At 37.7% G+C, this 70,635-nt stretch overlaps 5 protein-coding genes, 2 long non-coding RNA genes and 2 other non-coding genes across 11 annotated transcripts in view; 7 read left to right on the forward strand and 2 right to left on the reverse strand.

The window, feature by feature from the left end:
• LOC103448012 (UDP-D-apiose/UDP-D-xylose synthase 2) overlaps nt 1-3,234 on the forward strand; it is a 3,667-nt gene extending 433 nt beyond the window's left edge. The window contains exons 1-9 of the mRNA XM_008387247.4: nt 1-26; nt 150-242; nt 418-525; nt 1,602-1,716; nt 1,814-1,947; nt 2,037-2,138; nt 2,223-2,315; nt 2,425-2,560; nt 2,651-3,234. The exon at nt 1-26 is cut by the window's left edge and continues 433 nt beyond it. Of these exons, the coding sequence (XP_008385469.1) occupies nt 1-26; nt 150-242; nt 418-525; nt 1,602-1,716; nt 1,814-1,947; nt 2,037-2,138; nt 2,223-2,315; nt 2,425-2,560; nt 2,651-2,763 (920 nt within the window). The 3' untranslated portion in view covers nt 2,764-3,234. The remainder of the gene's footprint in view (nt 27-149; nt 243-417; nt 526-1,601; nt 1,717-1,813; nt 1,948-2,036; nt 2,139-2,222; nt 2,316-2,424; nt 2,561-2,650) is intronic.
• A 7,315-nt stretch (nt 3,235-10,549) lies between these two features.
• Nucleotides 10,550-11,051, forward strand: LOC139189733 (uncharacterized). Its single transcript, XR_011573603.1, has 2 exons — nt 10,550-10,866; nt 10,997-11,051. It is a non-coding gene; the product is annotated as an uncharacterized lncRNA (long non-coding RNA).
• Nucleotides 11,052-17,288: 6,237 nt separating this feature from the next.
• Nucleotides 17,289-21,618, forward strand: LOC103448010 (BTB/POZ domain-containing protein At3g44820). Of its 3 annotated transcripts, none has more exons than XM_008387246.4 (3): nt 17,289-18,153; nt 18,670-18,739; nt 19,226-21,618. In XM_008387246.4, exons 1-3 carry the CDS (start codon nt 18,104-18,106, stop codon nt 21,008-21,010), a joined length of 1,905 nt encoding a protein of 634 aa, XP_008385468.2. In that variant the 5' UTR covers nt 17,289-18,103; the 3' UTR covers nt 21,011-21,618. The 3 variants fall into 3 exon arrangements, with proteins under 3 accessions (XP_008385468.2, XP_028944448.1, XP_070664985.1); XM_029088615.2 differs by having other exon boundaries at nt 17,289-17,553; XM_070808884.1 differs by having other exon boundaries at nt 17,582-18,223.
• Nucleotides 21,619-22,790: 1,172 nt separating this feature from the next.
• Nucleotides 22,791-22,872, forward strand: TRNAS-GCU (transfer RNA serine (anticodon GCU)). Its single transcript has one exon. It is a non-coding gene; the product is annotated as a tRNA-Ser (tRNA).
• A 132-nt stretch (nt 22,873-23,004) lies between these two features.
• Nucleotides 23,005-27,786, forward strand: LOC103448009 (protein RETICULATA-RELATED 1, chloroplastic-like). The gene is made up of 7 exons (XM_008387245.4): nt 23,005-23,654; nt 23,753-23,851; nt 24,031-24,251; nt 25,470-25,539; nt 25,810-25,889; nt 26,651-26,715; nt 27,248-27,786. The coding sequence occupies exons 1-7, from the start codon at nt 23,133-23,135 to the stop codon at nt 27,439-27,441; spliced, it is 1,251 nt and encodes a 416-aa protein (XP_008385467.1). The 5' UTR covers nt 23,005-23,132; the 3' UTR covers nt 27,442-27,786.
• Nucleotides 27,787-30,626: 2,840 nt separating this feature from the next.
• LOC103448008 (AP-2 complex subunit alpha-1-like) lies at nt 30,627-43,303 on the forward strand. Its single transcript, XM_008387244.4, has 27 exons — nt 30,627-31,135; nt 33,087-33,218; nt 33,732-33,857; nt 34,177-34,239; nt 34,318-34,415; nt 34,515-34,722; nt 35,412-35,483; nt 35,565-35,657; nt 36,269-36,370; nt 36,566-36,663; nt 36,837-36,918; nt 37,027-37,115; nt 37,990-38,095; nt 38,176-38,241; nt 39,200-39,306; nt 39,401-39,505; nt 39,706-39,826; nt 39,938-40,120; nt 40,264-40,500; nt 40,822-40,902; nt 41,003-41,167; nt 41,273-41,359; nt 41,455-41,580; nt 42,152-42,232; nt 42,316-42,387; nt 42,559-42,638; nt 42,716-43,303. The coding sequence occupies exons 1-27, from the start codon at nt 31,004-31,006 to the stop codon at nt 42,864-42,866; spliced, it is 3,063 nt and encodes a 1,020-aa protein (XP_008385466.2). The 5' UTR covers nt 30,627-31,003; the 3' UTR covers nt 42,867-43,303.
• LOC139189725 (uncharacterized) lies at nt 41,735-42,150 on the forward strand. The gene is made up of 2 exons (XR_011573594.1): nt 41,735-41,873; nt 41,971-42,150. It is a non-coding gene; the product is annotated as an uncharacterized lncRNA (long non-coding RNA).
• Nucleotides 43,304-44,044: 741 nt separating the features above from the next.
• On the reverse strand, nt 44,045-52,337 carry LOC103448007 (DDT domain-containing protein PTM-like). The gene is made up of 10 exons (XM_017335844.3): nt 52,126-52,337; nt 50,993-51,970; nt 50,068-50,745; nt 48,685-49,822; nt 47,457-47,742; nt 47,195-47,319; nt 46,353-46,819; nt 46,231-46,259; nt 45,538-46,023; nt 44,045-45,442 (listed from the first exon to the last, which is right to left on the reverse strand). Exons 2-10 carry the CDS (start codon nt 51,811-51,813, stop codon nt 44,508-44,510), a joined length of 4,965 nt encoding a protein of 1,654 aa, XP_017191333.2. The 5' UTR covers nt 51,814-51,970; nt 52,126-52,337; the 3' UTR covers nt 44,045-44,507.
• Nucleotides 52,338-59,377: 7,040 nt separating this feature from the next.
• LOC114819886 (small nucleolar RNA Z103) lies at nt 59,378-59,480 on the reverse strand. The gene has a single exon (XR_003767184.1). It is a non-coding gene; the product is annotated as a small nucleolar RNA Z103 (small nucleolar RNA).
• Nucleotides 59,481-70,635: the final 11,155 nt, after the last annotated feature.

The following is a 70,635-nucleotide window of genomic DNA, read 5'->3' on the forward strand; positions in this document are numbered from 1 at the left end:
AAGGCCTCATCAAAATGGCAGATCTGGTACAACCCATTTCTTCGATTTTGTTCTTCATGGCGATTTTTTGCTTGATTTTGTGGTATTTTTCTTGATTTTGCATAATTTTCTTGCTTTTTGAATGGCTTGGATTTGTGGGTTTTTCGCAGACGATTAATCTGGCGGCCATCTGTACTCCGGCAGACTACAACACCCGTCCGCTCGACACCATCTACAGCAACTTCATCGATGCTCTGCCGGTGGTGGGTTTTGGGCTGTTGCGTTTTGGTTCTTGTTTTCTTGGTTTTTGGGATACTGAAATTTGATTGCGAAATTTGGGATTTTGGGTTGGTGGGGTGGGAATTGATTGAAGTTGATGTGAGATTTGATGTGGGTTTTCCTTACATTTTGCTATCTTTTGCGATTAATTATTGTTAGGTGAAGTACTGCTCCGAAAACAACAAGCGTTTGATTCACTTTTCTACTTGTGAAGTGTATGGGAAAACCATTGGAAGCTATCTTCCTAAAGATAGCCCTCTTCGTCAGGTACCCCCTTTGTCCCTTTCTTTTCAATTTTCTTTTATGTATTTGCTTTACTAGTTTTCTTCGGCATGTTTCAGATCTATGCCTTTCTTGGTGTTTGTTTTATCATAAAGTTGTTCATTTGCATAATTTAAATGGTTTGATTCCATTATTCTGATTTTGGGATCTGCAATTACGTGTCGGTGGTATGGCATTATCCCCTAATAATGCTTAAACATGTGTTTTACTATGGGATCTGATGCTAGTTAGAGATTGTAAATTGTAGATCTAGAACATTTTCAACAGTAAACCTTGACATTTTGTTGCATGTATAACAATAATTTAGAATCTGGTTTGATGGGTATACTGGGTATGGACTTGAGAGTAAAGAAACAGGTTTTTATTTTTTCTGTTTTGATGTCAATAGATTATGTGTTTCTAAGAAAGTCTGAAGGCTGGGCGTGGCAGGGGCCAGGCCTATTATATAGATATCATGGCATCAAAAGCCTGGCTTTGCCCGGCTAACCCACGATCCAAGTGCATGGTTAGTATTTTGTTTCAGCGAATGTCTTTGAAGTGTTAGTGTTGTGCTTCATTTTGTTTGGTGGGTCGTTGTGAGAGAATGTAAAGTCTTCAAGGTTTGTACATTTTTGGGATATATGGTTATGTCCCAGTCAAATTTTTGTCCAGTGATTTTTTTGTCTGGTCCAGGAATTCCATTTTAGCTTTTGGTTCATAGCATCTTTAAGGTGTAATGTACTGCGCTATTAGTGGAACAGAATTTGAGTGTTGAGAAGGTTGAAGAAATGGTAGTAATAATGCTCTGTGTAAAAGCAATTAAAAAATAGTGGTATAAATTTTCTAGGAAACAAAAGTATTGTGTCATATATATAGGTTGTGATTGTCTAACCTTTTCTTCCTTCCTTTTAGCTCTTGAGTTTTCTTTAGATGCGAGGCATTTCTATGTTTTCACATTGTAATGTAATTTTTTCAGATGGAGTCACTGATCAATGCAATAAGTGGCATTGAAGTTTGTTGATGCTGTATGGTTTGCATTTTGTTATCGGAAAACTTACTTCTCTTGTTCTATGTTTTCATAGGATCCTGCTTATTATGTGCTTAAAGAAGATGAATCCCCTTGCATTTTTGGATCTATTGAGAAGCAGAGATGGTCCTATGCATGCGCAAAGCAATTGATCGAGAGGCTGATTTATGGTTAGTCATCTCTTTGTTCTACTTTTAAGTGGTCGATGATGAATTGGTATTTGTAATATAGGTTTCTGATTATGACTTGATTTCTTCTTGTGTACAGCTGAGGGTGCGGAAAATGGTCTTGAGTTTACCATTGTGAGACCCTTTAACTGGATTGGACCTAGGATGGATTTCATTCCTGGCATTGACGGCCCAAGTGAGGGTGTTCCAAGAGTTCTTGCATGCTTCAGTAATGTATGTCAGATGAATTGTTGTAGAATTCCCTATTTATTTGGTATTTCGATATTTGTGTTGTGATCATGCTTTGCTTTCATCGGTTACAGAATCTTCTTCGCCGTGAGCCTCTCAAGCTTGTAGATGGTGGCCAATCTCAGAGAACTTTTGTCTACATAAAGGATGCTATTGAAGCTGTTATGTTGATGATCGTAAGTTAAAAAAAAATATCTTTTGCTCAAATTAATACTTAGCATGCAAAAGTTGTTGCTCAGTAATGTGATCTGTTTTCTCAGGAAAATCCTGCTAGGGCCAATGGTCACATCTTCAATGTTGGCAACCCTAACAATGAAGTTACTGTTAGGCAGCTTGGTGAAATGATGACTGAGGTGAATAATTGTCTTTGATACCATCTTCTTTTTAGTTTATTCAGTTGCATTAGCAGTATTTTGATTAAATTCACATGGATACAAGGATTGATGTTCCTATACATTACAGGTTTATGTGAAAGTAAGTGGCGAACCAAAACTGGAGACACCCACCATTGATGTTAGCTCTCAAGAATTCTATGGAGTGGGATATGATGATAGTGACAAGAGAATACCTGACATGACTATTATCAACAAGCAGCTTGGTATGTATCTTTCATTTGACTCGTCTTTAATCTGATTGACCCATGTGACTTAACAGCATTCTAACAACGTAATGGGGCTATCTATGACAGGTTGGAATCCAAAGACCTCTCTCTGGGACTTGCTTGAATCAACCCTCACCTATCAGCATAGGACATATGCCGAGGCTGTCAAGAAGGCCATTTCCCAATCATCTGCAAGCTAAATAAGGGTGCTGTTGTTTGGTGCGACGAATCAAGGATCCTTGCTGAGGTGTGCTGCGTCGAAATTCTTTCGGAAGAGATCTTCAGATGTACCTTAATGTCTGTTTTGAATATATAGTACATTTTTTTCTTGCCTTGCGGGTATCGTTAGTCAAATAGTTCGTGGTAGAGGTTCAACAATACGTGCTTGGGGATTATGTCTGCAGAATATAATCTAGATTACTGTAATTTGTCACCAGAGCTTTTGCGGCAACATGCTGGGGGATGCTTATAGGGGGACCAATTATACATGTCAAGTTGTTTATGTTGCTTTGCAGGGGATTTGCTTTGCCATTCCTCTGTTTTGTACTAGGGTGTTGTATTAATTTTCGATAACCCTCTTATGATCTCTTGTTCTTTTTATTTCTTCTTTTTATTGTAAAATTATTATTTTATTTATTTATTTCAAACATTCTGCTGCTTTTGATCGTCAATCTTTTGTTTTACAGCTAAAAAGATTATAATTGTGTTGTTGAATTTCACTTATATCAGTGATAAGATTTAGAGGGATTATATTCACAAACTTCAAATTACTTTTCCTATGTTCTTTTAATTTTTTTAATAATTTCTATTGAGTGTTAGTGGTGTGTAGAATATAAAAAAAACTTAAAAATTAAAAAGGATATGCAGGAAGTAATTTGGAGTGAAAATAATTCTGAGAACTTCAACAAAAAGTTTTTAGTATTGTTTACTTTAACGAAAAATTACATTTTTATACTAAAAAATCAATTTTGATATTATTTACTTTACTCTTTATTATGTCCTTATCGTTAAAATTTAAAATTTTCAAGTTCTTTTTATTAGTTTTTTTTATAATTTTTCTAAAATTTATATGTAATGAAATAGTACTCTCTAAATATGATGATTTATATGATACATGTATACTATTACTATGATGTTCCATATCAATAAAACGAATTTCTCTCAATATGACGTTGAATTATTGGTATGAGCACCATTATGGCAGTGTACCTGTGTCGTCGTAGAAGTCATATTTAAGGGGCTTGTTTTTTGCTAGTGTGTACATATGATGCAACTTTATTAATGGGACAATGTTATATAACGTTTTATGGGATGGGGTGTACAAAAACCTTCATGGCCTAAGAAAAGCATGTCCTCCACAGCATGGCTGAAGTAAGCATGTCCTATGCCCCATGACTACAACCTATGTCACCCGCAACCGTACATATGATATGACATGAAGAGAAGGGAAAAGGTTCAAAGAAGATCGGAATAGTCCAATCAATCGAACGGCTCCTCATCATACTATGCCACCATTAGCATGCAAATTTTATTTTGACAAGCATATGCAGATTTCATGTTCATATCTTATGGATTTTAATCGTATTACTTAAGCTCTAATACCACATGTTAACTCTTGTTAGTTATATAAAATTGAAACACAAACAATGTAACTTAAAACATACTTACTAAAGGAGAACAACTTACATGACATGAGTATACGTTATGATAACATCCTTACTAATGACACAAGGTCACTTAGAGAAAAACTTACAAGTTATTGTATTATTGACACATAACTTCTTGGTGGTGGTGTACCGTGCCAATGATCACGGGTTTGAATCTGTGTTGAATGATCAATCAATCTTAGTCCCCAGCGAAGTCACTGCAGCTACGAGACCAAAATCAAGTTGGAATACTGCTAGATAACTATCATAACTTCAAACTCATTTTACCAAGAATCATGCATGAAATTTTACTCCATAATTCAACCCGCCATTATTTCCTTGAGGAAACCAACCATGCATTCAATTATGCATGCGCGCATTAACAACCAAATTCATTGGAAACAGGCTTTGACTGATTCAGTTTACAAGTTTCGAAAGATGCATGCGTGCATTAACAACCAAATGCATTGGAAAGAGACTTTTGACTGGATTCAGTTGACGAGGTTCGATCGTCTTGCAGAAGTAGAGAAAGCACGTGACTTGCAAGCATGCGCGTGACTTATCTATATATTGATCACGAACCATGAGTTTTGCTCACAGGAACCTTGATACTTACTATACACGACGAGCCAACCTTGAAGAAGAACCCCCCCTGGATCCTGGTATGGTATGGCTTTAATTTACTTATCTTCTTTCCATTGCGATTAATTTACGTTCTTCTCTCTCTCTCTCTCTCTCTCTCTCTCTCTCTCTCTCTCTCCCCTCTCTATTTTTTTTTCCATTTAGTTTCTTGTTATCTTTTCACCTTTTTGAGTTGTTCTTGGATGTTCAATTTTCTGTAGGGTTTTGCCGAAGAATTGTATTAGTATTTTTGTTTTAATATAACTGTTATGATATCATATAACAAATAATATTTCAAGATGCCTCCAGAAATTAAATAGCTTTTACCAACTGTACATGCTCACAGGATTGCAATATGGAATCGAAACAAAGTTCGGAGAGCTCGAAGAAAAAGGAGGGAAGTGAGAACGAGTCGTCGTACAGCGTAGGTGCAATTGCTGCTAGTGCTGCTGCTGGAATTGGTCTACTGGCATGGGGTTTATCTGCACTTGTTTCATCAGCTGGTTCGGAGTCGGAGAGAAAGAAGAAAACAATGAAAGCTCCTGGAAAAGATGATATCATACAGAGGGAAGAGTTCGAACGTGATCCTAAAGGCTATTTCAGAGACTTGCGCAAGAATTAGGATGTTCTCTTGAACGTATGAGATTATTATGTCTTTGCTTTTGTTAATCTATCTTTATGTGCATTTTCTCCATCTATGTTAAATTACCCTAATGGAAATTCAGAGCCAGCTTCTTGTCTTGTAGAGATGATTAGGGTTTTTGCTTTCTATTTTAATTTCTGGTGTGTTGTTTAATGTTAGTCCAACTCAAAATTTGCTAGACTTTGGATGTAACACAAAGCCGACAAGATAACACGATTCTAAATAAGTATTCGATCATTTCGTGCAACAAAAATTTTGGTAATAAGATCTTAGTGATGGATGTTGCTAGACTAGAGATCACATATGAAGATTTACTCTCTCGTACAAATGAATTGGGTGGATGAAATAGGCTCGAATGCCAACCTATTTGTAAACAACCAAATTAAGGTTATCATTCAACATGTGTATGACCCTTGGTGGATGATTGTAAACCTTATACATTCATTATATACTCGTCACTTAGTAGAGCGACATATTTACTTTAGAGTCACGTATTTTGACCAATAGACGTATTCCTTCAACTAGCATCTTCCGATGCATTTGTACAGAGTTTGCAGCTAGAAATTGGCTTCATTTTCAGCATATATACCTCTCGTTTTCACGGTTCAAAACATGGGCACGAGATAGTTACAAAAGTGAATGGGCTTGTGAATTTTGTAAAGAAATGACCGGCAGTCAAAGAAAGACATAAAAAATGGACTAGGATTGTCGGCCCTCCCACTTTCGGTGCCCTCCTATTTTGTGTGGTCACGGTTAAGCCACGTCAACATTTTATATTGTTTTTTTATAGAGATAATAAGACAAAATTGAATAGCAATATAAAATGTTGACGTGGCTTAACCGTGACCACACAAACAAGAGAGCACGGGAGGGCACCGGAAGTGGGAGGGCAGACAATCCTTGTCCATAAAAATAGGGAACTTTAACGAAAAGCTCATGGTACTGTTTATTTTAACAAAAAAAAACCATATTTTTACACTAAAAAGTCAATCCTGATACTATTCATTTTACCTTTTATTTTATTCTTATTATTAAAAATCAAATCTTTCAAACATTTTTCATTAGTTTTCTTTAAAATACACGGGATTTGAAGTTCTTGGCCCCACAACTCCTTGATTAGAAGTCACATAAACTGGAGGGGGGCGGATTAGAATTTAAGACCTCGGGACTCGGGTGTAGAAGTGAATCTTCTAAAGAAGCAAATGTTCGAGACAAATGTATTGTTTAATGGTCCATATGGCACTTCACCACCAACATTTGTTTTGGTCAATCACCTCCAACATTTGTCTTATAAAATATTAGTCACCCAAAACTAAGGCAAATGGCTAGAACTGAAAGAACTCTGATCTCCTAAGTAGTTTTTCTTATAGTATTATTCGCTTCAAAAAAATTAAAATAAAAATTTATAGCATTATATTTTTGGAGTTGTTATTGATTTGCACTTCTGTCAAGTATCTTTTCATTTCTATATTTTATTTATTTGGAATGCTTGATACTTCTTAGAGAGTGCCAACAACACTATCAATATTTTTCGCAAAAAACTCACTCATATCGGTAGATGGTGTTTTACGGAAGTGGCAAAAATAAATATCATGTTTATGCATAATGCTGCAAGTTTGATCTCTACCAATTCCCTTCTTCCCGAGTCCAAAATAAAAAACCCACTCATATCGTTTTAGTCGTATGTGGACTCATTATTCATACTTTTAAGAGAAGGTATTATATGGGGACACTAGACAAGACCAAAAGATGGAGGATGAGGTCAAAAATGAATCCGAGATTCTGGATCCTCTTTATGAGGATCCTGAGAATCTGTTAATCGTGTTCGTTCATCATATATCATACGGTCAGTTTTCCTCAAGTACTGGTTGTATTCAATTTTAAATAATCAAATTTAAAATAATTTTTAAATACACCATGTACGATAGACGAACAAGATACGCGAATCCCTGGAATCCTCACAAAAATAATGTGGAAAGAATCCTTATTCGTCAAAAAATGGGACAGAGGTGGGTCTCAAATCAAGGGGTGGGCCATGAGAGTTATTTTGAGTCTGGGCATCCGAAGAGCAATGATAAGAAGACAATCTATCTAATGATTTGCGCATTTAATATGAAAAATTAGTCTACTTACTATTATTCCCATTGGAAATTAGTGGTCTGGACTCCAAACTTAGAGCAACTCCAACACAAATTTTTAGGTTGGTCCAAAGCCTAAAAAATAGGCTGGCACCATGTAAAACCCCTCCGGTTGAGCAAAATAAGCCTGCGCACCAAGCCAGCATGCTGGCCGGTCCAAAATGTTCTGAGTGATGTACCGGCCTATCTGACGTTATGCTGGCGTCAACATGAAATCATCGAAGCCTATAGTTTTTTTTTGTGTCAGGCACGTGGAAAACATGCGGGCGTTCCCAATTGAAAAGAAACGGCTGGGCCCATCGTCTCAAATGCACTAAAGGGGTGCGGGGCTTGGCCACGTGGTGCGTTTTCGGCCGTTGTATTTCGAACAATAAAAAAAAATTTGAAATTTAAACCCAACGGCTAGTGACGTGACAACATCTGGGCCATCTAATTCCTAGATCACCGGTTCACGATTTTTGCCCAAAAAAATATATAAAAAAGAAGAAGAAAATGTTAGAATTATTACCGTTGGCCACGTGTTCAATTCTGGGCTGTTGGATTTCAATCTTTTTCAAATTCAACGGTCCAAATTAATTAACTTAATAAAAATTATTAAAATTGTTTAAAAATACAGAAAAAAATATATATATTTTTATAAATACCTAACATTGGAATTTTGGCTAAAGGATTGTAAATAGATAGTAACATGTGGCACGTTAGGATTAGTTGAAAATCTTATCGAAAATATATCCACAAAATAGTACTTTCGGATAATGACATGTGGCAAAACAAGATTGGATAAAAATCCTATCTAAAATTAAAACTAAATTACTTTTTTTATTATTTTATAAAAAAAATTAATAATATTTTAATACGAGTTGATTAGATTTTGTGCCAGCGTATTTTTTAGAAGTGAAGATACATTTGACCAATTACTATTCATTGATGTTAATTACTATTCATTTAAGTGGATTAAATAAGCTGGATGTCAACGCATTTTTAGGGATGCAATTACTCTTAGAATTTCTCCTTTGATAGACCGAATGACAGAGAATACATGGTCGGGCCTGCCTCTCACAGTCAACACTTTTTTGCATTAATCATACAACCTCTAATATACATTTATAATTTATTTATTTCGGGTTTAATAAAATGGTAAAGAATAATAAATCCCAGTCGTGCCAAGAGTGTAGTGTTATATAATTAGGTAGTATCTTTGTTATGTGGTTGTTGTTGTGATTGTATGAGTCTCATGCTTAATGACAATTCAATATTATCCAGCACATACAATTATTAGTTCGGATAAAATACTTGCATCATCTACTTCTGATCTTTACTTAATTTATACGTAATTACTCATCATCTATGTTTTCTAATTTCTTATACTTATTGCCTACCAAAACGCACACTGTATCCAACATTATGATGCATATAGTGTTTTTTTTTTTTAAAATAAACGATGGTATTTAGAGGGTGAGAGAGTGGTAAAGTCTTACAATGGGTTTGTCATATAATGTCGTTCAATTTCGTCTTTGTCGAAAATTGAACATAAGACTTGTCACTTACAAGTGAAGAAGAATATCACTAGACTGTAGTACTAAGTGGTTATAATGCTCATATTTATTTATGTAGATAAGTGACTTGAGGATGAATTTCAAACCTGTATTTGACAAAGTTATGTTTGATTTTTGGCGCTAGTTAACCACACGATGATGATTAGGAAAGACTAAAGTGCCTCTGAGTGCATTTTTGAAAAAACCACCAGCTGATATTTTTTTTAAGGAAAAAAAACTAAGAACAAATATTAATATGGTGGAATGTGCATACATGAGGGCATTTTTGGATTTGCAAATTGCAAATGGATCGAATAGAAAATATATGGTCGGGGAGAGAATTGTTTGTGGTCCGGGACTCATTTGTGTCCTACTGGTTCATGGGAGAGTGCTAAAACTTGTATATTCACTGCAAGAAAATAGCTCATTTACCACATCAATTTTACCACGGACATTATGTGCCCGTTATAAAAAGTGATCATTTACCACGGACTTAGTCAGCATGTTGTTGATGTGAAAATTAAGTTGACACACAAATTAAACCCTATTGATGACAATTGTAGTATTTAAGCAAGTAGGGATCGTTCTAAACCGGGGATTAACTAGGGATGCTAATCAACACAAATAAGACTCAAAAACACTAAACTAGACTCTATAGACTCAAAACTAACACAAAACACTCAAAACAGCAAGAAACAATAAAAAAGACTTAATTCTATACCTAACAAGTGATTTGGACGAAAATAGAACTTAAAAGACTCAAACAACTAAAAGAAAATAGATTTTGACTCTAAAAACAAGACTTAAAACAAAGGGGTTTTATTTTGACGAAATTGAAATTTAAAACAGAAACTTTGAAAACAAACTTTAGAAAAACGAATTTGGATTAAAAAGAATGGTGAAAGGCTAGTTAGAGGGTTCCTTCTCCACACATGACGTATGCATACGAATCGATTTCCAATTATTCTTTTGACAAACCATGAATGACAATGCCCCAAATTAATTGTATTGAACTAATTAATTCTCAGATTTCCCTAGATTCATTTAATTGAATGGATAACGCATCACAACCAAGTTATTCTTTATCAAGTTCCCTAACTATGGAATATGCATGATAGAAACACTTAACAAAGATCATTAAGTTCAATGGAAACCATAAGCATTGACGAGGCATTCATAACTATGAAAAATATGTTACTCTTGCCTAGGATTTACTTAACACAATCGTGACTAACGACTTTTATTACTCATGAATATAAGTTCACAATGATTAGGTGAAATTCCCTTATACTCTAGCATCAAATTCATGCATGCAAACTAAGTATGCATCCCTAATTAACACACAAGAACAAGTTCTTAATAAAACCGATAAGTAAACCACATCCAGTGGCGGATCCAGGAAATAATGTTTGGGGGGTCAATAAGGATAGCGCGTAGCGCGCAAATTTTTTTTAACAGAAACGGCATGCATATCGTCTGGTATCGAAGGCCATTCGATCCCAATACAACTTTGATTGGAGAAGGCTAATGGGATGCAGAGACAAATCAGCTGTCTTGTGTTGCATTCTGCTTGCTTTACTACTCGAACATGTTCTCATTTTCTTGTGTCACCGAAGACATGGTAATGGAGATTTCTCCCTTGTTTTTCTCGGGCAGGGTGAAAAGTCATCCAAGATTTCGACCGACTCATCATCTTCATAATCTGTTTCTTCCTCCTCAGGTATTGTTGGATCGTCTTGTACTTCATCAGAATCTCTACTAATATCATCATTAGAATCATCATCATGTTTATCAGTTTCTTCCAACTTGGGCATTACTAGTGATTTATCCCTTGATTTTCTCGGGCACAGATCATCCAAGATTTCGACAGATTTATCATCATGGTCTTCATAACCAGTTTCCAAATTCAAGCCTCCACTGCATTCTTTTCCAGCATAAGGATCGTGAGAGCTAGACGTGCCAATTTCCCACTTTTCCTGATCCATAGCTCTAGCTCCTTTGGCATGGCCGCCTTCCCAACAATAAAAATGAAAATAACAAATCATGAAAACTCGTGTTGGTGATTGTTCAACAAGAATTACCTTGAGGTTTCCTGCAGTATGGACAATCGGAAAGACAAGTAGCATGGCAGGGGTTCTTTCAGACCTTTCGTCGAACACTTGGTGTGCATCCAAGGGGTCTCACCAGCAGCTCCAAGAGGTCGCACCAGCAGCTCCAAGGGGTCTCTAAGGTTGTTTCCATGGCTTCCAAGGGGTCGTGCGACCCTATTGACCCCACTGTGGATCCGCCTCTGACCATATCCACGATTCATGAAACACTAATTGGATGAAATCAATTCATATAAAACATATAATCATGGCTTCGAATTCACCTCTAACTATAAAGAAATTAGTTCCTCATGTTCACAAATAAACAAAGATAATTTGAATTAAACATTGAAACAAAAGATGGAAAACACCTAGAAACGCTCCAACGCTCCCAAAAGCTTAGGCATAGGCTCAGCACCAGGTAGCTCCTTCTTTCTCCTTCCTTGCAATATTCACGGCACAAGAGGGATGTATGAATGTAGAAAAATATGGTAGAGGGTGGGTAATGATTTGTGCGGCAGAATGTAGTATTTATAAGTTAAAACCCACGACATTCTATGTAGCAAAGGAAAAGGATTTGAAGGCCTAATTTGTATAGGAAGTTAATACACAATCCTTAGAGGAAAAAGGTCTTCTAGAAATCAGAAATCCAAAGGAAATAGGGAGAATAGAAACAGGTTTCTAGAACTTCTAGAAAGGTTTGGGCACCAGGTTTGTAGGACAAGGAATAAGGCATTCTAGAAAGGATGTTCCAGCACCTATTTCTGATCCTAAATGAATAAGGATACACGACATGGTTGTAGAAAAGGATTACAAGTCCTAATTCACCTAGGTAAGGTCATATATGCGGCACTTAAGGGATAAGAGTTCTAGAATCTGAAATATATGTTTTAAATGCATAATTATCCCTTAGAAATAGCTGGAATTAAGGCACAAATTGATTTGGATAAGATAGGATAAGATAAAGTTAGGTTAGGCAAGGATAAGATAAGATAAGGTTGGATAAGGTTTTGGATAAGGTTCCTTCTTTTGAGCTGATTTCTTATCTTCCTTGACTTAGATTTATTTCTTCACTTTTTCAGCTCATTCCTAGCCTCATGAACTTCAAATTCGTCCATCCATCTTCCTCCATTCATAAGCTATCCATTTGATGCCCAAAACTGCCTTAAAATGCTCCAAATTGCACTTTCTTGTCAACTTTATCATATGGACCTACAAACACACGAAAATAGCTTAAAACACTATAATAAACACAAACAAACTATGAAAATGCAAGAAAACAAGCTAACTAAGTTACATAAATATGCTCCTATCAGTTGTGGATAACAATGTTTTACAACAGGCAAGTAATGGCCCGTTATAATAAAATAATATACTACCACGGTCTTAATCATCATGTTGTGAAAATATTAAACCATCACAGGTATTAACCGTGGTCAATATTGTTAGTAATTACACCAAATTTTTTTAGTTACCACGGACATTAATTGTGATGCAATTAAGCACACTATTTTAAAAAAAAAGGCGGGACTAGAAAATTTTAAAAAATTTCCCAAAATTTGAAATCTTTCAAATTTCACACTACTAAAAAACAGACGCGAGGAGTTACTTTCCCTCGCTGCAAATAAACAGACCGACAGCCTCTTTCTGGTGGAATCGAAATCATCGTCAAAGTCATAGCCCTCAAAAAGGTTTTTTTTTTCTTCCCTTTTTAATTGTCATCTTTAATTCATGTTTTTGATGCATAAATCCATTAGTTTTCCCTGTAATTCTCTTTCGGAGCCACTAACAGAGGAAATGCTCTTACTTTCATCTCTCTCTCTGATCTTTAGGTATTATCGCAATTCATCTCTCAATTGGTGTTATAGTATTTCTTAAAACTAGACTTAGGGTTGGGTAAACTGATTTAAAGGATTTTGATCGTACTTTGCGTTCTGATTTTGTTTGAGATAGTTTTGTGTTTGGTTTAGATGTAAGGCCTGAAGCTTTCCAAGATGAATCTTAACCAATGAGGTCTAAGCAAACCTTAGCAGTCGTCGCGTCATGCTTCCGTCTTCGCGATGCCAAAGTTCACGCCAACCATCGGGAACTGGATGCAATGTCCAGCCCTGTTATGGGAAAGATCTCCCTCATGTAGTCCTGCTCTCATTTTCAATTTTGATGTCCTTGAATATTCAACGATGCTATATTTTTGTAACAGCCCGTCCTTAAAAATTATGATTTTTATAATTTTAATAAGTGAATTTACGAAAATGCCCTTTGAGGCAAAGTGTTGACTTTTGTTGACTACCGTGTCGTGTCACGTAAGACTCATTTTCTTGGCATATCCTCATAGTACTTATCGCTACAGATGCGTGGACGCAAACGGAACGCGATTTGGAGTTATAACGAATGAGTTATTAACGAATGAAGTCGAGGGTAAAATTGTAAATTTATTATTTTCTAGAATGCTCAAGATTTCTGGAGCAAAATCTGGTGGAGCCACGTGTATGGCCCAGATTAAAGAAAATGTTGATGGGTGGTGGAGATAGGAAGTAAAGGAGGAACAAGGGAGAAAAGTGGAGGAATGAGGAGATGAGAGAGAAAGGAATGGACGAATCATAAAGAGGGAAAATGAGGGGAAATGAGAGAGGAAAGAAAAGGGGTGATACGGGCTCACCCGCCGACCCGTGTACCCGGCGGTGACCCGGTTTGATTCCGGTCGATTTCCACCATTTTTCAGTCGAAATTTACCATTCCATCACCCAAAAGCTATTCCACAACTCCATATCTACCATCTTAGCCCAAATTTGAGGGCCTTTGAGTTCAATTTCATGAAAGAATGAGCACGATGCCGACGGCATCATTGACGGCGATCCGCCATTTTTTAATGAAATCTCGTCGATCTCCACCACCATTAGATTGCCCTTGAGGCTTGGAACAAAGCCCAAGCATTGGTTGGGGCTTTGGAGTGGTTTTGGAGTCGAATCAAGAACATCCAAATTCAAGGGTTTCCAACGAGTTTGAGTGAAATTAAGGTGTTTCCTGGCCAAATTGGCCTTAGTCACAGGCGTCGATCGTTCGTAACGCCTCGATATTCGTGCTAGAGAGTTGTAGCATAGACTCCAGGTGAGTGGGCTTTTAGTTTTCTATATATATATATTTGGTATCAGAGCCAATCCCTGGTCGAAAGTATGCCAACGAGGACGTCGGGCTCCTAAGGGGGGTGGATTTTTGCATCCCACATCGCCCAGGGGAGTGGATCCTCTAAGCCTTATATGTATATTCTCATTTCTACCTAGCACGATGCCTTTTGGGAGTTCACTGGCTTCGGGTTCCATAAGAACTCCTAAGTCAAGCGAGTTCGCGCGAGAGCAATCCCATGATAGGTGACCCATTGGGAAGTTCTCATGTGAGTTCCCATAAACAAAACCGTGAGGGCGTGGTCAAGGCCCAAAGCGGACAATATCGTGCTACGGAGGAGTAGAGCCCAGGATGTGGTAAGGGCCTAGGCCGGAATGTGACATTTTTGTTTCCCTAATTTTTTTGCTATTTTGTAAAAGAACTGCTATTATGTGACTAATATAAGTAGAAAAGAAGGAAAAATGGGTTGAAATTTGGCTTATGCTGCCAATATAGATGTTCTTGCAAATGGTTGGGTTATGTAGAGAAGGGAAATGTCGGATTTATTCTTGCTGAATGAGTTATGAATTAGGGAAATTCTGAGGTGCTTAGCTTGAATTTGATATGTTATTGTTCCTTTTGAGTGTGGCATGATAGAATTGGATTTAGATTTATTATGTAGTTTCATTTTTTAAAGAACAATTTTGATCAAGTTTTCTGTTATCAGTGAATTCAGTGTTTGATATTCTCAAATATTTTAGTATGGGGATTAGTATTTGCATTGTTGAAGTTCAAGCATCTAAGGATTCCAATTTTAAGGACGCATGTCTGTTGTTCTTTAAATACAAATTTCGTCGCCTAATCTATTATTAGTTTAAAGGTCTTAGTGCCTCTTTTTCTTTTACTGTTGCTTTTGTTAATTCAGGGTTATACAATTTGCAAGTTAATATTGAATTATATTTGATACAATACAAGGTACAACAATAAATCTGTACGGTTTAATAATTATCTGGATTATGATGATTCCTTTTATATTCTTGTGATTGACATCATTGTGTGAAATGTAGGTAAAAATGGCACAAGTGCCATGAAGATTATACAATTAACAAAATGACGCCAACTCTTCCACTTCACTGCTTTTTGAGAGCTCTCTCAGGTACTACTGCTCTATTTCTCTATTTTGGGAGATTTTTTGGATTAAGACGAACCTCTACTCATTTGTTTGCATGCACTATTCGAACCCTAAGTTCTGTATTTACTCCATTCATTGTATATGCAATGTTAATTTGACACTCATGCTCTTGTTAAAGTTTTTCTGTATATCTGTTCGAGTCTTTATTGGTTAATTTTTGGCTTCTTGTATGGACTGTTAGAGATTCGTACATCTGTTCAAGTCTTTACTAGTTAACTTTTGGCTTCAAGTTTTGTATATCTATTCATTTTTCTTGATTGAGATCAAATATATATTCCCACATGCTTATGTCCATGCAGATAGAGAGAGGCAACAATTGTTGAGGCTCAAGCATTAGGGGCAATAGTTCACTCTGAAGGTCCTTTGTTTGGAGGTGTTCAAAGAAATGTGAAGTCTTCAAGTGACAATGTTCTTGTTATTAGAGGCGTATTTGATACTTTGTGGGTAGTTTGGGATTTCTTAGTATAACTTATCGATTTTGTTGTTAGTTTTAGTGTATAGTTTGTAATATTTGAATCATGATTTTATATGAACTTATTAAATCGTAGTAAATGTGCAATTTTGTATATAAATAATATATATATAGTAAATGATTTAATATTTTTCTTCATCATTGCAATAAACTTCTAGAATTGCTCTTTGCTACCGAAGCTGATCAGAATGAGATTGGTTCTGCAGCAAAACTTGATATTAACAAAACCATATCAGACCAATTGAGAGGTACTTTTGGTTTTGGTTTTGGTTCCGGTATCAATTCACGCACAAACCATATCGTACCATGTCCAGCCCTACTCACAAGTTAAATATAATAGATTAACTCCCGCTCTCAACCTTCTTCCTTTCCCTCATTCGTTGCCTCGCACTAGACATGAATGGGTGTCGTTTTGCATGTTGTGGCCTATTTCGCTCCCCATGTTGGTGAGGGTTGCCTAATTGAAAGAGAGCGTACGAACGATGGAAACCAGCTTGACGAAGCTGGTGAGAGTAGGAATTAGTGTTGATTCCCACAAACAACCACATATGTTGATGCACAAAATTGGATGGGCTTTGGAATAACTTAAAGTGTTAAGTTTGTGACCAATGCAAGATTGCTCCGATCACTAAGTGTAGGTGGATAGGTAGAGAAACAAAGATAGAAAATTAAGCACAAGATAAACGCAGTTCACCCTAAGTTGGGCTATGTCCACGATGGTAGAGGAGTTCTCATTAATAAAAAAGAGTTTACACAATGCATAGGTTCAAGAATAATCATTATTAGTGAGTTCTAATTATGAGTTTAAGCACAATAATGGCCTTAGGAATTAATTATAGGAGAATAGTCTCTTTTATAGTTGAGGGGAGTCTCTGGCTTCCGCTAGGGTTGATGTGGACTCTAAGAGCTTTTATTCTAATGTTAACATGTGTCGCATTGTGATTGTTCTCTTAACTGGAGAAGAATCCATGTGCTTCGGCTAGAATGTCTTAATAAAGTTAACCGGTATTTGGTAGTTTCAAAATGATAAAATATGGTACAAACAAGACTAAATGGTAGTTTCACGAGACATTTCAATTAATAAGCCAAATTCAAAATAATTGTAAAAATCAAATTTAACTCCTAAAACGCTCACAGTATTGAATGAAGCAGCATGGAAGTCCACACCCACTCTGAAGAACATAAAATAGCTTATACAAAACGTCACATGTAGGACCCCATAAAAGTAGTTACAACTCCTTGAAGAATCTTCAACCAACTATAAGAAATTAAGAATGGGGTGTTCTTCTACCTCAAAAAAAATAAAAAGAGTGGAGTGTTCTTGGTGGGCACCACACCCCACGCTCACAATCATCTCCCTGAAAAACCCATGTTTACTTGTAATAAAAATCGATCGCAACCGAAAACTACCGCGACGATCCGACACCACGCGGCTCGGAAAATGATTGCAGCGAAGGTGCTTGCCAAAAAGCCTCAGACATAAATGATTAATTACCGTTTGTCTCCAACAAGTAAAACCCCATTATTTTCTCGGCCGGCTAAAGAGCAAAAAAGGTCCCTCCCTCCCTCTCGGCCAGTGATTGATGCTTTTGCTTGCTTCGACCCCATGACTTTGTTCCCGCACATGCCGGCCTCTTCTGGGTGTCGTAATTTTCGTAGTTTTTTTTTATGAACTTTGCTTTGCTCACTCATTGAGGGCGTCGTGATCTGTGCATCCTTTTCTGGGTTTTTGTCTTTTGATTAAATTTGAATTTGTGTTGGGTTTTTTTGTTTATTTATGGTCCCATCCCATCTTATGGTGTTTGGTGGTCGTGGTGGGTGTGGGGTTTTGGGGTTTTCTCATTTGATGAGAGAGAAAGAGAGGGCGAGCGAGCTGTAAAGGGGCACTCGGCATTTGTTTGACTAAGTTGGACCTGGATTCCTACTTACGTTGCTTGCTGCCCGTCTTTAACCCCTCCTTTTCACTTTTGAAGTTTGATTAAACAACTGGTTTCTGGGTCTCTGTTCCTCCTCTCCACCCAATTTCATGAAGCTCTTGTTTTCCTAGAGAGAGAGAGAGAGAGAGAGAGAGAGAGAGTAAAGGTTCTCTCTTCCCACCTCAGCCATGGCTCCAGCTGGGAAGGTTTCTGAGTTTTGCAGACAAGGCAATGACTGGTAATCTCTCTCTCCCTCCCTCCCCTTGTACACCACTTTCATGGACAGAAATATGACCCTTTTCTTCCAGGTTCAATTCTCAAAATTAATGTTCTTTAAGGCCAGAATCTAACTATATTTCAATTGCAGCCTTCAATTCTATTTGAATTCAGATAGAATTCTATAATTCAATAACGAATAAACCCCTTTTGTTAAATTGTAAATTGTTTATTAAATCACTCCGTTACTAAGTTTTCTTCAAGGCTTTAATCTTCATTATTCTTCTTTTTTAGGACTTTATTCGAATTTAATTAATTGGTTGTTGAATTTATCTGTAAGGACAGAGGAGCAGAGTTTGATTCCATTTGAATTACAGCTTTCAATTTTATAGTTCAATTCAGATACAAGTCTATAATTCAATCCAAATAAACCTTATTCTGTTCAAATGGAAATTCATTATTTCATTGACTAATGAAGGAAGCTGGAGAGTATGGAATTGATGTATTATTTTTTTTTTGTTTGTTCTCTCTCTGTAAGGTTTTGCAAAGCGGGATTGCCAAGTGATATTACTGTGGTCGTGGACGGCGTGAGCTTCCATCTTCACAAGGTATGTATGCACCTATCATTTGATGCGGTGGTTCTGCAATTTGGGGGGATTGAGAATGGATAGAAAATAGAAAGGCTTGGGTTGTTCTCAAGCATCAGAAATAAGTAGTTGACTAGTTTGGTAAGTTATGCTAGATTTAGCCATAAGCCTTAAGCTTTTCGCTTCTCTCTTGTAAATTGGCCGTGCACTCTAAGCTTCCAATATATGTGTCCGGTCCAAAAATAGGGGTTGAGTGGTTGTCCCCCCTGCCGCTATCCCCTAATATTATATTCATGTCGCTGATGGCTTCGTTTCACCATTAGTGATTAGCTTTTATGTTATGTTAGGTTTATTTCTGCAGTTGGTGTGGCTTTTTCTATATTGCGGTCTGTTGTTGTTCTTGTTGTCTTTCCCCCTAAGGATGTTTTTATAATGGAAAATAAAATCATAGTTGTTAATTGTGAATTTTAAGTAGGACTTGTCACTTATAATATTTATAATCTCCAGTTTCCTCTCATATCAAAATGTGGGAAGATATCACATATGTACGAAGAGTCCAAAAGCACACGCAAGAGCATTTTCACTGCAGTTCTGGAGGAACTCCCAGGTGGCCCTGACATGTTTCTGATTGCAGCTAAATTCTGCTATGGTATGCGAGTGGAATTGACTCCAAGAAATGTAGTAATCGTGTACTGTGCAGCGGACTACCTTGAAATGACAGATGAGTATGGAGAAGGAAACTTGCTCTCAAAGTCAGAGAGTTTCTTCCATAAGAATGTACTTCACAACTGGAAAGACTCTATCTTGGCTCTTCAAAGTTGTGAGACTGTAATTGAAAGGGCAGAAAAGCTTCACATAGTAAACAAGTGTGTAAATGCTATATCGGTGATGGTTTGTACAGATCCTAGTTTGTTTGGATGGCCCATGATGATGTATGGTAGCTTACAGAGTCCTGGTGGAAGCATCCTATGGAACGGAATTAACACTGGAGCGAGAATTCGAAGCTCTGAGTCTAACTGGTGGTTTGAAGACATCTCATACCTTAGTGTGAGTTTGTTTGAGAGGCTTATCAAGACAATGGAAACAAGGGGTATAAGACCCGAAAACCTAGTAGGTGCTATAATGCATTATACCAGAAAGTACCTGCCTGGCCTAGGACGATGGCAGGGTGGACAACACGGTATACCCAGAACAGTTACAAGTTTTAGTTTGACGCCCATTGCCCTTGATCAAAGGGTAGTTTTAGAAAGCATTGAAAAACTTCTTCCCCTCAAGAAGGGAAAATCATTTTGCCGTTTTCTACTTGGTCTTCTTCGTGTTGCATTAATATTGGGTGTCAGTCAAACCTGCAAGGACGCTTTGGAGAGAAGAATAGGGATGCAGCTGGAATTGGCAACCCTAGATGGTCTTCTGATTCCTACTTATTCAGATACTGATGCATTGTATGATACTGACTGTGTTGAACGAATAATACATCATTTTATGTCATCAGAATCAAGGGCTACACCATTTTCTCCGTCATCATTTGACATGGAAACATCACCATCATCAAGACCTTTACAGAAAGTTGCAAAGTTGGTAGATAGCTATATTGCGGAGGTTGCTTCGGATGTGACTTTAAAACCAGGAATGATACGCTCTCTTGCGGAGGCCCTCCCAGAATCTTCAAGAACTTTATATGATGGGTTGTATAGGTCACTGGATATATACTTCAAGGCACACCCTTGGCTCTCAGATAAAGAGAAGGAAGATCTGTGCAGCATCATTGACTTCCAGAAGCTATCTATTGATGCATGTTCCCATGCATCTCAAAATGAGAGGTTGCCACTTAGAGTTGTTCTTCAAGTCCTGTTCTTTGAGCAGATGCATTTGAGAACCGCTCTAGCTGGTTGTCTTCATGGCTTGGAAACTCAAAGTGGCCCTGCAGGTCCTGCGACTGTCCCAGGTGACATGGCTGGCCAGATTATACAGAGGGATGGGTGGGTGACTATGGTGCGTGAGAATCGCGTTTTAAAGGTGGATATGGAAAAGATGAGATCTAGAGTTGGTGAACTCGAAGAAGAGTTCAGTAAAATAAAGCAAGAGATGAAAAAGGTGAGCAAATCACATAGCTCCCTCAGTTCTCCTCGTGTGGTTGGCAGGAGGATTGGGTGCAGTCTTCTTTCGAGACCCTCTGATGCTAAACCAGATACTGTTGAGAGTACTCGGCCATCCCCAAGATCATCAGTTGAGCAGGCACGTCCTTCGACCTTGCATTTTAGACACAAGAAAATTTCCTTACAAAGCAATTAAAGCTTTGCCTCGGTAAGTAGAGGCTCTGGTTGGTTCCCAGAAAATATGTGAGAAAGGAATGGAAAAATTCATAATCAACATTCTCGAAACGATTTCCATGTTTTGAGATAGTTTCATTTCCTTCATGTTTCTGTTAACCAACCAGAATAGTTCCAGAAGTGTCTGAACGGAGGATGGTACGCAACCTATCCATACTAATAGAAATATTGTCGTTGTAAATTTGGATTCTGAGTACAGAGAGAAATTCTTTTCACCTATTTATACGACAGTGGTTGGAACTTTGCAGTCATCGTAGGATGAAGCGTTTTATTTCAAGAAGTTACGGTTACCTTACCTGTAACGGAATGCTAGTCACATCCAAGATTTGAACTCATAGGTCCGCGCTCCTCTTCTTGAGGGGCCTTGTGACAAGTAAATAGACCTTGTTTCACAGAGAGAAGAAATTTTCCTTCTTTTGGTTTTTTTTCTTCCAGTTAGCTTGTTTCTGGGTTTATACATGTACATCCTTATGAACCAAATTGTAACTTATAGGTCTGTGAAATACTGGAAAATATCAGCTGTCATATATCTGAATTTGTTTGCCTTCCCTTGAGGTGGTTTGATTGGAATTTCTGTTCATTAAACAGTGGAAATTTTCTGTAAATGAGGGAGTGCAGTTGCTGAAAGCAAAGGCAAGGTCCGAGTCTGTTTAATCTATTGTGTTACGTGATGTGAGAGACAGAGAGAGGGATAAATAACCGGTTACATCCCCGGTTTTTCCGTTTAATTGTTCAAATTCTAAGCAGAGACGGCCAAAGTTTTCATCGTCAATGTTTCTTTTTTGCTTGGAGTGCTAACTGCTAATAATGCCACCGAAGAAAAGAAAATTTCTGTGTGACAGATTTTAATGTAAAAAGTTAGGTGATAAGATTTTAATAAGGTAAAGTATGAAACATTGCAATTATTTGAATTTAAAAGACATGCTTACTTGTTTAAATTAAAGTGCCCACCATCCAAGATGTCAAACATCTTAAGAGTGTAGAGAAAAACCAGAAGTTTTAATTTTCATTTTATTTCGTTTATTTTGAGTTTGTAAGGCTAAGTATATGAGTTAAGCTTGGAGATGGAAGTATTTATTCGTTTCTTGACGGCTAGGTAAGACTAAGCTCATTAGCTTATTCACATCTCTCTAATGTGGTGGAGAGAAACTTTCTGGTATCAAATGCATAGTTGCATCATCCGTCCAATAAATACTTGTCACGTGTTCAAAAAGTACACCACACATTCATAAATGCTTGCTAAATATGGTCTAGGGAGTAAAAGTTGTACTTTAAGAACCAAGTCATAACTGTAAGTATGAAATAGTATGGTATAAGTAACAGGAAAATAATTTCACACTTCTGATCTTTTCATTATCATGACAGTGGTGTTTATTTTTCTAAACTTTTGAGTTTGAATGTGTGATTCGAGCACATGTGAATGTAACTAAATTACTTAGTTCTCATTAGTTTAATAAACAAAAAAATTAAATCCAAGAAGGATGCCAAATAGGCCCTTATGATTTATTTCTATATCTTGCGGACCTTCCTTATAAGATAGGGAGGGAAAATGGGAAAAATTAACAAATGATATGATAATTACACTAAATTCATTTAAAATACGAAGGGAGAAATTTGAATTGAGTGCAGAGGATGGATCATGCTTGTATAGTCAACTTGGCTAAACTTAGGTATGCTTTGTCGTTAAACGAATATGTTTTTTTATAGTTCAAGTAGTAAACGAAGCAAGCATACCATCAATCGACGCTTTGGCCGAGTGGTTAAGGCGTGTGCCTGCTAAGTACATGGGGTTTCCCCGCGAGAGTTCGAATCTCTCAGGCGTCGATAAATTTTTTTTCTTTTGAATATTTTACAGCCATTCACCTTCTGCCACGTGCTCCTTTTCGTACGGACCAAACCTCAGGCGATAAATCCCCGCGAGAGTTCAAGTCTCTCAGTCAGTTATCGAAATTGTACTGCAACCAATCACCTATTGCCATCTGGAAGTTTTCCACTGACTGGACCGCAGGTGATTACAATCCCCTCAGTCAATTGTTTAGGAACTGTTTGAGTCTCTGACTTCCGTTCGTGCCAGTTTACACACAATGTCAGTTTGCTCGCCGCCACCATCGCATGCGCACCTGCCAAACGCCGTCGTTTCCAGCTCCGCCTCCGAGGCCAGAGCTCCTCTGCAATGTCTCCAAAATCCTAAACCCCATTCCGAACTCGCAAACTCGTTAAAGCTGGTGGCTTTACACCATTCGCCGTCTCGCAACCGCCGTTTCCATCTCAATTGCGCGGGATCAGAGACCATTTCTGTCGCGGAAAAAAATGGTGATTTCACGGAGGCGAAAGCGATGGTTTCTGAGCCGAAAATCGACGGCTCCGGCGGAGGAAATGACAGTGGTGATGGCGGCGATTCATTTGGTGGCAGAGGAAGAGGAGAAGGAGACGGCGGGGGTAAAGAGGAGGGCGGAGAGGGAGAGGAGTTTGGGCCATTGCTGAAGTTTGATGAGGTGATGAAGGAGAGCGAAGCGCGGGGAGTGAAGCTTCCTTTGGACATGCTTGAGGCTGCTAAGACTACTGGGCTTCGGGAGGTGTTCCTTCTCCGCTACTTGGATTTGCAGGTTTGAATTTTTCCTTAATCTTATCGTCATTTCTGTTGAAAAACCTTCAAATTATGGTTTTCGCTACGATTCTTATTGGGGTTGTGATTGAAATTCAGGGTTCAGTTTGGCCACTGGGTTTTTTGATCAAGTACTGCTCAATGCTACGTAACCGGATGCTGGCTGATCCTTCCTTTCTTTTCAAAGTTGGGACAGAGGTTTGCTTTTGTCATTTTTTTCTCTTCGGTTTTAATATTTTTTTGAGTGATTGATGGCATTGGTGATAATCCTATGAGTTACATTACATGTATACCTTGCATTGAAACCGGACCGGTTTACAATCTCTGATCTTGTTAACTACTAAAGAGATCTTTCATTGTCCACCTTTGTAATGCAGATAGTCATAGATTCTTGTTGTGCAACATTTGCAGAAGTTCAGAAAAGGGGAAAGGATTTCTGGGCGGAGTTTGAGTTGTATGCTGCTGATCTTTTGGTTGGAATAGTGGTTGACATTGCTTTGGTTGGCATGTTGGCACCCTATGCTCGGATTGGAAAGCCATCAGTGTCACGAGGTTTATTAGGAAGCGTGCAACAGGCTTGTGCCTCTCTTCCTAGCAGGTTAGCCTTGCAACACAGCATTTTAGGATGCTAGTATTCTGCTGTACGTTTATCTGATGTTGACTTGAACGCGGTAAGACCTCAACAAGTACCAATCTTGTATTGTTTATTACCTTGAACGTAGTCCATCTTACCAGTTGCCTCTGTTTCTATTTTTAATTTGTTTCATTGGGATCATTAAAATGGTGATGCTATATGTTACTCAACTCAGGGCACGAAAAACTTTGTGTGGAATTCGTTGGAAACATAATTCCTCATCTTTTTTTTTTGTCAAAAACATAATTCCTCATCATTCTGATCTTATTAGACAGCTAGAAACTATTAATCTTTAACATCATGCCTGTTTCATTATTTCTGCCTGTATTCATCTTTACACGTTAGCTGTATTTTTTATTTTTATATTTTGAACTTTTTTTATTAATTTTTTACGTCGAATCCTTATGATAATGAATCTTGAACGAAATTGCGCTACCGAGCGCAATGACGTTCTAGGATTCATATAGCCGACCCCACTTAGTGGGAAAAGGCTTTGTTGTTGTTGTTGTTTAAGTTTTTTTATTAATTGCAGTATGCTATCCATTTAGGTTGATCATCGTAAAGGTTGTTTCTATGATTCATTTTTTGGTTAGTTATGTTCTCTTGTTTGATAGGTTATTATGATATCTACTTTTGGCTCCAATGAAATTATAGTTTATCTTGTTTTGAGGTCATTGTATTGTGGACATTGCAAAGCCAAAAATGAACTGTTAGGCTGTTCCCTCACTGCTTGCTACAATGAGGATCCAGTGTGATTTTAATACTGAATTTGTCTGCTTTGGGATACTTAAGTTCAATATGAAAGGGTTTGGTGTGAGTCTTGTGAATGGTTTAACACGAAGGAGGAGATCTTAGTGAGCCTACCCATTGGGAAAAGCTGTTTCCTTTCATTCTTCCTCATTTACTGTTTTGGTTGGCTCCCAATAATTTGTGAGCCCCATGTTGAGCTGCAGAAATTGATGAAAACACAATGACTGAGATGGTGACATAAATTAAATTTCTTTAACAAATGTGGGAGTGTAACTTAGGGTTATCTTTTGGGACCTTTTTGGGACCTCATAATTGTATTCTCTTATGTCTTGAGGTTGAATTCAAATCGATGAGTCCTCCTAGAATTCTTCTTTTGTGAAGCATTGCATGGTCTTCATTAAATTTTTCACTGAATATATTCCTCTTATGCAGCGTCTTTGAAGCTGAAAGGCCGGGATGTAAATTCACAGTCCAGCAGAGAACAGCCACATACTTCTATAAGGTAATACATCTGATTAGCAATGTTTAACTTTTTCTTTTAGTAACGAATAAGTAATTCGTTGACTTCTGGACTGAAAATATTGAAGACAAATGTTCCATTAAGAAGAGGCAGGGTGGAGTTTTTCACTCTTTAGTTTTTTTAATGTAGTTCTTGCTTAATGATTCTCTCTTCAAATTAGGCTTCTGTACCAGTTTCATGTAGCATTCTTAATTGTCTAGACCAAAATCTGGGTTCTGGTTCTTTTTAATTGATTGAAACATGTTGGTCCAGGGTGTGTTGTACGGATCAGTTGGCTTTGTATGCGGTCTTATTGGACAAGGAATTGCAAATATGATCATGAATGCCAAAAGGTGTGCTTTTATCTAAATATAATTTTCATGTTATGTCTGTTTTTCTGTCAGATGTCAGTCACTCTTGCTTGGATATCTGCTTGGATATCTGCTATTAAATGTGTTTTTAAGGGCCTGTTGTTAACCCTTTCGTTTTTAGGCTTTAGCTTTCATTTTTGTGTGTGTGAGAGGTAGAGGGGAATGCGTATGAGGAAAAAGAGGCATGAAGAAGGGTAGAGGGACAGAGGAGGGAGTAATGAAGGAGAGTATGAAATGAAACTTGAAAGTGAACAACTCGAAATTGTTGCCAGCTTTTAGTTTTCATTTACCATTCTATATGCATATCTTCCACTTCTCTCCCACCATCCTTCCTCCACCCTTCTACATCTCTCCTTTCTCTCATGCATTATCTCCTCTGTTTCTAACAAAAAATGAAATGGTTATCAACCTGGCCTTAACTTTTGATACTTATATAGTTACGATAATGGATCACATCAAACTGGCCCTAACATTTCATACTTATTACGCTGATCATTGTGCCTGCCCAAGCTGTCGGGGGAAAAGACATTGTATTTGGAACATAAAGATCCTTCCATTGTTAAGTTAATTTATTGTTGTCCACAACAGTGAAATTGGTAAATTGGTACTGACAACCTGAATTAGGTGTTTTGAATGGTATAAATACAAAGATCGCCCAAAACTTTCACCGAACCAAACCAAAATGAAAACAAATTCTCCTTTTTAATGACAGTATTCACTCTCTTATTCTTGTGTGTCATCAGGAGCGTAAACAAGTCAGAAGGGGACATACCCGTGCCTCCTCTCGTGAAAAGTGCCGCTCTTTGGGGTAGGTCCTGCTCTCTTGTTCAGATTTAAATTCTTCTCCTCATCTTTTTTTACAAGTCCAAACTTGTCATTGAACTATCTACTGCTGTATATTGGTTAAGCAAGTTTCTGTCGGTCTTAGTTGTGAAGTCATGGAATAAATAACTAAAAGATATGCATAAACTATATTTCGACAAATGGTCGCTGGATAAAATTAATTCCCTGTTCTGATCTGATAAATCTGTGCCAAATGGTATCTTATGATATAGGAATAATGTCAAATGGTACTTGACACAGCTTTTGTTTTTGCACTTGAAAAGAAGGGAACAGTATATTACTACATTTGGATCAGTTGTTTCCGAGATCTTCGATGGAGCGGAAGCATATTCTTGTCCTAAAACCAAAAGTTAATATTAATGCAGTCGTCACTGCAAGTTATTCTCGCTTTATTCATATGACACTAATTTACTAGTCACTTTGATTACTTGTGTACATTTTTGCATGTGCAACCTGCCAACCTCAGTTACACAAACTGTTTTGCTCTGTTAAATCAGGTGTATTTCTTGCTGTCTCGTCCAACACTCGTTATCAGATCGTAAACGGTCTGGAAGGGCTGGTTGAAGCATCACCGTTGGCAAAACGTGTCCCGCCTGTTGCGATGGCATTCACTATAGGCGTACGATTCGCCAACAATATCTACGGTGGTATGCAGTTCGTAGATTGGGCTAAATTAAGCGGAGTGCAGTAGCAGCAATGCATACCAATTACCAACAGATGTAGCTTCTCAGTTTTCAGATGTCAAACGGACGATACGTTCTTTTACATTTTCACTCAGATTTTGTCTGCTAGATCAATTCGATAGGGGTTTGACCTAGATAAAAAAAAATTCCGGGAAATTTCAGTGGTTTAATGGTGAAATTGAAACATTTGGTATGTACATGATTGATATTGGTAACGTTAGTGGTAACAAAGAAACTCTTATATACGGCTGCCCTCTCATAGAAAGTGGAACTCACGTTTGCGTACACGAACTGTGGGAGGGCTGCCGTTATATAAGAATTTATCATGCTAGCAATGGCATGCCTCTAGTCTACCACATGATCTTTTACCATCTTAACTGAATAATAGTAATCATCAATTCCGGGAGAGAACGATTTTTAACCGTTGATGCACGTGAAGACAACTGAAGGTTGCAATTTCATTTGACAATGGTACGATTTTGCTTTGGTATTTAATTTATGTTGCAACGAGTGATTGACAACCGAGCTACCACTGCCTTTTCTCCAATGCCATTAATACACCCTTTGACGAGTTTGCATCAGACCACGCCTAACAACGTTTTTTTATATATTATGAAAACGGGTGATTGAGATTTACGTAACGGTTTTGTCGGGCATGGGTAAGACTTTTATCGAGGTCCATATATGTACCACTATCCTCTTATTGTACATTTCTTTTCTAATAAATAAATATCGTACTTTTACTAAGAAAAAAAAACCCAGGTTATTTAGACCAATCGAACAATTAGTTAACCATCATATTTTACACGGCACCCTCATTGACAAAAGTTTATATTTGCTATCCAACAGTGCTAAGTCAAAAAATAAAATTAAACTGACTGTTAGATTGATAGAGATCCTAATGTTGTAAGAATTTGTAACTTTGTTATGGTACAGTCTTAACATGGACTAAAAAAAGATTGAAAATATTCTAATTATAAATTAAGCTGGGCTGGTGTTTTTACGAGAAATCTTTAGTCAACCTTCTTGTAAAAGATTTTTACTTAATCAAGCATGTTATTATTAGATAAAAAGTTACTCGAACAATTTCTTTGTCTTCCACGTCCTTCCTCCGTGGCCGAACCTTGTGGAGGAACACTTAGGTTTTTGGAGCATTGGATTCTCACAATTGTTTGTGTTACTCAAGCCAACATTCTCGCATCCACTTCATCCACAGCCGCTCGCACATGTGCTTTCCTCTATAGTACCAATCAAAAAGACAGTAGTCACTACGATGCGACGAAATGGATTTTGGAATTTATTAACATTCTTCAAATGATACTAGTGCATGTTGTTGCACCAAGGGTGTTTTGTATCCATTGGGCAAAGACAGGTTGTAATTGTATAGCGTTATCTGAAAACATATCTTGCAGGTGCCCTAAAGCGCTCATAGTATCATTATGAATATACAAACCGATTCCTTTGAAAATATTATGTGAGTTTTTAAAATTTTATTGAACGCATCTCATTTGTCAATTCTATACGATACTAATATTTCTATCAAGCATAAGTTCTATTACAAGTCATCAATGTATTTCCCCTTTTTTTGGATGCCTTGTTTAGTATGTCGGACTGTACTGACTACTTCAATCAGATAGATTAATTTGTACATAGAATAGTACTAACTAAATTGTAGGCGTTTAGTATTGAGTTAGACTAAAAGAATGATCATTTTATATTGTCCGATAAGAACTAAACTAGAGTCTCACTTAACCTAATTGTGATGACCGTTTATGTGCTTAGTTCTAATTTATATAACATTTTTAGATGAGTCTCACTTAATCAATTTTTAGCCAATTTACTTCTTGAAAATGTTAGTCGCTGTCAATTTTATTGTGAACTTTTATTTCAACCAGTTAACCCTTGATATTTATAAATAGCCAATTACTTCCATGTTACATTACTCAACATTTCATCCAATTTTTATTCGTCATGTGGACAACACTTGAACGTCACTTTGTTGTACTTTAGATGTGTTGTTGCTATCAGACCTCGGTGGTGGGTTTTAGTGAGGGGCAAAATTTACCATTTTAAGTGGTTGTGTTAAACATGAATGAAATAATAGATGAAAATTTTGAATATCTGAAATTGAGGAAGAAATGAACTATTTATATAAGTTTAGGGGATAATTGGCTAAATTAAAAATTTAGGAAAATAATTGTAATAATCTACAAATTTAAAGAGTAAATGAGCAAAAACCTTAAATTAAAAACCAGGTCAGCATTTTAAGCAATACCAGCAGAGAAAACAGAAAATTAATTTAAGAAAATTGATGGATGAAAAGACTTATCTGTAAGACTGTTAGTTAGTGCTTTTTTTTTAAATATAATTTTTTTAATTTTTTTTTATAAATGATATTATCTATATTAAGGAAGTGTGATAAATTTCACAATGAGTTATCAATAATATGGTTCAAATTTATCTTTAACAAGAATCAAATCTAAGATCTCTCAACTCATAAATGAATAAAAATATCATTAGATCGTAGTACTAAGTATCCGTGCAGTTAAATCTCCAGCAATGCTGCTGGTAGAACATAAATCCAAAATTGACAAACCCATCCCATTCATGTCAGATTTGAAATAAATATATATTACTCATAAAAATTGAACTTTGCAATTGCGTGGCCCCTAAAACCAATCACATAAATAATTGGGCATTTAGCAAGAGTAAAAACACAACGAAAAATAGACCCACATTTCAAAATTTGATAATATTAATGTTTCATGGAACAAAAACATGAATTTGGATGAAATAATTAAAGAATAATTTGGATGCAGATACGCATTAGCGAAAAATAATCATCATCTTGGTACTTTGTTGGTGTTTCGATCTCCCTCCACTCTTCTTGTCTTTAATAATTAATTATTTATTTAACTCACTAGCAATATCGCTGTACTAAATAAAAGAAAAACAACAGCAAATGATCCAGTGATAAGAGCACGAACCACGGCTCTCTAATAAACAAAAAAATATAGGAGGTTCTGTCTGCTTGATTGTGTCAACGGACAGAGTGAAATTCTCCATAACTTCTTCAGATTTAAAAATGGTGGATAACCATGGCTTGCTACAAGTTGTTCTTCTTTTAAAATTAAAAAAATAAAAAAATAAAAGAAAAATTTGAATAAATTAGTCAAGTAATTGCATAAATAATATGCCTGTCTGTCTGAGAAATTAAAAAAGGAAAAATGAAAAGAAGATGGAAGTATTAGGTGGAAATTGAAATGATTTCAATCGGGCAACACTGAATAAAAGTCGTCTCCCTCCAGCACTCACCCACGGCTTTTCTGAAATTTCCTCTCAGTCCACCTTCCTTCTCTCTCTAGAAAAACCAGCGTATGCATTTCAGATCAAACCCATTTTTCCGATTTTGCAATTGGAGGAGCTGCTGATCTTCCCCAACAGTGTTCAATTTCTGCTGCCCCTTAGATCCAACTCAGGACCCAGAAGAATCTCGGTGGGGTTTGGGGGAGCTCAGGAGTGGTGGCTCTCTCTCTGTGCGCGTATCGCTAGGGCTGGATCTGAGCGGCCATGGCGTTGTCTGGCATGCGAGGCCTCTCTGTTTTCATCAGCGACGTTCGGAATTGCCCGAACAAAGAGCAGGAGAGGCTCCGGGTCGATAAGGAGCTTGGGAATGTCCGTACACGCTTCAAAAACGAAAAGGTTTGTCATTAGGTTTAGGGTTTTCGCTTTTCGAATGTGTTGTTGCTTTGCGAATTCGTTCTTGTTAAAGTTTGGGGATTGGGGGATGAGTGAGGTTTTTGATCCAGGCCGTGGTGGACTTGGTTCATTGCTTGAATTAGGGATTTGGGTTTTTTCTGGGTGTTTGTTTGGCTGCTGGGAAAGTCTGAGGAATGAAAGGAAAGCTTAAATTTTGCAATTTTGGGTAGGAAACTCAAATTTTGCAATTTTGGGTTTGTGGAATGGAAATGGTGAAGTGAGCTTGAGGTTGATTTCGAATTCCAAAATAAAGGTTACATAGTGTTTATGATTATCGCCGTTGCTAAGAATTTGGTGGCATCAGCCTTTCTCTTTTTGACTTTCAAGCTTGTTTAGAAATGGCTTTGCTGTGGACTGGTTATGCTGGAGGGGCAATAGAAATGACTTTCAAGCTTATTTACAAATTTAAATTTTGTACTGCATGTTGATGGGCTTCAAATGATACGCATGAAATACCCAGAGGCGTTCGCCGTCACTTGCTTTGCTTTTAGATGAATATCATTAAACCTGATGAATTTTTAGTTAATGTTCACCTAGTTATGTATTGCTATCTAATAGTTTTTGAAATATTGAACTGAGTTCTTGTTAGGAGAGGGAATAAGATGGGAAGTGAACTCTAGTCTGTGCCTAGGGAGATTGGAGAACACATGGGGATAGTCTTGATGTTTGGTGGCATTCCTTCACCTAAAACGTGTCAGTGTTCCCTCATTTTAATTCTATTGTTTGCAGTTTTAAGGTCACACAGCATCCATTTTGAAAATTTCAAGTTGGATTGAAATTCATCCATTCAATAACGTATACCTAGCTCTTATGCTGAATTTAAGATTCAGTTCGTGAAAATTTGAAACATATTTGTACACATCTTTTCTGCACACTCACGTTATACGTTATTTATCACCTGTGGATTTTAGGTTTGGCCAGCAAATATGTGTACTTATATTGAGTCATTTTTGAGCTCATGAAAATTTGAAACATTTTTCCATCTTCTGGTGCTTTCTCCATGGTCTCAATCAAAAGTTATTATTATGTGTTTGGTCACAAGTATTTTGTATTGCCTTGTTGACGATTTCTGTTAGCTATTACTGGTGATGCTGTTCTAGCTCCCTGTACACCTTATTTTGTGAATGGCATGAGTTTTTGGTGGGAGGAAGAAGAGGTGAGGGTTAAGGAAGATGTTGTGCGATGATTGTTTTGGGTAATTTGGTTGGAGGACATAGGAGGATGTTTGATACTTTTGGGGAAGAGGAGCTGAAGATTAAGTTTGCTTTTTTGGTACTGTTATGTGCTTTGGTTTCTTCAGAGTTTTGGGGAGTTTTTTTCTTATGAGATTTTCTCTGGCTCAGACAGTTGCTGTTATTTAGGTAGATTAGTGCTGTTTTTAAATATTTTTTGTACAAGTTTGTTGGATTTTCGGATCTGTATATAGTGGATATCTTGTCCTCTGCATTGTACTTTTTTCATTTTATTTACTCTTGTTTCTCATAAAATTGTGCCAAACTATTTTTCTCTCGTCAATGATCATGAAATTAGACATTAACTATCTTGTGCTCTGATTTGTACCTTTTTATATTTTAATTCAATATTATTCTAATAAAAAAATAGCAAATACATTGTTCTCTTTTGCCTTCTCTGTCTCTCTCATTAATGATTTTGACATTAGTTATCTCGCAACATAAATCCTATAGTGTCTTCTCTTTGGTTCAATACTGTAACTTAGTATCTTACACAATCTTTCCTTTTCCTTTTTCTTAATTGGTAGAGGTCTATTTTCTTATGAAAATTTTCTTACACTTTATTACTCAATACGGTATGTCATTTTTTATTGCTTGCTAATGCTATTTAGCTACAAAAAAGGTGACTGGTTAATGAAAATTCTCTTTAATTCTATCAACAGGGTTTAACACCTTATGAAAAGAAGAAATATGTCTGGAAAATGCTTTACATTTATATGCTGGGCTACGATGTGGATTTTGGGCACATGGAAGCAGTTTCTCTAATATCTGCGCCTAAGTATCCAGAAAAGCAGGTGATACATTCTTTTCATATCAACCAGAAAATGACTAGCACTACTTTTCCACTTTCCTTGCATGTATGGAAATATAGCTTGCAAGTCTAGGAAGTAAACACATCCTCTTCGTTTTCTTCTTGTATATCAACCAATGGAAATAGTGATTGACAACGTCTCAGGGTCACCATTTGTCACTCAGATACCAAGTAGATCTGGTATATGAATTGGAGGTGGTATGAATTTTGGGTTAACTTTGTGAACACCACACTGCTCAAAGTTCACCAGCTGACCTGAACTCCTACATCCAGTTTTATACTTATAAGAAATAAGAATACATTTTTTTTATGGTTCTTTTGCATACATTTTTTATAAATAGAACTTAAAAAAAAAATGCACAATTTTCTTCTCATGTGATTATTTTCAATGATAGTATGCTAAACATATAATTCTATTATATTGCTTTATCTTTATAAAAAAAAAAGTTGATCTCACACTCTAATTGACTTTCAATTGTGCGAACATTAATTGCAGGTTGGGTACATTGTAACAGCATGCTTGCTCAATGAGAACCATGATTTTCTGAGATTAGCGATAAATACCGTGCGCAATGACATCATTGGTCGGAATGAGACTTTCCAATGTTTGGCGTTGACTATGGTATGGCCATAGAAATTCTGTTAGGTGTTCGAAACATAGTATTTAACTTTGTTTTGAAATTGTAAGTTATAATGATGAGATATGATCTTATCTTCTGTTTGTCTTCCATAATTATATGATTTTATGTTATGTCAATATTAAATAAGTGTTGTTGAGTAATATTGTGGTTTGAAATACCTGGGATATCTTGAATATTTATTTGGATAAGTTTTTTTTTTTTTTTTCTGAACCTGTTGCTTCCATGCTGTATTTTGTTTGTCTTATTATTCTTGTGTCCCTAATGTACCAGTCAATATTTCATGTGTATTCTACTCTGTAGGTTGGGAATATTGGTGGGCGAGAATTTGCGGAGTCATTAGCACCTGATGTTCAAAAGTTACTTGTAAGGGGCGATGGATTTTTTATGTTTGGTTGAAATTAATAGAAAATGATTCTGTTGATGAAGTGTTTTTTTATTCAGATTTCTAGCAGCTACAGACCACTTGTGAGAAAAAAAGCTGCACTATGTCTATTGCGCTTGTATAGAAAAAATCCTGATGTTGTCAATGTCGATGGCTGGTATGTGAATATATGATTTTCTTCACTGCAGGATTTATTCCCAATACTATTGCCTTCTGTGCCTATTTGATGGGTTCTCTCCTTTCCTAATTATTTTAGGGCTGACCGGATGGCACAACTTTTAGATGAACGTGATCTTGGTGTTTTAACATCGTCTATGAGCCTTCTTGTTGCCCTTGTATCAAACCACTATGATGCTTACTGGAGTTGTCTTCCAAAATGCGTTAAAATTTTAGAACGACTAGCTAGGAACCAGGATATTCCACAAGAGTACACCTACTATGGGATCCCATCTCCCTGGCTTCAGGTTCGTAATATATACATTTTTGTTTTGTTTTATTTGTCAGCCTTCTTTGCATATACCAGATATCAAATAAAATCAGCCACCTATCCTTTTTCCCTATGAAAAAGATTCATCCTGTCAAATCTATTTTATTAAAACAATTGCAGTTATGTCTTTGTCTATTTTCTGTGCCGTCTCCTCCACGTGTTCTTTAAGCTTCCACCAATTAAAGTGGACATTGTCATTTTATTCTTGCATGGGTCAGAGTACCATATACCCAGCACCCTTGCTACTTAGATTGTAACTCAACCAGCCTTATAACTTTATTAGCTTAAGCTTCTAGAGCATTCTAATTAAAGAAAAATTTGGCAGATGTGGCACCATTTTTTCCTCTTTGGATTTAAATGTAGTTTTCTACACAAAGGTTTTTTCTGGGGTTCAAAACTCCGATGAGGTTGAGTTATCTTTAAGTGGCATTGGCCAGTACTTAGAGCCTTGATAATATCTTCATTTTCTTGCCATGCCTGGATGACTTAGTAAGGCTGAGTCTTTATCATTTAGCTTTGCTGGATGGTCACTACAGCCCATAAGGCTTGGCTTAGGCAGTGCAGGGGTGAAATGGTGAGCTGGAATGTAATGCATTCTGTAGTTTGTAGCATTTGGTGCATGTAAACGAGTTTGTGTTAGACTTATAAATTTTTTTGTTAGGACAGGTCAAGACAATGAGGGCTCTTCAGTATTTTCCAACCGTCGAAGATCCAAATACCAGAAGATCATTATTTGAGGTTCATTTTCTGTCAAGAACTTATTATCAGTTGTGGTGGTATATTTTTTGCATCTATAAAACGTTGTACTGGTGATTTCAGGTCTTACAGCGGATTTTGATGGGTACTGATGTTGTGAAAAATGTTAATAAGAACAATGCATCACATGCTGTTCTCTTTGAAGCCCTCGCTTTAGTAAGCTTTCTGCAGTACTTGTTATGTATGATTTCGGTATTTAGGCACCATTTATTGAGAGTTTCCTTTTAATTTATGTGTGTAGAAGTTGTACATGCATATAAGTAGTAGTACACCTATTTGGCTGACCGTTTTTTAAACCTTAGTAATTCCTGTAGTTCTTCTGGTTGCTTTGGCATTGATTTCCTCTAAAATCACGTCTTTTATGCCGTGAGTGAATGCAACAAAATATGGTCTCTCTGTGTACAGCCGTACATATATAAAGCATATACATTTTGCAGACATGCGTGGAATCATATGAACAGTTTCCCTTATAATTTTGTAAAAGTGACTAGGTTGTTTAAGTGAAAGTGGTATCCTCTGGATTATTCCTCCTGCCCACTTCTTTGAAGGTTAATCAATATTTTTTAAATGTTTATAAATTTGGGTTTGTGCAGTCATCCAAGATTGTGACTCTTGTAATTAAATAAGTTTGCAAAATTTTCTTTGCTAGCTTTCTCTGGAACTCTGTTTTCTTTTCTCCAGAGCACATACACACAAAAGTTTCTCATCTATTATTTTTAAAGGCAAGTGATTCTTATGTACTTTGCGTTATCATTGCCCAATTTTAGGTCATGCATCTTGATGCTGAAAAGGAGATGATGTCTCAGTGTGTTGCCCTTCTTGGAAAATTTATTGCTGTCCGTGAACCAAATATCCGATATCTTGGTTTGGTAAGTGGGGAAAACACTTATGGTTTCATACTCTTTGTTAAACAAAGGTATCAATTGATAAGTAACATATTTTTTCATTCATTTTAATGCAATCCTTGACTGAAGAAAACAAAGGAAACTGTGACTATAGCTTAGAAAGAGTAAACATGTTACTGCTGGATATGTGTATGATTTAAAGTCACATTGCTTGTGTAGGAAAATATGACCCGCATGTTAATGGTTACTGATGTGCAAGATATCATCAAGAGACATCAGGCTCAGATCATCACCTCATTGAAGGATCCAGATATCAGGTTACAACTGTTGACTATTTGGCTCTTGCTGAACATGTCAGATATCTGGAAGTTGTTTTTCTATAAAAAACAGCATTTGTTTTTTTTTCTTATTGTACTTGCTCTTATTTTAGTGCTTCCTTTTTCTATATCTTAAACCATTTTTGCTTACTGACATTGAATTATATGCTCAGTATACGTAGGCGTGCTCTTGACTTGCTTTATGGTATGTGTGATGTTTCAAATGCAAAGGATATAGTCGAAGAATTATTGCAGGTACATTAAATGCTGGGTGTGTTCTAGTTGGTTTTATAGGATTTTGGTAGATTGTCTCTTGTTTGTATTAGCACACATTTATTTTCTCTGAATTTCATCTGCATTCAGTATCTTAGCACAGCAGATTTTGCCATGCGTGAAGAATTGTCTCTTAAGGCTGCCATTCTTGCAGAAAAGTTTGCCCCTGATCTTTCTTGGTAAGAGTCGATCTTATTTTATTCCAATTCTTTTGAAAAACATTGTCCTCCCGTGAAAGGAATATGATATTGGACAAATACGTGCTTGAAGAAATCTGAAAACAGGCCTATGATTCTGAGTTGTTAAGCAACTGTAGTGGGGGATAAAATTACTAAAATAGCCAATGTGATGTAGAACCTGGTAGACAACTAACAGTGAAAAACAAAGAGAAAATGAATGGATAGTTAGATACGTAGGGAATACTAGACGAAGTGACAGAGAAGCGTGAGGTTCATAACGTGTATGGTGACTTGTTTTATATTAAACACATGTTTTGCTTATAAGGATATATGATATATGTAGGTTGCGGTTATAAAAGAGGTGATTTTTCATGACCATTTGAAAATGTTTAGTCTTGTTTTTGTCCTGCCTGTATTTTCTATTTCTGTTTTTGGTTTGACATATCTTCAGCTCATTATGTGACATTTTACTCTGAAACTACATTTACTATTTTCATCAAGGTCTAGTACAGAATTTACCAAAGATGTGAGTGACTGAATAGTGAAAACAGATCAATTTACTTAGCTTCTTTATTTCTGTCCTACTCTGTATTCTACTTAGCTACTCGGATTAGTTAGGGTAAGGCTTTATTGAGTTTATTTACACATGCTCACTCGCACGCGCACATGCATATGTTTGAAAAGTTAGTTTCCATAAATTTTTTGATTGGGTGGTTTTGTCTGTGAGGGAATTAAGTGTGTGGAATTATGTTATTTAGTTACTTCTATTCTTCTGGATCATTCTTGGCTTCTCTTTTGTTATTTGTGCACTCTTGAAGTAATGTATTATGGGAAGTAAACCTTAATCAATTTTTTGCATAATGATATTGTACAGGTATGTAGATGTGATTCTTCAATTAATTGACAAGGCTGGAGATTTTGTTAGTGACGATATATGGTTTCGTGTTGTGCAATTTGTTACAAATAACGAAGACTTACAGGTTAGAGTGCTTTGGTGCAATTTAATTGATGGATACGTTCATTTTAGTAACTATTACTGACATTTTATGCATTTGATCAGCCTTATGCAGCAGCAAAAGCTAGGGAGTATCTTGACAAACCTGCTATACATGAGACTATGGTTAAGGTGCGTATAGACTATGATTTGATTTTCCATACAAGCTTTAATATAATCTGAAAGAGATTATTGTATGCTGGATTATGTAGCATGTTCACTTGTAAGACTTGTGTTGACAAAATGTGAATCTGGACTACACATTTGACATTCTGGCAAAAATCAACATGATCGATGGCCCAAATCCAGAGTATAGGAAAAGAATATTTTCTGGCATACATTATAGAGAGAGAGAGAGAGAGAGAGAGAGAGAGAGAGAGAGAGAGAGAGAGAGAGAGAGAGAGAGAGAGAGAGAGAGAGAGAGAGAGAGAGAGAGAGAGAGAGAGAGAGAGAGAGAGAGAGAGAGAGAGAGAGAGAGAGAGAGAGAGAGAGAGAGAGAGAGAGAGAGAGAGAGAGAGAGAGAGAGAGATACAGGGACAGAGATTTCTATAGGGATTGATTTCCGTTGCCATTAAATGATTCCATGAGAGCCCATGATCCATATGTAGAGTATGATTGTTTATTAGCTTACATAACGTAAGGAGGTTAGAATTGGCTTTGCTAGGAGTTTCTTTAGAGATTTCATTGGCATGATGTCATATGTCTTACTTCCAATAGGTATCGAGTAAGGTCACTACTTATCCCAAAGATGTTGTACCTTTTTTACTTATTTTTCTGTAATAAATAAAGTTAGATGTCTTATATAAAAATAATAGAAAGATAAGGTGCTCGAGAATTGTAAGATCACTCTTAATGGAGATTCTCATTATGTTCCAAAAAGAGTCCTATGCTTTTGGGTTCTAGGTTGTGAATTCTAAAGTCTTGGGGCAGAATATATCTTTACACGTATGATATTCAAGAGTTTTGTTTCAATTTCAACTTGCCTCAATCTTTAGCGTTCATTCTTTCTCTTGCATATTTTTTGACCAAACTTAACCATCTAAATAAAATAACTCTCTTGATTTGTTTGGAATGAATACACATACAACAGGTCAGTGCATATATCATTGGAGAATTTGGCCATCTTTTGGCCAGACGGCCTGGGTGCAGTCCGAAGGAATTATTTACCGTCATACATGAGAAGCTTCCTGCTGTAACGTAAGGGAACTTAAACTTAGCTCTGTTTCTTATTCTTGCTAAATCCTGTTAGCATTTCCGTATATATCTTACACATTGTATGATGCATTTGCAGGACATCTACTATACCTATTCTTCTTTCAACATATGCTAAGATCTTTATGCACACTCAGCCTCCAGACCAGGAACTACAGAATCAGATCTGGTCAATATTCAACAAGTGAGATTGTCCTCTGTACTTCTACTTTCATGAATTGGTTCTTTTCTGTTAATCAAATTCTGTGTTTTTCTTTATCGCATGGTTTACTTATGCAATATTCAACAAGTGGGGTTGTCCTTTGGGTCTTTACTTTCATGAATTGGTTCTCTTCTGTTATTAATTTTTATTTTTTTCTTTAGCTCACAATTTTTTCCTTTCAGATATGAGAGTTGCATTGATGTTGAGATACAACAAAGAGCTGCTGAATACCTTGCCTTAAGTAGGAGAGGTGCAGATCTGGTGGATATTTTGGCTGAAATGCCTAAATTTCCTGAGCGGCAGGTACATTTGTTTTGCACTTTCCTTCAGAGGATCAGTCAGTTCACAACACTATCAATTTCTTGGAAATTATTGAAACAAACTCTAATATATATATTTTTGTTTAATATGTAGTCTGCATTGATCAAGAAGGCTGAAGATACAGAGGTTGATACAGCAGAACAAAGTGCTATCAAGTTGCGGGCCCAGCAGCAAACATCAAGTGCTTTGGTTGTGACCGATCAACGCCCTGCTAACGGGACCCCGCCTGTCAACCAGCTCGGTCTTGTCAAGATGCCCAGCATGAGCAGTAACGCGGTTAGTATTGTTTTTTCTTTTCAATAACGATTCTGATCTTTTCTTTCATTCTGTGTATTTAGGGTATGCATGTTGTAGTTTCACATACAAATATTATATCTTATTTTGATTGAACATTGATGTATGTTTGGGTAATGTCACAGGATCACAATTCAACTGACCAAGGGTTGTCTCAGGAAAATGGTACTTTGAGTAAAGTTGATCCTCAGCCACCTTCAGCAGATCTCCTTGGTGATCTCTTGGGTCCCCTGGCTATTGAAGGCCGTCCTGCTACTGCTGGTCAGCAACAGCAGACTGTAACCCCTGGATTAGGAAGCGATCCAAATGCAGTGGATGCTTCAGCAATTGTGCCTGTTGGCGAGGAGCAAAATTCTGTTCAGGTACTTTCTGTAGACATTGTCTGCAATCATTGCTGGGTGCTGTATTTCTTCTAAGTTCTAAGATCTAGGTGGAACCTGAAAGTGTTCCAAATGCAGTGTATTCTGCTCTGTAAATTGGACTGTCAATCAGATATTGATGTTTTGATCCTGGTTAATTGGTATTTTCTGTTTTTAGAAGTAATGGTGTTTTTTGAGTAGAGCTTAATACACTAACTATTAGATAAATGTGTTTGCTTTTGGTTTTTTTTTTTTTTTTTTTTTTTTGTCAGTTATACTTATTTTCTAATACTTGTTAACTAATTTTATAATTCTTAAATGCAGCCAATAGGAAATATTGCTGAAAGATTTCATGCTCTCTGCTTGAAAGATAGTGGTGTTCTATACGAAGATCCTAATATTCAGGTTTTCCCCCAAATCATAGTTTCCATTTTTTCTTTGAGATTATGAAAATTCAACAAGGCCTTATTAGGCTTATACTGACATGCATGTGATGTTATTCCAGATTGGAGTTAAATCCGAGTGGCGGCTACATCAAGGATTTCTTGTTCTATTCTTGGGAAACAAAAATACTTCACCACTTGTGTCAGTTCAGGCTATAATATTACCTCCCTCTCATTTGAAAATGGAGCTCTCACTAGTACCGGATACTATTCCTCCCAGGGCACAGGTACTAAATGTTACCCTTATAATTAAGCTTTGGTGGTTGATCTCTCTCCCTCTCTCATATTTATTAGCTTTGTGTATGTCTATTTCTTTTTGTTTTGTTGTGTAGGTACAATGCCCACTTGAAGTTGTGAATCTCAGACCTAGCAGGGATGTAGCGGTTCTTGACTTTTCCTACAAGTTTGGTAACAATATGGTACTTACTCTAAAATTCTTTTGTATTTAGCGTCCAATGAAGCAGAAAACAGGTCATATTTGTGGCTTCAGATACTTATAGTAACCCTTTTGTAGGTCAATGTCAAACTTCGCCTCCCAGCTGTCTTAAGTAAATTTCTTCAGCCTATTCCGGTGTCTACTGAAGAGTTCTTTCCTCAGTGGAGATCACTATCGGGGCCACCTCTGAAGCTTCAAGAAGTGGTATGTGTGTTAAGAATTTGTCCCATATGTGATTTGTGTTGAAGAAGAAATTCCTTTTATGGATTTTAAAACTAATCGACAACCATTTATGTTGAGTCATTAAAAAGGTCGTACCCAGTGCACAAGGCTCCCGCTTTACGCAGGGTCTGGGAGAGGTGAATGTCGGCTAGCCTTACCCAGTGCACTTGCCTTCATTTATGTTGAGTCATTGACAAAGTAAATTTCTAATGACATGAGCGCTTATTAGTCCCCTTCATTCAGCTTTTGCGGAATAATTCGTATACTTGTATAGTGTAAGTTGTGCCCTCTAAAAATTGATTGACAATTTCATTACCATCAAACTCTGATGGGAAGGTTTATGCTGATGTTGTGTAATCTACTGGAAAGCAGGATGATAGAACCTGTCAAGTGTTACACGTATCAGAATAATAAAAACATGCTAACCAGTTTGTAGTAAAGTTTTAGCGTTGTTCAAGCAGCTTATTGCTAACCCCAGGTCGAGGTTAAATTGTTATACATTGGCTAGCTTCTGTATTTGGCATGTGGTGATATTGTCCAGTAAACAATGCAGGTTAGAGGTGTCAAACCAATGCCACTTGTAGAAATGGCGAATCTACTTAACAGTTTCCGGTTGATGGTTTGTCCAGCGCTTGTAAGTTCCCTTCTTATGTTTTAAATTTTCCTTGCAAGTCTGCCAGTTATTTAAGGTGGTCACTAATGTATTCTCTATTTTAGGATCCAAATCCAAATAATCTTGTTGCAAGTACAACGTTTTACTCAGAAAATACACGGGCCATGCTTTGCTTGGTAAGAGCTATATGTTTGTTTCCAGGACTTCAGACTTTAATTGGTGGTATTACGGCACAGCTGAACCCCCAATTGTCGGTTTATTGTTATAGATAACAATATGTTTCTTGAAAATGATGCTCTAGAATTGTAACAGGCCGCTCACTCTTTAGCTTGTTTTACTCTCCTCAGGTTAGAATAGAAACAGATCCAGCAGACAGAACACAGTTGCGTATGACAGTTGCTTCAGGGGACCCTACATTAACGCTTGAGTATGTATTGCTAACCTTAAAATTTTCTGACTTGGAAGATGGAAGATAGAATCCTCTGACCTCCGAGTGATGTGCAGGTTGAAGGAGTTCATCAAGGAACAATTAGTTTTCATGCCTCCAGCCCCTCATGCACCTGGACCAGTGCCGCCAGCACCTCCAGTAGCTCAACCGACCAGCCCGGTTGCAGCATTAACGGATCCCGGGGCTATGCTGGCCGGCCTGCTGTGATGTGTGAGGATTTGTTCATTATACACTCGTAAATCTGATTTATACAACCTGCCCAGTGGCCTCTCCCGCGCAAAGTTGAAGAGGTGGACAAACAAAATCTCGATGCAAGGGCTGACAGAATTGAAGTGTGAGCTAATTTGTGCGGGCGGCTTAAGTGTTTGAGTGGATCTCTCCTCGGGCGGTTGGTCGGGGTTTCTACATTTTTTTCTCTACAATACAATTGTGCGTACGTGAGAAATTTTCGCGGTTTTGGGGTGGCGGTGTTTTTACATATCTTGCTCGATTCACATTTTACATATCTTCCCAGTGTCTGTCAGTGGATTGGCTTCTGTAGTTACATATGATGGAGTAGATTAGTTGTAATAGCTTGTATTTGTTTGTTGATGCATAACCATAATCTTTCTTCTCACTAATACAAATTATTGGGTTGATCTGCAGTGTGTGATATGTGTTGCCCCTTTGGGTACAAAATGTCTACTCTACACTAAGGGGTGCGGGAATAAATTCCCTCCACGTGACGCCCTATTAGCCATTCTGCCCTAACGTTACCGTGTGGCATAATATCCCTCGAATAATCTACAACTCTAGTAAGTGAGAATTTTCAACACATTGCATAACCAACGCTTGAATTACCAATTTACCAGAACCTCAGAAGTTAGCAAACAATGGATCACAAAAAATTACGTAGACGGATAAAAATTCAATCCATGAGCCTTACAAAGCCATGTGAGGAGGATTAGCAAAACCATACTCTAGAAGGTTTCATTTGTAAATTTCTCGTACATGCCTTTCTAATTTTAGTGATCCATTTCTTGCAACTCGAGCTCAATTCCTTGGAACTTGAAAATCCCTTTAACGAAATGTAGACAGATTCTATCCCTTTGGAAATGTGTCAAACTAAATAACATCATTAAATCGGTGAAGACACAATTCAAAGTTATATTGTTTGATGGGTTGAAGAGTCTCACGGATAGATTACGCTCCTGACTTGAGTCCATAATATATAGGGATTCCTAGCCTTAAGAGTACTGAGTTATGTCCTGACACGCTGAAAAATCTCCAGTGTTCTCACCCCACTTATTATACTGAGCGTCGATCGAGGTACTGGATTACATTTCAGAAAAACACGATAACTTGCACGGGAAGTCACTCATTGGCATAATCAACATTCCACAACATAAAAAAATACTCCTCATTACGACCTGATTTCATAACATGAAAAATTGTGGTCTGAATTCATTTACACAAGCAATTTAATCAGATAAGCCCCAAAAACCTGCTTATCGTCTGAACTCTTTGTTCAGACCCAAAAAATACGAAGGCAGTGAAACAATAAAACCCCATTTTCTGGTTACGGAAAAATTGGACACTTTACAGTAGAGCTCCAAACCCCCGCCCAACCATTTTTTTATTTGGGAAGTCACAATTCAGCTTCCCAAACTTCTCAATGTGACTGAATGTGCTAGAGGCTCAGAAACGCCGGTGGGAAGTAAAGAAAACTGAAATTTCCATATTTGAGTCTCGCCTTCTCAAAAATCAAAAAATTCAACAACCATCAAGAAGTCATTACCTTGCAACTTCTCGTCCAGGAGATCTCACTCCGAAACAAAGCTTGAAGCCTTAGAAGGATGGCAAAAACAGCTACCGCCACTCTCTGCACTGGCCACACTTCCAGCTTCCATTCGCCGATGATGATTCAATCCAAGGAGAACACTCACTGTGTATCAATAGCCCACAGTTCTGGCAGGAAAGATTGGGTGATGGTTCTTGAAGTGAACATACCTGACATTGCATCATCTCAACTGCAGATTTTACTTCATCACTGAAAGTAGCCATGTTATATTGATCAAGGCCTCCATCCTGGAAAACTGTATATTGGTTTTCCAGATTTCCAGATTCGTCTACAAGTGCTTGGAATCCATCAAACTGGTCACCATCATCAGGTGCCAGCAACTCATTGATAGTGAAGACAGTTTGCGGTTCCATATTCTCGTAGTTTAGATCTTCATAGTCATGCACCATCTCACCTTCAACTCCATTCATGGAGTTATCCCATCCAACATGGGATGGATCAAAGTCCATAGAATTTGACAGGTAATTCGTTTCACCATGTGTAGATATTCCAGGATGAGATATGTTACTCTCATGAAAGGCATCTACATCCTCTTCACGCTTAATACCCCTCCTCACTGGTAATTTCCTAGGCCCTGGCTCAGCAGTATTCCATTGAGCATTAACTTCCGAATCGTAATCTGTAACTAACTCGACTTTAGCGAGAGAAAAGAGAAGAGGATCACCATCCTGCATGGGCACTTCCTCCATGGGAAATATTGGAGTAGCCGGTTCGCAGACTTTAGAATCAGATATGGAAATGGTTGCAGAATCAGAGTCTTCTCCAACTGTTTCTTGCTTTGGACGCCTAGTGTGAACCTTCTTGTTCTCTTGCGTCTTTATGTTTGTAGGATCAGTGTAAGGACACACAGGTGATTTTATCCTCCGACACTTGCAACACTTGAAACCAGCCACTTCAGAAATCTTTGCCTCGTCAAGCTCAACAGCTTCAGCATGGTACCAATCTGCATCACCACAAACACAATCAATCTTAGACACATACACACAGGTGGTACGAGAGAGAGAGAGCCAAAAATTCCACTTGTGGGAGCACACTTACTTTTGCAAGTTTCGCAGCATATATACATCAGATCTGACTGATATGCCATATGGCACAGGTGACAAACAGGATACAACCCATGCACTTCTGAACCATCCGCAAGAAGTATATTATTAAGCCGGAAATCAGTGTCAGTTTCAGGGCCCCCCTTCTTCTTCCATATAATACCCCAAGAACGAATGCCGTGACGATTTTTTGCTGCCAAAGCAGAGTCTGAAGTTGCCTGTTTCTTCTCAGAACGAGTCCCCTGCCCTCTGACATGTGTTACTGGTTGATTGTAGTTTTTAGGCCTTGCAACACTGGTGACTGTTATGGGAGTTCGATATTCCTGCATTTGCAAGTGCAAAGGACTAGTTGGAGACTCCTTCAAGTTTTCATTTTTAATGAGAGCCCTTGCATGGTAGCACTGCTTGCAAGTGATCAAAAACTCAACTTCTTCTTTCGTAGAAACTGTTGAACTTATGGTACAGTCCTCATGACAATAACCTGACAAAAATATAGAAGAAATTGCAAACATTGATGAATAAATTTTACACCTTTAAGATGTTGGTATTTGATCATATGGTTAGCAAATCGTGCATTTTAAAAAAAGTTGGTAGTTACTTAGCCACTCATGCATAATTCACATTTTTAAGAGATTCCTAATTAAAACACTGCACTCGTAAAGGCCAAAAGAAGGTTCTGTCAATGTACCTTGACAGGCACAGCACTTGACCGCATTCCTGAATTACAACAGAGAAATAATGACTCAGTTTTTGACATAGCAGTATAGACAACTTAACAATTGAAAAGAATAAATTGTATGAAGTAATTACCGCATTAAAACATTCAGTTGACATGAAGAGCAGGAACACAAGTCCAGATTATCTCTCTTACACACAAGATAAAAAAATATATCCCTGCGGGGAACCTTCCACTGCTGTTTCTGTAACTTGCGGAACATATTCAAAGGCTGCTCAGCTGATGGCAAAAGAGCTTTGCCCAACCTTTCTTCATATTCTTTAATCAAATATAAAGGAATGCGCAGTTCAGGAAACCAAAACTTGTTATATCCATCTTGACTTTCCTCTGTTTCAATGATACTCTTCATTACACGGTTAGGCAGATGCTTTTGACCACCGAAATCAACCCCATATATGCTACTGTTCTTCACAAATTTTTTATCACATATATTTGCATTTCTAAAAACAGAAGCTTCTGTCTCCACACCCTTCCCATCAGGGAGGTTCTGCTCAGGACGAACAAGATCACTCCATCTCAGGTGACAATCCAAATATCTGACCTGGTGAAATATTACAGTTGAAGTTTCTTAACAACATACCTCACGAACTTATAGCATGTTTGGATGTGCTTTTACAATGACTAAAAGCGCTTTTGGTGAAAATGTTTTTAGAACCAATCTTTAGTAAAGATGAAAGTAAATCCTGAAAAAGCACTTAAAAATGCTTTCTTGAAGAAGCACATAACTGGCGCTTCTTGCAGAAACCACTTCAAGTGCTTTTGGAACCCAAAATCATTTTTTCTAAAAGCGCTTTCAGTCATTTTAAAAGCACATCCAAACGAGCCCTTAATATGCGGCCAGGCCAAGAGATATATAAAGAAAGCGAGAGGGGTGAACAGAGCAAGGAATTTAGGTATTTGCAAGTTAATAACAAACCTGAAGCGCAAGCTGTGATGCATTCTTACTCATTTCAACTGCAGTCCTCCATACTGATTGTCTGCTTCTTTTCGGAATCTCAGAACCATCAGCATAAGATATACCAGAAATTTTCTTCCAACCACCTAACAGACCACAAAAAAGCCATTAGTACACATCCCTACCCCTCCCAACAGCGCTGGAAATGAAAACCTTCAATAGTTCAAAGATATCATACAGGGAAAAACAGATAGTTTTGCAGAAAGGCAAAGACAGAAGTTACCTTGGCGAGCTGCTTTTTTAACCAAAGAACGAGATAAAATTGCTCTCTGAAATATAAGCTTTGATAGCTTCCCACCTTGCCACCAGACGAAACTCTGGTCATGGCAATCATCATCTTTATCATCATGAATTGCATTCTGCTTCCTGCCCCTCCTGTTTGGTCCGTGTTTTTGTGTTGTACCAACAGAGCAAGTTGGACTTTGAATCATGGAAGAATCAACCAACCAATCATCCACAAGCTTTATCCACTCCCCAGACAGAGCAATGGTTCGTATATTTGCCTCAAGCTGCAGATAAGAGACGGATCATCCATCAGAACATATACATAGACATGAAAATATATATCACAAAATAATTCACCCATTTATAGGATATAAGAGGCTAATAAACCACAGGTCACAATTTAGGGGAGAACCTACCAAGGCATCTTATGGAACTTTGAGCAACACATACACACACACTGCTGCTATAAATATTGTATAAGAACTAACGAAAAGCAGAAGTAGGCACTATACTGCAACCAAAGTAGTAGAAAAATACAAGAGGCTTATTTCACTAAAATCTTCCCGTGCAGATTCAGGAGCATAACTAAAACGTTTTCACAAATGCTAGAATAGTAAAGTGATTGCACTTGTATTGCACTGATTCCTACTAAATTTGTATAACTTGGCTGGCATTGGTCTCTCTCACATCTCTCTAATCCTTACTGGCCAGGTAAAAAAGAAAAAAAATCTTATATATGACCAAAAGACAAGCAGAATGAAACTGATCAATGAAATTGAAAATTTAAATGGCAAACTTCTTCAAAGTTAATTGCATAATTGCCAATTAGTAAGAATTTCAAAATCTCATGCTTTCAGTATATCTACTGAACTTAAAAGTTCAGATTGAAACTCAAACCAGATCGCAAAAGTTAGATATACATGGAAATAATTGTCCCTATAATCCTGCAACAAATTTTCCTAATAAGTGGTTTAAAATTGGTCCTCTGATTTCAGTAGTCCATTTAACCTATCCAAATTCATTTTAGGCATCACTTGTCAGTAATTGACATAAGAAGCTAATGATGAGGGGCATATCATAAACAGTACCATTGGGTTTCATGTGGTGGAGCTCATGGAGGATAGAAACTAAGGCCCCTTTCACTAACCGCTACTGCCTAGTAGAAAAGTACTGGACCAACTAAAATCTACACAAAAAAACCAGACACTAGGATATTAAAAACTTACTTCAAGCAATAGAGCTTTTATTGCACTGAAAGTTGATCCTTGATAAATTTGTTTGCGCCACTGGTTTCTATAATTTTCATTGACAAATGGTCCAGTTACTAGGCCACGTAAACTCTCCTCCATGTACAATACATATGTTGCAATGCTTACAATATTCCCCTCCCCATTCTTTATAGGACCCAGGCTGGCAAGGGTCTTCATAGTACCTTTGGTGGCACTCAAAGCAGCATGATTTAGCATACATCCTCTCTTGCTTGAAACTGAAGCCTTACAAGAAAGACACCAACCACATCTCTCCCTTGGAACCTCCACAAGCTTCTTTTCAGAACTTGGCCAAAAGAAACGTGAGGCTGTTAATGAGAAGGCTTTTGTTTGCAATGAAATGTTTGCAGATGCAGCTTTCCTGGGATTGCCTAAAGCATGACTATCTGAGACCCGAGTTTCTTCTGATGATATTGCAGCAAGTTTGGAAGCAGCAGATGCAGCAAACTCCCCGTGCATATAGTAATTTATGTATGCCTGAGGTTTATAAAAAGCCCCCATGCATGCATGCTCATTGTGACAATTGTTGATGTTCCCTGAGGTGCATGTACTACGAGGTATTGCAACTGAGCTTTGGTGGGTCAGATGAGATGGATCAGCCAGCTGGCTACCAGTAGCAGTTGGTAAAGAGAATTCCATTTTCTGCCTTGTACGTATCTTGATAATCAAAGGCCGGCGCTCCTGTGGTGTACTGACCCCATTGCTCTGAGAATTAGGAAGGTCAACTTGAATCTTATCAGAGACATTGAGAGATGAAGCTGCCATGTAACCTAAGTTGGTTTCACTTACACTAGTCACGTGATTCTCAGCCTTAATTGGAGTTGTAACTGTATGATTTTCCTTTCCAGGCAAAGGAAGTGACTGCATAGAAGATTTTGCACCTTCCTTTGTATTTTCCAATGGAATTTCTGTTTCAGTCACTTGTGGAAGAGAGAAGACACTTTCTGGGATACTCCAATATTGTAAAATTGCCTTGCAGACCTCTGAGTATAAAGCTGTATGTTGGCCAGATGAATGTAAAACTTTAAGGGCTTTTGGAATGTCATTCCGATTGTAATATCTAATACATGGTTCTGTGTTGATAGTCGCCTTGAGCCTGCAAAAATCATGCCAGGACATTAAAAACCGGATAGGTTGAGTGACATTCCAAATGAATGAGTAGACATTAAGAGCAAGACATAGATAGAACTAAAGAAAAAAAATCAAAGTCTGAGGCAGAGATGGAGGCATGTCCACAAACCAATAAGAATGATTTTTTTGGAAAAAGGGTTCATCAGTAATTAAAATACGTAGCAAACACAACAATGGGGGAACTAAAAACAAAAGATGTTGAAAACATACACCAGTAAGTGGTTGCAAGTACCCATGAAGATGTGCTCGTAGGAATCGATGCCAAATATTTGTGCTCCTTTAACGGATGTTCCCATCGTAATTGTTGGCCCAATCTTATTAATTGTGCACTCAGGACAATACCAGGACCCTTCCGGTATAGACAATTTCATAACACCTATACACCTCGTGTGATAAGCAGAAGGACACCCATCACAGCAAAGCAAAGTTCCATCCATGCCACAAAGCCGACATTCATCAGAGTTACGATCTACATCATCCACGTCCTCTTTCACACCTTTGGAACTAAATGAATTTGCATTACCAGATGGCCGATTAATTTCCACCTCTTCTCTGTCCTTCCAGGCAGAAGTTTTGGAACATCTCGGATGGACCCTTCTTGGCCCACTTACAAGAGGATTAGTCACTTCTGCATCACAATCTATTCCGACTTCTGATTCTTCACGCATGTCTAATTCATCTCTCAGATCTTTAGCATCTAAGACATCATCGCAAAGGATTTGCAAATTAATTAACTTTCTACCAACTGATAATAGATAATACTCCTTGTCCAAAACCTCATTATAAAAGCCTTTCCACTCTGGTCCTTTTGCATATCCCATAATTGTCAAATACTGGACCAAGTAAACAGGCCAAGTCAATGTATCAATCAAGTTCCAATCAATGCACCTGCAAATAAATTGAAAACATAATCCCAAAAGTTTAGTAATGGAATGGTAAATACAAACATCAGATATATCTATATAGAAAAATACTTTACTGCAATTATTTTTCTGTTTTTAAAACATAGTACAAGAAGGGAAACTCGGTTAACACCATATGCAGTATGCACTTGAAGCTAATATGGCTCCTTCAATATAATGATATTGTAAAAGATCCAATCAACTAATGCACTGAGAGTTGTATGTATATGTACCTCAAACATTTTTGTGCTACCTCTGAGCCATCAGATGAGAGTGTTTCAAGATGACCCCTCAAGGCACGCAGCAAAGCAACATGAATTGCATCCAACAATGTGTTTGGAGCACGGCAATTAAGCGACCCCACAAAATCATCCAATGTAAATGGGTTCAAGAACAGGGAGATGCTAAATGATCGCAAGAAACCATACACGGAGAAAAGATGTGAAACATATTGCTCTGGCACACCTATGGTTCCTGAAGAAGGCGGCAACTGTGGCGGTGGGACAGACGGTGGCTCATCACCAAAACCCATATCCTTATCCCTTGCATACTCACTCGAATCACTAGACGAATCATCACCACCTTCAATTTGAATCTCATCACTTTCGATCTTTACTCCACCACCCAACTCACCGAATGCAGGTGAATCAATCCTATCCACCTCATGGGCTGATTTTGTCACATTCTTATCCAACCCAGCTGCAGTTTGCCTACTCAATTTCGACACCAAATCATCTAACTTCTTCCTCCTAACGCTCAAACCAGTGTCAAGATCATCATCACGAACAAGGATGCCACGAATCTCGCCACTCTCCAAGTCCTCGCAATCGCCATCTTCGTAATTAACTCTGTACAACCCGGCATCGTAATACACAACTTTCCCAAGAAAAATCCCACTCCTCCCGAAGTCTTTCAACACATATCTACCCACCAACACAATCGACCTTGTCTCAACAACCCGTTTCTTAGCTTCAGGACCCGATTTCCGGTCCTTTTCATCCTCCGCTTTATGCTTCCTAGGGCGACCCCTTTTTTTAACTACCGGATTGTCCATTTAGCCAATCCGATCGGATTCCAACCCGAAATCAAGCCGCCACAAAAACCCTAAGCTTTTTACCCAAAATTAAAGCCCCTCTCCTATCCCTAAGCAGTAAGATATGGATAATACTTCATCTAAAATGCTGCAAAATCCAGGTGGGTTTGGGCAGATCCTGTCGAACCAAAATACAAAAACAATCGAGGAGTGAATCTAAAATTGTTCGAACTAAATTCCAATAAAAATAGCATTCAGATTCAAAAAATTGTGCTTTTTTTTGTGTGCTTCTGATTGAGAAAGGGAATAAATATATATGTGCAACTGCGGTACCTAGTTAGGGTTTGATAACCGCCATTAGAGACGCCTCTGGGAGCTTTGCGAGAGAGAGAAAGAGAGAGCGCCAAAGAGAGAGCGCCGCAGAGAGAGAGAGAGAAAAGCCCTGTTGGGAGAAAACAACTGCCTCTCCCCCCTATCCCTGCCCGAGTTAAATTGTCACGCGTGCGGGATATCCATGACTCGGAACTCAGTTTCTTCACGAGTCGCCAGTTTGAACTCGGACGAGTTGGGGTTATTTAATTTTTTCGTGGCGCAAATTATTGCGGCGCATGTTTACCAAAATTGAAATAAATACGTATCGGCAGGTTTTTTTTTTGTGCTGCGGCTCTATGATACTCTGCGGGCCCACTTTTTTTATAACAAAAGTAAGATCCGTTTTTCCATTTAGGAAATTTTTTATAGTTCTTTATTTATAATTGAAATTTCTTATATTCGATTCTCCCTAAATACGAACTTGGACACATTATTGTTAGCTCATTGTGAGTCTAAGACCTCTCACAATGGGCTAGCATTTTGTCATTTTAGACTAGGGGGTGTTGGAATGTTGAAATTGTTTATAAGAATTTATAGAAGTAAGGGTATTTAATCAAAATTTAAAAGGAGTTATTTAAGTTGTAGAATTTTGAATGTGTCCAATCATGATTTTATAAAAGCCATGGTGTACTTAATAAAGATTTGATTTTAAAAGGAATTTGAAAATGAAGAATTTATATGGATTTAGAAGGTTTAACAAAACATGCCTCTCTCCCTAGGGTTTATAGGAAATTCACAGTCTATCAAAATCAAAACTTCATGAAATTTCATAGATTGTAAATGAATTAAAAAAATTTAAAATCTCAATTGAATACAAGCTCTAATGAAAAATAAAATAATATGTTCATTTGAGTGAGTGTGATACACCCAGCTTGGCGTTACAAATTCAACCACAATATGAACTTTATAAAATATTATATGCATACAATTACCATTGCATCGAATGTCTTGTTTTCGACTCTCTCACCTCCTAATATCACTTGTAACAAACACACACAAATCATTAAATAATATGTTCTTTTTAATAAAAAATTATTTTGCGCTTCAAACTGTCTATAACTAGAAAGGAAAATACATTTGTAACGAGTGTAGAATGAAATTTTTGAAATTCTAATAACAGTTCTCTGAATAATGTCCAAGTAAATGAAGTGGAATATTAAGAAATATTGTACCAAAAATATAAAATATTACAACTCCATGGAAAATTCCACTTTTATGCCTTTCTCTATTCAAAAATCTATGTCGAGACTTGCAAATTACTATTTCTATAAAAACAGTACAAACCAAAACTTGTATTTTTGTATTGGCCCCACCACCCAAGACCTAGGCAGCCTATGAGTGTTGATTTTTCCACGTGTCAGCTAATTAAAACGGATTGTAACAATAGATAGCTGCTTGTATCCGTACCCAATCCATTCCCCAGCATAACTGCTTAGGCGTAATACATATCAGAAAAGTTGAAAACCCAAAATATTTGCGTATGCGTAGGGTTGACTCAGTCAGAGTAGCGGTGAGTTAACTCAGTAAATCAATCTGACCAGAGTGCATCTTTAAAAGTGGCCGTGTAGGCATAATGGCACACATTTTCGTTATTTTCCGTTCACTGCTATGCTGAGGAACAAAAAGACACATTATCCAGCAAAATGGCAGGAAAATTTCCCCTTGTAGAATTCCTCGCCAAAGTTCTTTAAAGTTTCGAATAAATAAATGGTATTTCAAATGTAATTGGTACAAGACACAAAATCAAATGTAAAAGTTTAGCATATCTGTATCCAATTTTATCCTATCAATGGTTTGGCTTCCTAACTTTAAATATATTTGTTTGGACCTGATTTTGCACACACTCAGTTTATATACTCTAAGTTGTTGGATAATATAGATATTAAGGATCATGATTAGTTTCCGGATAAAGGTTGAATCAATCACATAATCAATTTAGGTTTGGAGTCCTAGTTAAAGATGGTAAGACTTGGCGGCCATAGAGTTTCGGCTGAGAATTTTTTCTGAGTATATTCAAAGAGTACATCCGAGAGTTGGAATATTATCAGAATTTTACAACTCAACAGAGAGTATGCCAAAGAGTTGGAATATTATTAGAATTTTACAACTCAACAGACTTGGCCATCACGAAATTCACGCCTATAAATATGAGGGTTTGCAATGTAAATAGCCATTTTACCTCAACAAAACAACTCAAAACACTCCACGTGAAACCCTTGTCACAATCCAAAGAAAAAAACAAAATATCCTAACCCCCTCTTGTCAACATATATTCTGTTTGGATAAGTAAACAACATTGTGTTTACAACTAGCGACACCTTCAGTTCAGATACGTAAACAACAATATAGCCATAGAACCAGACGATTTAGGAGTACCTGTTTGGTCGGTTGGTTATCTGTCTAGGTCTCGATTGGTGAAGAGTTCTTAATTCTTTCACCTAAAGAAGTCACTTAATTAGCCACGGTGAAGTGAGGTGTTCTATGATTGATTACTCTCAGGTGCATTTCATAGTTCAACATTCAGATGATCGAACCACGTTCATTATAAAAGACACTTATCTTCTTTGAGTACCTTTGCCTAACAGCTTGATACCAATAAGGCGCACTTATATTCTTATGAATATAGTTGAAGTGACCGAACCCAGAGCGCAAGATCCTAGACTTCGTAGTGAATTAAGCAACCTTATCTTCAAGTTTTAGAACTTTAGATCGAGAAGTGTTCCTTCCTCTGTTGTAGTTTCTCAAGTGCAGAAGTTAGCAGTGCATTCGACACAATCATCCCCACATTATTCTACTAGCCTGACCGAGCGTGGTCACGAGTTGGTACGGCCACATTCATTAGAAGTAGGGATGACATTTCAAACTGTTAAACCTAATAACCATAGATAGCCACCTGAATTGAATAGATTTTGGGATGAAAATTCGTGTATATTTTGGACACAAGGAAAAACTGGAATTGTTATTCGATTATGGTTTCAGATATGGATACAGGGGTCCCCGATCTTTATCCATCCCTGAATCAGACCCAAATATATAAGTATAATATATAATATTCACCGAACCTTTTACCTTGACAATTACAAAAGTTGCATTTTGTGGGAAAGTTTAAAAGTTTTGAATAAAAAACAATGAGAATTCAATGGTGTTTATGAGACAGATCAAAGATCAGCCAACATCATCAATATTTTAATTTCAATGCTCTAATTTTAAAATTCAATACTCTAATTTATCCTCACAAGTTTTAGAATTATTTGACAATTTGTTTTGTCTTTCTTCTTAGGAATTGTTATTGGCACTCCAAAAATCTCATTTTGCACCCCAATTTTTCTATAATTAGAAAGAAAAATACACTTGTAAGAAGTGTAGAATGAGAATTTTGGAGTGCTAATAACAGTTTCCTTCTTGTTTAGTGGTTGTTGTATTTGCTTTTGTTATCATTTTCTTTTTTTTTCAGTGGACTAATTTATCATATTTGGCTTATTGGTTGGATGTGGATATTTTGACACACCCCGATCCTAGAATCAAGGCGTGCTGGCCATCACGTGAGTGTGACGTAATCAAAAGTGTGACGCGGAAGTAATGGATAAGAGAAATACGAAGAAATAAAAACCAAATACTAACAATACTAACCAAGCAACGTGCTAGAGTAAGTTTAAGTGTGAAACACACATATTCAGAGCATAATTACTAGGTGCAGTCAAGTAAGACCATAACTAAGTTACAACACCCGAAGGTGAGTCCTACATTTATGTAGTATGTTAGTACGCCGTGGAAATCCTCGTGGGCCACCAACGCTGCTAACTAGAACCTGGAGGGGCGCAAACCAAAATTGAGTGGGTCAGTAAAACAAAGCTTTTTGAAAATATTTCAATTAATAACATTTCTAACCCCTCGCTGTAAAACCTGTATACTTTCCCAGAAAATAACATAATATATATAAAAATCTTCATATATCTCAAATCACAATTCTTTATAAAAAATCAGAAAGTATGCCATACTATAAATGTCAATAACAGAATAAGGATGCATCAATATAACAGGTGAAATAATGAATCAACCGGAGACCCTGCAGTTGGTCATGTACGGTTAATTCTAAAGCTCAATATCCAATCCAACCGGAGTCACCGCAGTGACCTGTACGGCGCTACTCTGCACATAAATCGGAACTACCTGAAGTAGTCTGTACGATAAGAAAGGTGTAAGAATACACTCTAGTGCTTCTCTCATTAACAACTGTATAATAATCTAAAATCACCTACAGTCGGAACCACTCTATGGTCTGTACGACATGTCGGAACCCTCTCATGGTCTGTACGACATGCACCTACTTAGATCCAAGGTGAGCGTGCGGTGCAGGGTGAATAATATAAGCACTAACACCAGGGGTGCAGGTTTGAGCTTTCAATACAATTCACATCACAATAAATTACATGATTAACATAAAACTCACCTAATACTCACATGTGCGTCCACATCACCATTTAACGTATATATGCATCAAATACTAATTCATATCATTCATAATATGCATGCATGGCATTTTAAAAACATACTTTCATTTAAATTCAATTTCTGGGAAATTCAGTAGTATATAGGTAATAACAGAAAATAACTGCCCACTCACTGGTAAGTCGAAGGGTCGTAACCCCCGTGACGTCCTTGAATGCACTTGTCCTCGGGATAGGTATCACCTATATGCGAAACAACTATAAAAATGTTAATTAAAGCACATAACCGACAATTCGAAATAACTTCTCATACGATGCTCAATTTGGGTATATGAATATACCACAATGACCTACTTGACGTCACGGACGTCGAGGTATCTTTAGAAAAAAATTTCGAGGCCGCACGCACCCCCACGCGCCGGGAGGGGCACGGACCCACGCGCCCCCACGCACGTCACCTTCTTCCTCCAGTCGCCGGACTGGTTTTGCCGATCGCCGAAAAACTGGAGATTTTTCAATCTCCTTGTTCTCCATCATTCCTCCACCATTTCTTACGTATAATATATCATAATGAAGATCTTGACGAGATGAACACATCCATACCTGCCTCGACCCCCAACTCGCTGGGGATTCACCGGAAAAAGCCTTGAAAGTTCCTGCCGAATTTGAAAAGTTCCGTTCTTAATCCTCCGACGTCCAAATTCTACCAACGACGTACCCCGAAGCTCGTGAGGACCTCTTTAAGCTCACTGTGAGCTTAAAATTCTCTGAAACACAATGTTTTACGTGTGCATGAACAGTGCCCAATTTCGGAGTTATGGTTTCACGATGATATCGAAGGTCTTAAGTTCTAAAATTAGTATATTTGAACTCAGGGACTCAAGAGGAGTTCGATTCTTACCTTAGAATCTTCGATCTGTGAAGATTTGAGGGCTTTGTTCTTTGTCCGTACGGTTTCAAGAGGGAGAGAGTGAGAGAACTGAGAAGGAGGAGAGAGAGGGCTCGAGGAAGAGAGAGATGAGGTGTCCTGTGTGTGTGTGGTCCATACAAAACAAACCCAATTCCAAAATCCTTTAATCCTTAACCACACAAAATGCATACAAAATAAATCCACTTAATTTATTTTCCAAGAAATTAGGAGAGTATGCATTATTCCAAATAATATGTCACATGTACCTTAGTACCCGTCAAGGGCAATTTCGTCTTTTCACATCAACAATAATGTAATTCCGGGACGGGTTGTGACATATTTAATGACGAAATAAGTTACTATTATCTTATAATGCGTCAATTGAACGAATATATTTTTAATATTGTTGATGCATAAAACTGGATGTCTTGGAACAACGTAAATCCGACTGTGAATCTGCAAGAAAGTAAATAACACCGATATTACAGACAGATTGAAAAAGAAAAATTGGAGCCAAGAAAAAGGACTTGAAAACTCACAAAAAACCGAAATCTTATAGGAGTCCTCTATTTCCATCATTTTCCTTCTTCAAAATAAAAACAGTAAAACTATAATTTGAGTGTGTACACATATATATATTCGATAAAAAGCATAAATAAAAAATTTCAAAACAGTAGTAGAGATAACAAAAATGATAAAAAAAACATAAAAATTATGAATCAAAAGTCTAACACTTTTAACTCACAGGAAACTTTGTAACCAGTTGCAAGTGGCTGCATCCTCGTTGGTGACCAATTGCAAAGTCGCCTTAAAATCAGCTAAATATGCAAATGAATACACATATGGGTCATATATGAAGCTTTGAACTAAAAGTTGGTACTCCTGCTTTACTGGGAAAGAAATAGCAGAGAAAACACAAAATAAAACGTTTAATTTCAAAGTTATTTAAGGGGAATGAAGAAATTAATTTGAATTTAGGTGAAGAAAACACTTGAAACCAAGGGAATCACAGTAAGTGGAAAAGGATTTGGTTGGTGTTTGTTTACCTTGGAATTCCAAAGAATTTGGAATGGATTAGAAAATGCCGAGTTAGAGTGGGAAGGTGAAACGTTTGCTCCTGCTCTGAGATTGATTTGTGGGTTTCTTTGTGTTCTCAGCGGAAAGCTTTGATTGTCGCAGGGTTTGCATACTTCAGATGAATCGACTCCATGGTTGCAGTTTACGAGTTAAGACACATATTGAAACACATAAAGAAATCGATGATAAAAAATGATGGAAGCTGAGATGTGTGAGAAAGAAAAGTGAAAAGTAAAGGAAAACGTGAGAAGAAGTAAAGTCAGAAGACGCCAATTGAGAATATATCAACGCCCATCATTGAAAATGCATTAATAAGCTAAGAATATATGTCAAAACAATATTTGAGCCAACATGTATTTGAAGTGTAATGTTCTAAGATTAGGAATTGTGTAAATGTTTATGTGTAACTAATATATTGTGATAAAGCATGAGAGAAACAACATAGCTATAGATTGAATATAATAACCTATAACTGATTGGTGATGCAAGGAAAAGTATCGGCTGATTCTAAACAAAGTGGAATATGTTCAAATAAAAGTAATTGAAAAGGAAGTTAATAGATTGTGTCACTGAATCAAACTGAAAACATAGTAATGTCATTAGATTTTTTACTTCAAAATTTGATGTCATTGTTTAGATATTTTGGTGTAAATGGCAGAATTGAATCAAACAGGTTGAATAAAAACAACACTTGAAATAATTTAAATGATGACATTGTTAATCATGAGTTAATTTATTAATATTTTTATTGTAAAAGTGAAATGAAATGTGTAAAAAGATGGATTAGATATAGCGAGTTTGGTGCCTCTTTGTATATTAGAGATGCAGTATGCTGACTTCTTTCAGCCTCCATCATTTGGAGAAATAATCATCACTTCCATCTTTTCTCTTCAGAGGAATTGGTTGCTATCAATTTATACACAAAGACTTTCTTCTTTTGATCTATTGTAAACACATGGCTAATTGGTTGGTTGTCCAAAGAGAGGTTTGAGTTGATCATACAAAAGTATAAATGTAGATGCTCTCATTGAAGATAAACTCTATACATTAACTTAACTCATCAATGGTCAAGCAAGGAATAAGCTATGTATTCAGAATAGGTAAAATGAAGATAGTTTGTATATATATTAGTAGCAACCAATTCTCCTGAAGAGAAAGGTCAGTAAATATTGAATTTAAACGGAAGTCATCAAGAAAAGAAAGTTAAGAAAACATATTATTAATTCGTTCCACTGTGGTTGAGGATTTAGGCCATACCTAATAATCTTTGCTTTTATAACCTGCTTAAACATATTTGTTGTAGCTACAACTTGACTATTGATTTTGTTATTTGTCTTCTTTTCATTGAATCTTCGGAAGAAGAGGTTAACACCTCACTGTACATTTAAAGACCATCAGAAACGCAATTCACTAAATTGAACTGAGTTAAATGCAAAAAATAGAATATAACTGGATCATGAAACTAACTGTATATGGAATTCATATAAAAATTCCAGCACTTAACTTGAGTTTGAGGTTCAGTTGATTGAAAAATTTGGTTCAAATAAACTAACACTGGATCCTGGCTATGCTAATGAGATATTAGGTATACAACAGTTTTGCACATGTATAAAGGCCAGCAAATTAAATTCCTACTAACAATTGAGTGTCAAATATGCTAAAAAAAAAAAAAAAAAAAAAAACGGAGACATTACTCACAAAAAATGATTTCAAATGTCCATCACTTATGTTGGCAACGAAGGCCACGCTTATTGAGATAATGAACAACTTTCTCACTGTAACATCCCACATCGACTAACGGAGAGGAGGTGATGTGCCTTATTTGTACATGTCCACCTCCTATAGCATGAAGCCTTTTGGGAACTCACTGGTTTCGAATTCCGTCGGAACTCCAAAGTTAAGCGAGCTTGAGCGAGAGCGGTCCTAGGATGGGTGACCCATTGAGAAGTTCTTGTCTGAGTTCCCAAAAATAAAACTATGAGGGAATGGTAAGTCCAAAACAGACAATATCGTGCTACGGTAGAGCTGGACTGGGATGTGACATAATGGTGTCAGAGCCACTCTGCCGTGTGGTGCGAGTGTGCCGACGAGGACGTTGGGCCCCTAAGGGGGTGGATTGTAACATCCCACATCGACCAACGGAGAAGGGGTGATGTGCCTTATATGTACATGCTCACCTCCTATAACATGAGGCTTTTTGGGAACTCACTGGTTTCGGATTCCATCAGAACTTCGAAGTTAAGCGAGCTTGGGCGAAAGCAGTTCTAGGATAGGTGACCCACTGGGAAGTTCTTGTCTGAGTTCCCAGAAAAAAAACCATGAAGGAATGGTAAGCCCAAAGCAGACAATAGTGTGATACGGCGGAGCTGGATTGGGACATGACATAATGGTATCAGAGCCACTCCGCCGTGTGGTGCGAGTGTGTCGACGAGGACGTCGGGCCCTTAAGGGGGTGGATTGTAACATCCCACATTGACCAATGGAGAGGGGGGGTGATGTGCCTTATATGTACATGCACACCTCCTATAGCATGAGGTATTTTGGGAGCTCAATGGCTTCGGATTCCATCGGAACTTCGAAGTTAAGCGAGCTTGGGCGAAAGCGGTCCTAGGATGGGTGACCCACTGGGAAGTTCTCGTATGAGTTCCCAGAAACAAAAGCATGAGGAAATGGTAAGCCCAAAGCGGACAATATCATGCTACAGCGGAGCTGGACTGGGATGTGACAGAACGGTATCAGAGCCACTTTGCCGTGTGGTACTAGTGTGCCGACGAGGACGTTGGGCCCCTAAGGGGGGTGAATTGTAACATCCTACATCGACAACGGAGAGGGGGTGATGTGCTTTATATGTACATGCCCACCTCCTATAGCATGAGGCATTTTGAGAACTCATTGACTTCAGATTCCATCGGAACTCTGAAGTTAAGCGAGCTTGGGCGAGAATGGTCCTAGGATGGGTGACCCACTAGGAAGTTCTCGTCTAAGTTCCCAGATACAAAACCGTGAGAGAATGGTAAGCCCAAAGTGGATAATATTGTGCTACGGTGGAGTCGGACTGAGATGTGACACTCACACTACAAACAAATAAGTTAAAAACAATAACAAAGAAAGAGAAGACGATTACCTTCATTGGGTCCAATGTCTGAAATTTCTATATTATCGGTGAAATATCGTCGATAATATCATTTTTGTGAGACACCGATATTTTCACATGTGTCCACTAAAATACTGATATTTTTTAGAGATCTCTGTGTGTGTGGGGGAGAAGGGAGAAGGGAGAAGAGAGAAGGATCGAGAGAGAGAGACTGAGGTCTCTATGTGCGTTTGTGATCTCTGTGTGCGTGTGTGGTCTCTGTGTGCGTGTGTGGTGGTGTGTGATGTGAGAGTCTCTGACTCTGTGTGTGTGTGTGGTGGGTGGCGTGTGAGAAAAAAAAGAGCATCTAAATAATTCAAAACCCTGACAACTTTTACAACTTGTACAATTTTTGACAAGACAAAAATAATGGTGGTTTCATCAAGATTCAAAACCGTGTGCCACGCGTGATATTCTTTCACATTCTCAGAGGTGGAGTATCAGATCATCACACATTTTTTTACCCTTCGAAAAATGAAAAACCTCTATTACACCTTTTCGTTTCTTCTTCTTCCCTTAACCCTTTCAGAGCCATTCCAGATCCATTCCAGAGCCATTTCAGAGCTTCAAATTGAATAAATGGATCTGCAGCTCGCGCCATTCCAAATTAAATGTTAAATACCTTCTTTCTCTCTCATTTATTCACAAACGGCAAACTGCAGAGGATCGTCGAGGTTTTGCTGCTACGTACGACATCGAAAGTTCCAGATTTGTTACATTTATGTAATTATTATTTTATTGTTGCTCCACGCAGATTCTATTTGGCCTTTACACAAAGGGTTCCATATTTAAAGTAAGTTTACGAACTTATATTTATATTATTGTAATTTATACAACAACAAAAAAATTTGTGTGGACCCGTGCATGTGATCTAACCAAATAATACTTGCATGTTAACTTTTTGAAGTAATTAAGTAATGTTGTATAATTATTTCCTAGAATAATTTTAATATGTTCAATGTTATTTATTATTTTATTATCAAATTGGATTATTATTCATTAATATTAGGTTTTATTATTCCATATTATTTTTATAATTACTTAAATTCTTACAATCATTTTCTTTACTTCCTATTTAATTCTTCTGTAGAATAATTCTACTTCCTATTTAATATGTTTCCGTTACTACTATATTTTTTGGCCAAAAAATAATTGCCTAATTTTCATGAAAAATAAATATAGGTACGTTTAAGATGTCCAGTGGAGTTACTAAACGTGATCCAGCTTGGGAACATGGAGACCCAATAGACGGAAATAAACATGGCACAATTTGCAAACATTGTGGTCGGGTAATGAAGAGTGGCGGAGTGACACGACTTAAGTACCATCTTAGTGGATTAGATTCAGGAAATAATGTCCAACGATGCGATAATGTCCCCACAGAAGTGAAGGCATTCATCACCACATTATTAAAAAAAAAAAAAAAACAGCATAAGGAAAAGATAACACATGGAATGGAAAATATTCGAGCTGGGCTACGAGGAGAAGTCATTGGCCAAGCGGTTGACAGTGATGATGATGACGATGAGGACGAATATGATGATGACATGGGACCTGAAGAATGACACAGTTTCAAACAAGCATTACGTGCCTTCAAACAGTCAGCATGGGAAAGAGAACACCTTCATAAAATTCCTAATAGAGCATAAGGTTCCGGGACAAGTGGTGGTGCACAAATGAGACGGGGAGCAAGTGTTAGAGAATCACCACCAATAGCCCCAAGTTTATATAAGTCATCCAAAGCACGTCAAAATAGTGTTTGGAGTTATTTCACTGGAGGTAATGTGAATGAGGGAATGGGGCGTCTAATTAGCAAGTTCTTTATCTATGAAAATGTCCCTGCTGAGAAGGCATCATCACATCATTTCAAAAATATGGTATTGGGATGTCAACAGGCCGGTGTTGGAGTACAACCTCCCACTCCCTATGAGATAAGAAACAAATATTTGGAAATGGAGTGTAAAGACATTGGCGAGTATGTTAACAAGTTAAGGTCAAAGTGGGAAACTAATGGTTGCACAATCATGTGTGATGGATGGACTGGCCCGACCAGATTGTCTATCATAAACTTCATGGTATACTCCAAGGGAAAGACAATTTTTTTGAAGTCTGTTGATGCTTCAGACCATATAAAGAACTACAAGTATATTTACAAATTATTGAGAGATGTAATCATGGAGGTGGGAGAGCATAATGTTGTCCAAGTAGTGACCAACAACGGTTCTGCATTTGTCAAAGCTGGAAAAAAGTTAATGAAGCATCATAATGTGTTTTGGACATCATGTGCAGCATATTGTATTTATCTCATGTTTGAGGCAATGGGGAAGAGAGAGAATATTGCTACTGTAGTAAAAAGAGGTAGAACGATCACAAATTATATTTACAATCACGGTTGGTTGTTGGCAAAGATGCATGAATTTTGCAAAGGAGAAATTATTCGTCCAGCTACCACTCGATTCACCACCAATTATATTGCATTAGACAACCTACTTAAAAAGAAAGCAGGGTTGAAGCAATTATTCACTAGTGACGATTGGGCAAACCACAATTTAAGCCGCTCAAATGCAGGTCGTATGGTGGAAAGTATAGTGCTTGATCATGCTTTTTGGACTCAATCAGAACATGTGTGCCAAGTGTTTAAACATCTTTACAAAGTTTTACGGATCGTTGACACATAAGTGTATCCTACTATGGGGGCAATATATGAGTTGATGCGTGTAGTGAAGGATGATTTGGAAAGAAAACATGGTGTAAGGTGGGTCATAAAGATAATTGATGATCGATGGTATAAAACATTATACCACGATTTGCATGCAGCAGGTATAAATTATGTCATAATTTGCAATTCATTTCTTTAGTTGCATAAGTATTATTTCTCTTATTAGAGTATGTGTTTCTTTGAACAACATATTATTTTAATCCTCAATACCAATACAAACCCGGTGTTGGAGATGATGGTACCCTTATACGTGCTGTATAAAATGTATACTCTAAATTAGACCCTGCATCACCAACAGTTGGCCAATTTGGAAATGAGGTACACAATTACTTAAATTATAATAATTACATTGTTGGATTAAACAAACACGATTTATTGAATTCAGCTAACATGGTCTAAAGATGTAAGAAGAACTTTTGGAGAACTAACATCAGTTGTTACTCAAACAAAAATGTCTCCTAGTGAGTGTAAACATATTTCACTATCAGTTTATAATAGAATTTGTTGGAGTTATTAGGCTTATCAACATTGTTTTTCATTATAGCTGATGGTGGATCATGTATGGGACTGATGCACCAACTGTGAGAAAGTTAGCAATCAAAGTCTTATCACAAACAGCTTCCTCATCTGCTTGTGAAAGAAATTGGAGTACATTTGCACTTATACACACTGTTTGTACCATACTTGACCAATCCCGAAACTACTGAGCACCAGTCAATGTTATATCGTCAACGACACAGAAGAGTTTCCCTCCAACCAGGAAGCCAATCACAGCACGACACGTGTCGACATCAGAAGCCAATCATAGCGCGACATCATAAGCCAATCACAACACGACACGTGTTAATGTCAGAATGAAATTAGAAACTCTCTTTTATAAATAGAGATCATTCTCTCACAATATTTCCTAATGCCATTTGTACTAAATCATTCACTAGTACTCACTAAAGGAGAGCTTGAGCCTATGTACTTGTGTAAACCTTTCATAATTAATGAGAACAACTCTACTCCGTGGACGTAGCCAATTTGGGTGAACCACGTACATCTTGTGTTTGCTTCCCTGTTCCTATCCATTAGTGACCAGAGCAATCTAGCGAAGGTCACAAACTTAACACTTTCTATTGTATCAAAGTCCTCACTGATTTTGTGTATCAACATTTGGCACTGTCTGTGGAAACGACACTTATTCCCACTCTCTCAGCTTTGCCAAGCTGGTTTCCACCATTCGTACACTCTCTTTTGACCAGGCGTCCTTCTCCAACATGGGGAGCAAAGGAAGCCACAACACACAAAATGATACCCCTCTTGCACCTAATGTGAAGCAACGAAAGAAGGAAAGAAAGAGGGTTGTTCTTCAAGCTAAAGTCGATAAGTTAGAAGCTCAAAACAACAAGATAACAATGAAGAATGATGTCTTCCAGGAGCAGTATGAGAAGCTCTTTAAGACGCTCCACGAAACTAGGCGTACTCAAACACGTGAGCTCTTTGCCCCTGTGGACATCAACCATCATCTGGGTGCCCCTCAACACGGAGGGTCCCCTCCCTTCGATATGGGTATCCCTGATGAGGAGCGAGCTAATCATCAAAACATTGATCAACATGAGACTTCTCTCAACCCAAATGCTTCGACCCGAAACAGAAGAAGTGGAGGAAGACACTTCTTTGTAGAAGGGTTGGAAGGATCGAAAACCATTTATCGTGACTGCCAAGACTTCCTAAAGCAACGTCGAGATAATCTCTTCCACATATGCTCGAAGATCAATGACCCAAGGGTTTCTGAAAGACTCGGTCCCCTCCCATGACCCAGGCTAGCTGCCAATCTAGGGAAGGAACGATAGGTCCCAGAGGAACATGAAGGTACAGGGGACTCTGAGGTATTCTGACAGACTCGCCCTATAAGTCAGTACGGCGAGTCCAAGAAAAAACCACACGCCCTTGCTCAAATTTTCCTACTTCCAAGAGGCAATGGAGACTTACGAAAGAAAATTCCAGTGGTACATGACTTCACTCAGGACCCCTTTGTCCTACAGCTCATTGAGGAAGTAAACAAGTTGAAAGCCGAACGTCAGACCGAGATACTTGATTGGAACCAACCCAGGCCTGACCTTCTCACAAGAAGGATCATCGACACCCCCTTCAAGCGAAGACAAAACAAAAGCTTGGTTTACAAATCTATACTGGAAGGGAGGACCCAATTGAACACCTTAACCTCTTTGAGTCTATCATGGCATATCAGATGCACACCGACGAAGAGCGACCCAATTAAACACCTTAACCTCATTGAGTCCACTATGGCATATCGGATGCACACCGACGAATAGCGATGTCTTTTCTTCCCATCCACCCTCTCTGGCGGAGCTTTAAACTGGTATTGCTGTCTTCCACCTGTGACAGTAGACTCATTTGAGAAATTGAGGAAACTGTTTGTCTCTCAACACATTTTCTAAACCGATCACTTGCATTATGCAGATGACTTGTATACTATTCGTCAGAAGTCGGACGAGTAATTACGAGAGTATGCCGGTCGCTTCAGCCATGAGTATTCTCGCTGCGCTGAGGCAGATGACAAAACTGCCCCCAAGGCCTTCACGGCAGGCCTACATGATTGTTTCTTCAAGTACATGATCAATGCCAACACTTGGAAGACTTACTCTGAGGTGATGGCACATGCTTACAACCACGCATCCGCAGAAGCAAGGACATACCAAAAGAACCCCTTTATGGTTAACACCTATCAACAAATGGGAAGTGGAAGTCAAGTTCTACCAAGTGAGGAGATATTGGCCATTCAGACACCCATTGCATCATCTTCTACCTCATTTAGCTACTCGCTAAGTCCCCAAACGTATCTGTCTCTTGGTAAGAGGAAGGATTTTTACTTTCAGCAAGCCTATTACAACAAGAGGGATAAAAGTTCGTATCAAGACAACTAGGGGTGAACGTACTGTCGACTATTATGACTATGGGGCCAAGCCTCACTATTTCAAAGTGGAGGACTAGGTACTGAAGGAAATGCTACTATAAGAAGGCATACACATTACAAATGTTTTGACTCTCAATCGCTTGAGATCTTTTGTCACACAAGCCATTCGGCAAATATTTAAAGAAGAGGGAATTCAGACAACTTCTTTTGAGTCTTTGCATTCCTAGCACTGGAACACTTGGTCTACGCTGACTTACCCTTATACTCCAACTTAAAGCTTCAACATGCGTACTTTGACACAAAGTATGTGATACTAAGTGTTACAACCAACATGGTTTACATATCAAAAGCATGGATCCCTTCATGCATAGCAAAAAATTCATAAGCATCACTCATATCAATCAACATAAACATCATACATTCCAACACATTCATACATAAACATCATACATTCTAACACATCCATACATAAGCCAACTGTGATTCAAAAGGGTTCAACATACTTTGTGTATTCGACACTTGCTACAATGTGCCTCGACACCTTGCCCTTATTCTCACCAACCAGGTGATGAAATGTGAAGAAGGAACTCATTTTCATGCCGCCAACCAGGTGATGAAATGTACAACCCGTAATCTCCTTCATGCCACCAACTAGGTGAAGAAGGAACTTATCTTCATGCCACCAACCAGGTGATGAAATGTACAACCCGTACTCTCCTTCATGCCACCAACTAGGTGATGAAATGTAAAACCCGTACTCTAATATCATTTGGCAACTTGCCATTCATGCCATTAACCAGGTGAAGAAGGAACTCATCCTCGTGCCACCAACCAGGTGATGAAATGTGAAGAAAGGTGATGAAGGAACTCACATTCGTACCACCAACCAAGTGATAAAAGCAACTCACAATTCATTCTACCTACCAGAAGACGAGTGATATAACTTGTACATGTGAACTCCTAGCATTCACAAATAATAAAAAACCCCCAAGCTTGACAACTCAACTAGGGGAGCACTTATGCCCAACAAGAGTTATAGTCACCAACAAATTCTTATTGCAAGCCAACAACAACTTCAGTGCATGGCATACGAAGATCAAGCTATTCAGCCCTCTTGCATCTGTTTCAAACATTTCCCCTCTGTAACAATGTAAACACTACAACTCATAAAAAGCTTCACATTCTTGATCAAGACAGTGTGAAGCAAAACCAATTTATGGTGCCAATAAGAGATTCATCAATAGAAGGCAACCACAATTCTCAAAAGCTTCACACACTCTTGATCAAGACAGTGTAAAGCAAAACAAATTTATGGTGCCAACAAGAGCTTCATCAATGGAAGGCAACCACAACTCTCAAAAGCTTTACACACTCTTGATCAAGACAGTATGAAGCAAAACTAATTTATGGTACCAACAAAAGCTTCATCAATGAAGGACAACTACAATTCTCAAAAGCTTTACACACTCTTGATCAAGACAGTGTGAAGCAAAACCAATTTATGGTGCCAACAAGAGCTTCATCAATGGAGGGCAACCACAACTCTCAAAAGCTTCACACTATCTTGATCAAGATAATGTGAATCAAAATCAATTCATGGTACCCAACAAAAGCTTCAACTCTAAAGCTTCACCTACAAAGCTTCAACACAAAAGCTTTACCAACAAAAGCTTCATCAATGGATGACAACTACAAATTCTCAAAAGCTTCACACTATCTTGATCAAGATAGTGTGAAACAAAATCAATTCATGGTACCCAACAAAAGCTTCAACTTCAAAGCTTCACCTACAAAGCTTCAACTCCAAAGCTTGACCCACAAAAGCTTGACCCACAAAAGCTTCACTAACAAAAGCTTGACTCACCAAAGCTTCACCCACATTTTGACCCATAAAAGCTTGACCTACAAAAGCTTCACACTATCTTGATCAAGATAGTGTGAAGCAAAATCAATTCATGGTGCCTAACAAAACTTCAACCTCAAAACTTCACCTACAAAACTTCAACATCAAAGTTTCACCTACAAAGCTTAATATATATATATATATATATATATATATATATATATATATATTTATTTATTTATTTTCGAAAATTCGAAAATTCAAAAATTCGAAAATTCGAAAATTCAAAAATTCGAAAATTCGAAAAAAAATAAAAAATTTCCTAGGCCTCCTCTTCTTTGGGCCTAACAACTTTCATAACAAATATATATGAAGGAGGAGTTTTGGGCTACCACTTAGAAAGGAAATGCCTCATTCGTCAACTCCCTCGACCGGAGACTTGGGGGACTCCCACCATACGCTACTGCACCTTGATACTCAGAAGTCTCACGACTATTCAGTGACTTGGATTTTTCAAGTCTCCAACCGAGAAGTTTTCGTCACTCGGGAAATTAAGGGAGCACTACCTCAGCATACATGCTTCACTCTCAAAGCTTCAACATACAAGCTTCAACAAAAGAAAAAATTCAAATAACTTAATGAAGAAGGCCTTGGTGTATTTAACACAATACGTGGAAATAAAGCAAAGCTTGTTTATTGATATCTTCGATAAGTTACAAATATGTACATATGCATGAATCAAAATAAACAAACAAGAGGGAGCCTTCACAAAGGTTGCTCATGAGAAGTCTCAGCAATCGGCAGAGCCTCATAAAGAGTAGGCACCGGAGGGTGATTATTCGGAGCCTTAGTACTAGGCAAAACCCCAGAAGGAGGAGGCACCGAAGGTTGATCATTTGGAGCTTCATTACGCGGTACAGCCCCAGAAGATGAAGGCAATAAATGCCTTTGGAACAAACCCATAAACCTCTGATGATCAAGTAAAATCTAACCATCAGATTCTTGCAGTTGGTCGAGCTTCCTTCATGTTTGTAACATAGTCATGTGTGAGCCTGTACAACTGTTTATTCTCATGCTTGAGCCCTTTGATCTCCTGTTTGAGACTTATCACTTCAGCCGCCAATGATTCAACTTGGCGGGTTCGAGTAAATAGGCGTTGGGCCATATTAAACATAGAACCTACACACGGAACACTAAGAGCCAGATAATCCTTAACAGCCAACTCTGGGTGAACCACGTACATCTTGTGTTTGCTTCCTTGTCCCTATCCATTTACATACTTATCCACACTAGTGACCGGAACAATCTAGCGAAGGTCACAAACTTAACACTTTCTGTTGTACCAAAGTCCTCACTGATTTTGTGCATCAACACACACAAAGCAAAGAAATAGGTTGGCTCATAGTCGGTTGGAAAAA

This window comes from Malus domestica, chromosome 11 (assembly GCF_042453785.1).
Source record: "Malus domestica chromosome 11, GDT2T_hap1".
Classification (NCBI taxonomy): Eukaryota; Viridiplantae; Streptophyta; class Magnoliopsida; order Rosales; family Rosaceae; genus Malus; species Malus domestica.

What these genes read in the sequence shown, in the direction of transcription:
- LOC103448010 (XM_029088615.2), top strand. Translation starts at nt 17,483, where the DNA reads ATGATTAATTACCGTTTGTCTCCAACAAGTAAAACCCCATTATTTTCT. An exon ending in CCGGCTAAAGAGCAAAAAAG is followed by an intron (nt 17,554 to 18,669) that starts GTCCCTCCCTCC and finishes TCTCTCTGTAAG; the next exon opens with GTTTTGCAAAGCGGGATTGC. An exon ending in TGAGCTTCCATCTTCACAAG is followed by an intron (nt 18,740 to 19,225) that starts GTATGTATGCAC and finishes TATAATCTCCAG; the next exon opens with TTTCCTCTCATATCAAAATG.
- LOC103448009 (XM_008387245.4), top strand. Translation starts at nt 23,133, where the DNA reads ATGTCAGTTTGCTCGCCGCCACCATCGCATGCGCACCTGCCAAACGCC. An exon ending in TGTGCCTCTCTTCCTAGCAG is followed by an intron (nt 24,252 to 25,469) that starts GTTAGCCTTGCA and finishes CCTCTTATGCAG; the next exon opens with CGTCTTTGAAGCTGAAAGGC. An exon ending in GAAAAGTGCCGCTCTTTGGG is followed by an intron (nt 26,716 to 27,247) that starts GTAGGTCCTGCT and finishes CTGTTAAATCAG; the next exon opens with GTGTATTTCTTGCTGTCTCG.
- LOC103448008 (XM_008387244.4), top strand. Translation starts at nt 31,004, where the DNA reads ATGGCGTTGTCTGGCATGCGAGGCCTCTCTGTTTTCATCAGCGACGTT. An exon ending in CTATTCCTCCCAGGGCACAG is followed by an intron (nt 41,168 to 41,272) that starts GTACTAAATGTT and finishes TTTGTTGTGTAG; the next exon opens with GTACAATGCCCACTTGAAGT. An exon ending in GACCCTACATTAACGCTTGA is followed by an intron (nt 42,639 to 42,715) that starts GTATGTATTGCT and finishes AGTGATGTGCAG; the next exon opens with GTTGAAGGAGTTCATCAAGG.
- LOC103448007 (XM_017335844.3), bottom strand. Translation starts at nt 51,813, where the DNA reads ATGGACAATCCGGTAGTTAAAAAAAGGGGTCGCCCTAGGAAGCATAAA. An exon ending in CAACTGAATGTTTTAATGCG is followed by an intron (nt 46,260 to 46,352) that starts GTAATTACTTCA and finishes GTTGTAATTCAG; the next exon opens with GAATGCGGTCAAGTGCTGTG. An exon ending in CAAGTGCTGTGCCTGTCAAG is followed by an intron (nt 46,024 to 46,230) that starts GTACATTGACAG and finishes TATTTTTGTCAG; the next exon opens with GTTATTGTCATGAGGACTGT.